Genomic DNA, 72089 nt, shown 5'->3' on the forward strand with positions numbered 1-72089 from the left:
AATATGCCCTACACCGAACAGTTGGGTCATATAGTGCCGGGTACTACCACTAGCCTCCCCATTGGCACCATCCCTATGATGAGCAATATAGAAAATTTATAAAGTTCACTTCAAACTCTCCCTGTTTAAGTGTAATTAATTACGAATTTTATCCCTTTCACAAGTCAAATATATTATGCTTGTTTTGCTTTTCCTTAAGATGAAGTATTTGCCTTTACTTAGATTTTACTTCTCTTGAATAATATCCATTTTCTTTTCTTTATCTCTCTCTCTTTTTGTTACTCTCAAGTAATTTACATGAAAGAGCAGAATAAAGAATTAATCTTATGTATCATATATATGTATATCATTCAAACAACATTTTCATTATGCTCATGGATTCATAACTTCTCACAAGTTATTTTACATCCAAAATTTTAAGCATATACTTGTGTATTTCATGGTTATGATATAGGCTAAGAAATCATTTAGTTTGGGCAAACCATGAAACAGTTTCTAAAAGTATAAGTCAGTCAATACACATATAGACATGATATCAAAAATTAATAATTAAAGAATTTAATCATGCCATCATAAGATTTAAGTTATTGACTTTGCTCAATTAATTTGTGAGAAAGGTATCTAAAATTACCTATTCATTATATATATTCTTCAAGCCAAACTAGATTTCTTATGTGTGAACTTTTGGCTGAAGAAGATCCTCTCTCTTGTTTGCATGTGAATGTTTATTGTATCTTATGTGGAGGTGTCCTTCAAGTTGAATTCATTCATTTTCTTGCTCAAGGATTCTGCATTATTAACAAACTCCTTTTCTTTCTTGAAGGAAAGTCTTTAGTTTCTTTAAGATACAAACCATTCATCTAACATATTTCTAACTAGATGACTCAATATAAGATAAGACAATAGTTGAATATTGAGTAACTTTACTCAAGAGATTGCCTAAATATAAGCAAGCATATATCACTTGAACTAAAGAGATAGTTTCATTAACCAAGATAGTTCAAGAGCAAGCATGTGAGGCAATAGAGAGATTTATCAATGTCAAATCAATTTCTTATTTCCAAAATCAATTTAGTTTAGATTCTATTTGCTTAGGATAATTATCAATAAGATATGTTAGCTAAGTTTTAATCAACTTATCTTAAACGGTTGTTTCTATCAAAATTCAGATTATGATTTATTTGTTATCAATGAAATATGATTCATTAAAGTTAGATTGAAGTCTTGCACAAGATCACATATGAGCATACATTCAGGTCTACTAGCTGTATGATAAAATAATTATTCTATCATGCTTCAATACAGCTTTAAACAATAGATCTACTTTGCTCATCCTTTTCAAATTCTACAAGATGGGGTCATAGATATACCTTCTTCATGCCAGTCTTCTATAAGGGTTTTCTTGTGGACTAACTTTGGACAATGAAGATCCCCCTTTCTTGTTTGTCTTAATTTGGAGTTTGAGAGAAGATGTTAATTCATTCATTATATATATTTCAAACTCACCTTACATGAGCTAAGTAAAATCTTCATATAACTCTTCATTAGTAGAACCAAAAATGATGTCATCAATGCATACTTTGAGCAAATAAGATATCACAAATTCTTCTTTTTGATGCATAGATTTATCACTATTACTTTCAATCAAAAAGGTTACTTAAGCTTTTATATATCATGCTTTTGATGCTTGTTCCAAATCACATATTGCTTTATCATATATGTAATGTGTAATCTTTAAATATGGTGGTTATTTTACATAGATCTCCTTTTTTTAATGAAATAACCACATAGGAGTGAATTCTACACATTCATTTGACAGATTATAAAGCTCATGAAGCAAACAGATGATAATGATGATCTTTACTTCTAATCATGCAAGAATTTCATCAAGATCTATTTCATCTTTTCTTGATTTAGTCTTTTAGTAGTTATCAATTTTCCTTTATTGAGTGCATTTCTGAAAAACTCAATTTGGTTCTAATTATTAACAAGTTTTCAGATTGTTATATGTAAAAGATTAACCATATACATATATAATTTGATCTTAGTATCTTGATAATAAATCATTAGTCTCATAAAGAATAAAATGACTTGATATTTCTGCAACTAAAATCTTTTCATTGAATATTCTATATGCATTGCTTGATGAATGATATCCAAGGATAGACATATCTCTAGGCATTATTTTCATAAGAACATATCAAGCATAACGTGTATGACTGAAAAATATGAAAGATATGCAATGGTTCATTTTTAATTTTTCAGAAGATCAAAAGGAGTTTTCATCAAAAATAGATCTAATAGAAATCATATGTATGACAAGCAGTGATGATAGCTTTTTAAAAAATTATTTAAGTAGATTACTATCATACACAATTGTCTTTTTCATTTCTTCAAGAATTCTAACAACCCTATTTTACTTAAGGTGTCCTTGGTGCTGAAATACTTAATTTCTGTATAAACTTTATCAGGATTTTAGTTTTCAACACTGTGCCATGATACTTTCACAGTTTGGAAACCTTTATCATTTGAAACACTTTTTACAAAATTTAGCAAATACAGAAAATTACTTCAGTTTTATTTTCCAAGAACAAATCCAATGTAAGCTTTTGAAAACTTAGAGATGGAAACAACATCTTTAGATTTAGAAATGATTTTTGTTTGTTTCCTTAGTTAGCATGCATAGCAAAACTTTGACCTTTAAGTAGATAATCTAAGTAAGCCAATGCCAAAGTCTTTTGAAATTAAATCCATACTCGCATGAGTTGATATTATATGCCAAAGATGGTTTCTTTAATCTTGGTATTTATAGTGCAATATTCAAAGGCATACCAAGTACACATTTTCATATCTATGATCAATAAACAATAATGCCATGGATAAAAGCTCTCAATCAAGCATATAGAAAATTCATAGAGTTATTTTTAATAAATTGATTAATCATCTAGCAACTTATCCAACAATAAGTAAAGTATAATATAGAAAGATGGAGAAATTTGAAGTCATTTCTTCTACTTTAATTATTTTTCTTGATTACATTTAAGTTCCATTCTTCAGCATGTGTCTAGAATACCCATTGTTCAGATAATATCTTTTATTAGAACCTTGGAGAGCTAGACACACCTACTGAAAAATAATCAGATTTTCAACTTAGGAACCCAAACTCTTTTGGGTCCTTGCAGGTTAGCTATTATTGCTCCTTTTGGAACCCATATTTTCTTAATAGCTATTTTGTCCATAGGCTTGTAGATTTTAGGATTACAAGATGTGTATTTCTGCATATTCTTGTTAAATTTAACAGTCATAGATTTAACATAAGTAGATGATGAATTTTTAATTTCCTGATTTTGTTCATTAGGTTCATTGAATTTATGAAAAACTATCTCAGGATGAGCAAAAGGGATTTTAATTAACTTTTGTTCATCATATTTATAAAAGTCTGTTTTAGGATAGGCAATGGAGGATTTAACAACTGTATTCTTGAAAGATTTTTGGATGTACCATGGTTGATATCCCAATCTAACTTTGTCAAATTCAGCTCTTTGATTATTTATCATTAGGTTCAATTTTTCAGAGCTGAAAGTAAATCTTTCAACAACAGGTTTTAATTTGTCAACTTCTTTAGTTAATCTTCTGTTATCTTCTGAAAGTAATTCATTGTTTTTCTTAAGTTTATCATGGCTTTCGGTGAGAAGTTGATTTCTTTGATTTAGTTCTTTATTTTCTTTAATTAAGATTTCAGTTTTATCAGTTAGTTTCAGTTGTTCATCTATTAGGATTTGATTTTCATTCTTTAAGTTCTTGTTCTTACAAATAAGTTTCTTATATTCTAAATACAAATCAGAAAAGGCATCGTGAAGTTCATCAAATGTAAAATGGATTTCAGTTTCAGCATGTACCTCATGTGCCATGAAGCATGGATTTGCAATATGATACTGCTCTTCTTCTACACATGATGTTTCAGATTTGTTAGTGCATTCATATTTGTCTTCAAGCATATTCCATATTTCTTTAGCAATTATGCAAGAAGATATGTAATTAAACTCATTCCTATCTAATGCACAATATAATAGGTTCATGGCTTTTGAATTTTGTTGAGCCATTTTCTCATTATGATTAATGTTTGTGTATGTTTCATTGACTATAATGCTCCATAAATTATAATCTAGTGATTGTATGAAAACACGCATGCGTGCTTTCCAATGTGTATAGTTTATGCCATTAAATAGTGGAGGTCTATCATTTAATTGTCCCTCTCCTAGAAAACTATCTATTTGAGTTGTCATGATCTTTGGCTCTTGATCGTGAGATCAATAATTAAACTTAGAGCACCCGCTCTGATACCACTTGTTGCCCAGTAGATACAACCCAAGAGGGGGGGTGAATTGGGTCTTTTAATACTTTTAACCTACTTCTAAAAGTTTTTGATTAATTATGCTAAGTTGTATAGATGCACAGTGAAAGTTAAACTTAGCAACAGTTTGATGTATAGAATGTGACTTGATTGAGTATGCTTGCTACTAAAGAATTCGCCGATAATAGTTAAGCATGCAATTATCTAAGTGAGTAAGTGTGTACGTTAGACAATAACAAGAAGCATTACAAACACAACAAACATATAGTGGTTCGGTGCACCCCAGCACCTACATCCACTCCCCAAGACCTCTTGGGAATTTCACTATAATCCTACAGATTACAGCCGGTTGTTTTACAAGCTCACAACCCAACTTGTTGTTTTACGAGCGCACAACGAACTCGGTCGGTTTTTCCAGGCTCACCGACTAGAACCACCCCGATTGTTTTTTCGGGATCACAATCAAACCCTTACACCATTGGTTTCAACCTAGGCTCACCAACAAACCTCTCACCGTTGGTTTTTCCTTTGGCTCACCAACAAACCTTAACCCCTTGATTCAATCCCTCGATTGAATCAAGTTACAAGATATTAAAAACAAAGTTTAAAACAAATCAAAGCTTCTTAAACAAGCAAATATAACAATATAAACAAAATAGTGTAAAGAGAAGCCCTCAACCAAGTTTTGAAGATGAAGGAGCTCGGCTTCTTCTTTACTTGACCCTCTTCTGATTTGGCACGAAGTAGAGGATCACCGAGGCAGCACACGGATGAAGAGGAAGCTTTGGGATTCACTTGGATGCTCTTCTTCTCTCTATTTTACTTTGAATGGCCCTTTTGTGCTTATGGGAGATTTCCCTTGTAATCTCTTTGAGATCTCTTTCTCAAATGTTCTTTCCCACTTCCATTAGTTCTCCCCTAGCTCTCTTCTTGTTTTTTATAGCTTTTGATGGCGTGGAAACAAGATTATAGCCGTTAGAGACAAAAATAGAGCCGTTGGACACAGTCTGCACTTCCTGACAATATTACCGTTGGGATCGGAGTCGACTCGCGCGATCAGGAGTCGACTCGTCTGTTGCAGGAGTCGACTCGTGCTTTACTGGAGACGACTCGGCCACTGTTCCAAATTTGAATTATTGTGCATCCTCGACTGGGAGTCGACTCGACTTAACCCGGAGTCGACTCGCCAACATCTGGAGCTGACTTGGCATTTTCGGAGTCGGCTCATCCCATGAATTCAGAGGACATACTTTCTGATTTTCTTCCTCGAGTCGACTCGGATTCTCTTGGAGTCGACTCGGCTCTCAGAGCTCGAAAACTGATCCTCTGCATTTTTGGCTTGTCTGGTCTTGGAGTCGACTCGAACTTCCCCGGAGTCGACTCGGCTCTCAGTTTCCGAAACTAAGTCTTCTGCCCTTTTGGTGTACCGCTGCCTTGGAGTCGACTCGAGCTTTCTAGGAGTCGACTCGGCTCTCAGACACAGCAGATTGGTCTTCTGTCTTCTTTGGGGTCGCGGTGTCTAGGAGTCGACTCGCGTATTGCGGGAGTCGACTCGAATCTCAGAGTCCGAAAAACGTTCTCTGACTTTTTTCTTGTGTTCCTCTGAGAGTCGACTCTCACTTTCTTTGGAGTCGACTTGCCAACCATCAGAGTCGACTCGCGTTCCACTGGAGTCGACTCGGCTCTCAGGGTCCAAAATAACTTCTCTATCTTCTGTCTGTGACTCCCTGGAGGCGACTCGTACTACCCTGGAGTCGACTCGGCAAGCATCGGAGTCGACTCGAATTCCTCAGGAATCGACTCGAAGACTATTCTTTTGAATTTTCCTTTGAATTTGCTCCTCCAAATTGAATCCTTTGAACTTGAAACTTGGGCCAATAATTTGTAACTTTCTTCCAACTTTTCTTGAGAGCTTTGGAGGCCTTCTTGTGTTCTTCCAACTTGCTATGTTCCTTGCAAAATAAATATCTTTCTCCTTGCAACACAAACATTAGTATTTATACTTCAAGGTTTTGTGATCATCAAAATCAATCTTTAAATCAATCTTTGGGTCATCAATAGAACTCCCTAACTAGACCAGGGTATGTGGGGAGATCCAAGGAACAAAAGAACTCTAAACCCTAGGCCCGCAACCTCTCTCCTATGGTGAAGCCCTCCCGGGAGAGATAGTCAAAGTTGACGTATCTTCCGATGGAGACCGCCTTCCCGGCGCACAGTCGCGAGGGAACCGCCCTTGGCGGGGAACGAACCGGAGGTTGTGGCCTCACGGAATCGTTCCGAGCCTTGGACCGTCGCTCGGCACCGGTCGCGGGTTGGGGCCTCTTCCGGCTTGGGACAACGGTTTTTCGAGGCATTCTAGACCTAGAGAAGAGGAATGAACCCTAAGGGACGGAAGAGGGTCGACGGAAAAGCCCTAAGGACGGTCGGAGACGACGTAGGAGACGGCTCTAGGGTTTATGAATAGTGGCGGCGGTGAATAGAAGTGTTGATTAAACGCTTGGATTAGGGTTAAAAAACCCGGATCCCGACCTCGAGTCGACTCCACTGAGTCGCGAGTCGACTCGACCTCGAGTCGACTCCAAAATATGCGCGAGTCGACTCCCCTAATGCTGTCATCGACCTCGAGTCGACTCCCCTTATGCTTCATCTTCCTCGAGTCGACTCCCGTCTATGTGCGAGTCGACTCCTCCTTATGAGCCGACTCTGAAACGTATCCGAGTCGACTCGAACTCTGGCACGCACTTAAAAATCATGCTATTTTCGTGCCAAACAAGGGATAAGCACTAAGTTTATGATCTGACTCGATAATCATCGATGAGAGACTCTAAATTCAACACCACCTAATCATCAAAATCAATGGACTAGTGGAGAACATCACTAGGATGGATCAATCACTCCTAATCCTCTCCTAAGCACACTAAATCTCTCTTCACTCAAAGGTTTTGTGAAGATATCAGCTAATTGATCATTAGTGCAAACAAATTGGAGTGTCACATCACCATTCAGAACATGATCTCTTATGAAGTGATGTCTTATCTCAATATGTTTAGTTCTTGAATGCTGAATTGGATTTTTGGTTAGATTAATTGCACTTGTATTATCACAATTAATGGGAATTTTGTCTTGTTTAATGCCATAGTCTTCAAGTTGTTGTTTAATCCACATGATTTGAGCACAACAACTCCCAGCAGCTACATATTCAGCTTCAGCAGTAGATAATGCAACCGAGTTTTATTTCTTGCTAAACCATGAAATTAAGTTTTCTCCTAGAAATTGACATGACCCGCTGGTACTTTTTCTATCAAGTTTACAACCAGCAAAGTCTGAATCTGTGTATCCTATTAAGTTCAGACTAGATTCTTTAGAATACCATAAACCTATACTTTTTGTTCCTATTAGGTATTTAAAGATTCTTTTTACTGCAATTAGATGAGATTCCTTAGGATTAGATTGATATCTAGCACACATGCATACACTAAACATGATAGCAGGTCTACTTGCAGTGAGATACAATAAAGATCCTATCATACCTCTATACATCTTTTGATCTACAGATTTACCTGATTCATCTTGGTCTAGTTTGCATGATGAGCTCATGGGTGTGCTGATTGACTTGTTTCCCTCCATATCAAACTTCTTAAGCATCTCCTTGATGTATTTAGCTTGATTGATGAAGATCCCTTCTTTTGATTGTTTGATTTGAAGTTCGAGAAAATAGTTCAGCTCTCCCATCATGCTCATTTCAAACTCACCCTGCATCAAGTCAGCAAACTCTTCGCAGAGGCGATTGTTAGTAGCACCGAAAATAATATCATCAACATAAATCTGCACTACTAACATATCTTTGTTTTTCTTCTTTAAAAACAGTGTTGTATCTACATTTCCCCTAGAGAACTCATGATCTAGTAGGAATCTGCTAAGTCTTTCATACCATGCTCTAGGTGCTTGTTTCAAACCATAAAGTGCTTTGTTCAATTTGTACACATGATTAGGGTATTGATGATTTTCAAAACCAGGAGGTTGTTCCACATACACCTCCTCATTAATATACCCATTTAAAAATGCACTTTTTACATCCATTTGAAATAATTTGAAATCCTTGGAGCATGCAAATGCTAATAATAATCTAATTGCCTCTAGTCTAGCTACAGGAGCAAAGGTTTCATCAAAATCTATACCTTCTTCTTGATTATACCCCTTTGCTACTAATCTAGCCTTATTCTTTATTACAATTCCATTTTCATCAAGTTTGTTTTTATATATCCATTTGGTGCCTATAATTGAATATTCAGAAGGTCGTTCAACTAGATTCCATACCTTGTTTCTAGTAAATTGGTTTAATTCTTCTTGCATTGCATTTATCCAATTTACATCTTTTTCAGCTTCTTCTATGTGTTTGGGTTCAAAATGTGAGACAAAAGCTAGATGATTGTTTAAGTTCCTAAGAGATGCTCTAGTCCTAACAGGTTGAGATGGATCATCTAAAATTAATTCCTTAGGATGCCCGTGAGCATACTTCCAAGCCTTAGTCAACTCATGATCCATAATAGCCTCTTGACTTGATGATGCATTTCCAAGTAATTTTTGTTCATTATCTTGTAATGTCATCTCATCAATCTTTTCTTCAAGACTTTCAGCATCATCATCAAGATTAACTTTCTTACTAGAAGAGGTATCACTAGAATCATCAAAAACAACATGTATAGATTCTTCTATAACTAGGGTTCTTTTATTGAAAACTCTATAGGCTTTACTAGTTGTAGAGTACCCCAAAAATATACCCTCATCAGATTTGGAGTCAAATTTTCCTAGATTATCTTTTCCATTATTATGAACAAAACACCTACATCCAAAGACATGAAAATAGTTCACTTTTGGTTTTCTGTTTTTCCAAAGTTCATAAGGTGTTTTCTTTATAATGGGTCTCAATAAAACTCTATTTAATATATGACATGAGGTATTGATGGCTTCTCCCCAAAAGTACTTAGGGAGGTTACTTTCACATAACATGGTTCTAGCCATTTTCTCTAGAGTTCTATTTTTTCTTTTCACAACTCCATTTTGTTGTGGTGTCCTAGGTGCAGAAAAATTATGAGTTATCCCCTTTTTACTACAAAACTCATTAAATAAATGATTTTCAAATTCGGTTCCATGGTCACTTCTAATAGCTATGACTGAAGTATCTCTAGCATTTGTTACTTCTTTATGAAATTTCTTGAAAACTAAAAATGCTTGATCCTTATGAGCTAAGAACATGACCCAAGTGTATCTAGAATAATCATCTACAATAACTAGCCCATATTTATTTCCACCTAGACTTGTGGTTCTAGTTGGTCCGAACAGGTCCATGTGTAGTAGTTCTAGAGGTATAGAGGTAGAGACACAATTTATAGATTTAAAGGAGTTCCTTGATTGTTTGCCAAATTAACATGCTTCACATATTTTATTCTTTTCAAACTTTAGTTTTGGCAAACCTATCACGGAATCTCTTTTAACTAGTTTTGATATTGTGTCCATGCTTGCATGACCTAACTTACGGTGCCATAACCAACTAGCATCATTATCCTTAGTTTCATTAACAACTAAACATGGGTTATGTTTGGCAAGATTCTCAAGGTCTACAACATACACATTCCCACGTCTTATTCCTTTAAAAACTAAACTGTTGTCATTTGAGTTGGTTATGATGCATAGTGATGGTTTGAACAAGACATCAAAACCTCTATCACACAATTGACTAATGCTAAGTAGATTATGCTTAAGACCATCAACATATCGAACATTATCAATAAAGGTTGAAGGGGTAATTTGTACTTTACCTATACCAATGATGTGACCTTGGTTATTGTCTCCAAAAGTCACAGCACCTCCCTTCTTAGCTTCAAGGGTGAAGAATTGGTCTTTGTCACCCGTCATGTGTCTTGAGCAGCCACTATCCAAGTACCAATAATTTTTGTCGACCTTGGCTGCAAGACACTCCTACACAAGCAAATCATATAATTTTAGGTACCCAAGTTTTCTTGGGTCCTTCATGGTTAGTAATGTTGGTTCCTTTTGGAACCCAAACCCTTTTAATTTTTCTTTTAGTTTTTCCTTTTCTATAATCACATACATTTGCTTTGTGTCCTAATGTTCCACAGCAAAAACATGTTATTTTCTTAATTTTACTCTCCCCTGCTTTAACAAAGAAATTACTAAGTAGTTTTTGCTTATTTTTAGGTTTATACCCTAAACCAGCTCTATTGAATACAGCCCGTTGACTATTAAGTATCATCTCTAATTTTTCTGAGCTATATGTAAATTTTTCTACAAACGGCTTGTACTTTTCAAGTTCTAGTGTCAATTTTTGTTTTTCTGTTTTTAGATCATCTAAGTCTTTTGTGTAGTTACTTCCAATAGTTAGTTTATCCTTTTTAAGTTCAGAAATTTTTTTGGCTAGTTTTTCATTATCCTTAGTTAAGGTATTAGATTTTTGAATCAACATTTGATTCCTTGTTTTAAGTTCTACATTTTCTTTAGTGATAGAGTCCTTATCCTTAACTAATTTATCGTATTTGTGGAGGGGAGATTGATTGGCTAGTTTTAGCTCTTTATACTTAAGATTTATAGCCTTATATTCAACCATTAATTCATTAAATGCATCATACAATTCATCAAAGGTAAAATCTAGATGCGTTTCGGATGATACCTCATTTTCATTTGCCATGAAGCAGAAATTGGCCTTTTCTTCTTGTTCCTCATCCGATGATGATGATAATGAGTCGGAGTCCAATAAGGTGGAGACAAGGGCTTTCTTTTTCTTGTACTTGCTCCCCTTCTTCAGCAAGGGACACTCAGCTCTGATATGCCCCGGCTTCTTGCACTCATAACATCCAATCCCCTCATTTTCCCTTTCCTTACCCTTATCCTTGTGATAGGAACTTGAGGGGCCTCTTCTTTGATGAAAGGACTTCTTTCGGTTGATGAATTTTCTGAACTTGCGCACGAGAAGTGCCTCATCATCATCTCCCTCATGATCTTCTTCTTCATTGCTGCTACTGCAAGACAAGTCTTTGTTAGAAGATGCAGATTTGAGAGCTATTACCTTTTTCTTATGGATGGACTCTTCTTCGCTGTGTTGTTTCATTGTGAGCTCGTGCGTCATTAGGGATCCAAGAAGTTCCTCAAGTAGAAGCTTGTTCAAGTCTTTAGCTTCTTGGATTGCCGTCACCTTGGCTTTCCATGACCTTGGTAGACAGCGAAGAATCTTCCTGACAAGTTCACTGTTAGTATAATTTTTGCCAAGGCTTTTTAGGCCATTGACAATGTCAGTAAACCTAGTGAACATGCAAGTGATTGTTTCATTAGAATCCATCTTAAATAACTCGTACTTATGAAGTAATATATTTATTTTGGATTCTTTGACTTGATTCGTGCCCTCATGGGTCACTTCAAGTCTATCCCAAATCTCTTTTGCAGAATTGCAAGTAGAGACTCTATTGAATTCATTTCTATCTAATGCACAGTAAAGCACATTCATTGCTTTGGCATTGAGTTGTGCCTTCCTAAAGTCATTGTCATCCCAATCTTTTTCAAGTTTGGGTACAGTGACACCCTCTACATAGATGGATGGGATGTATGGTCCATTTAATATAATGGTCCACATCTCATAGTCTTGGGCTTGGATAAATATTCTCATCCTAGCCTTCCAATATGAGTAGTCGGATCCATTAAAGAATGGGGGTCTTTGGGTAGACTGGCCCTCAATGTGGGAAGATCCAAATGGGGTTGTCATTTTGATCTTTTACTCTTTGGGTAAAAAGAGTTCAGGCTCTGATACCACTTGTTGCCCAGATAGACAACCCAAGAGGGGGGGTGAATTGGGTTTTACACTAATTTTTCAATTAAAACGTTTGTGGATAACTAATTAATTCTTTTTGCAGGTTAATTAATTAGATGCTGCGTGCAGTGAATGAAAAGAAAGTGCAAATAACAAGACAATCACAAACACAAAGATTTTATAGTGGTTCGGAGCTAACCCTTGCTCCTACGTCCACTCCCCAAGTCTCACTTGGGAATTCACTATAACCCCTCGAATTACAGCCGGTTGTTTTGCAAGCTCACAACCCAACTTGTTGTTTTACGAGGTCACAACGAACTCGGTCGGTTTTCCCAGGCTCACCGACTAGAACCACCCCGATTGTTTTTCCGGGATCACAATCGAACCCTTACACGTTGGTTTCAACCTAGGCTCACCAACAAACCTATATACCCTTGATTCAATCCCCTGATTGAATCAAGTAAGAACCAAATGGAAAGAACAAAGACAAACAGAAAAATAGAGCTTCTAAAAAGCAGATATACAGCGATATATATAAGAGAAAAGTTAAGAGCCCTCAAACACGTTTGAGATGAAGTAGAGAAGGGCTTCTTAAACTTTGGGTCTCCTCTTGAATGTCTGGATGACTTGGAGGCGGGAGGAGACTTCTTTAATGCTGGGAAGAGTTGGTTGACTAGAGTTAATGGCCCTCTTCCTTCTTTTCCGTTGAAATCAGTTTGCAGATGAAGGATTCTTGTTTTCTTTGAGTGGAATGTTACTTCTCTTCTTTGCTACAGTCCTCTGTGGCTATTTAAGCCATTCCCCACGGAAACTAGCTGTTAGACACACTTTACTAGCCGTTCTGCACATTCTGCACATCCTGACAATGTGTCCGTTGGGGTCGGAGTCGACTCGCGCGATCTGGAGTCGACTCGGCTGTAGCAGGAGTCGACTCATGCTTTTCTGGAGTCGGCTCGGCAACTGTTCCAGATTTGAATTAAAGTGGTCTTCTCGACTGGGAGTCGACTCGACTTAACCCGGAGTCAACTCGCCAAAATCTGGAGCTGACCTTGCACTTTTGGAGTCGGCTCATCCCAAGGAATCCATAGATGTATTCTTCAACTTGGCTCACTCGAGTCGACTCGTGAGTTCTGGGAGTCGACTCGGCGCTCAGAGGCCGAACTCCCGATCTTCTGTCTTTTGGCTCGTGCAGTCTTGGAGTCGACTCGAACTGTACCGGAGTCGACTCGGCTCTCAGTATCCGAAAAACAGTCTTCTGTCTTTTTGGAGTAGCGCTGCCTTGGAGTCGACTCGAGCTGTCTTGGAGTCGACTCGCGTCTCAGAGACAACAATACTGTCTTCTGTCTTTTTGGGGTCGCGCTGTCTCGGAGTCGACTCGGGCATTGCGGGAGTCGACTCGGATCTCAGTGTCCGAAAACTGCTCTCTGACTTTTGCCTAGTATAACACTGAGAGTCGACTCTAGCTTTCTTTGGAGTCGACCTGCCAACCATCGGAGCCGACTCGCGTTCCTCAGGAGTCGACTCGGCTCTCAGGGTCCGAAAACTGCTCTCTGACTTTTTGTCTGTAACTCCCTGGAGTCGACTCATACTGCTCTGGAGTCGACTCGGCTAGCATTGGAGTCGACTCGCGCTCTTCAGGAGTCGACTCGCTGACAGGTTTTGAGTTGTATCTTTCTGCTCGTCTGTCTGTTCTCAGTCGGAGTCGACTCGTAATGTTCCGGAGTCGACTCGAGCCTGTGCCAGTGCTTCTGATACGCTTGGAGTCGACTCGTAATATCCCGGAGTCGACTCGAGTCTCAGACTTTGGTTCATCTTGACTTCTTAACTTATCCAAATTGTCTTGAACCAAATCTAGAGACACTTAACCATAAATTTACAAGAATATCACTGAAACACTAGATTGAATTCATTAGTAAACATAAGATATACTCAAATGCTTTGAGCTCATCAAAATCAAATAGGGTTATAATTAATCACTCCACAATAGCCACCTTAATCCGAGCGAACCCCATGGCTCGTCGCCCCTCTGTGACACCGTCCCCGGCCATTGGCCTCCCAGCCTTGGCTGTGATATCCAAGATGGTCGAGGACGACCAATACTCCGGAGGGAGCCCCGGTAGCCGGAGCCAGACCACCACGGTCTTTACCGGAGTCTCCCTGGGTAGGAAGTCCGGCGCCCACGGCTCCATAGCCAAAAGCTGCCCCGCCACCACCCGGGGGCCCTCCAGCAGGGCTCGGTCCCGGACCTCCGGCGACCGGAACCGGAGCGCGAAATGCTCTTCGGCGAGGGTGACAGCCACCACCTCCCCTGTTGCCTTCAATCGGGCGGCCACATCCTTGGCCACCCATTCAACCGGCACCCGTCGGCCAAGACTCCGACCGACCAGTGCTAGACCCTCCCACTCCCGACGAGCAGCCACGATGGGCTCCTCCGGGAGCTCGGTGACCGCCGAGAAGTGATGGCTCAGCCGAGCCACCTCCGCCTCCGTCAACCGGTGGGTAACCCATGGCCCAGGTCGCCCCCGGCCACCGGATCGGTCCCCTTTCTTACCCTTAGACGTACCTGGGTTTTGGGCTGCTACCTCCACCCACGACCTCGACGACGGCGCCGCAGACTGCTTCGTCGAAGCTGGCATTTTGTTTGCTTCCGCCGCCGTTGTCCCTGATGCCTGCTTCCCGGCCGAGCCCGACGACCCTACCATCTCCACTGGGTTACCCTGCAAGGAAAGGAAGAAATAATCCACGATCACTAGGTGTTAGGCAAACCTGGAATCACGGGATGCTCGCCGGTCACCAGGTTTCAATAGAGATCTCCTTCCGCCGCCGAGCACCACCGGCGAAGAAGACCGTTAGCACGTTTACCACCGTCTAACCTTTCTCTCTCCTCAGAGTTTCTCACTCTAAAGAGCCGTTAGCACTCATAAATTCCCAAAGGCGTTGCTGCAAATTTAATTACTCGGTACTTTTTTCTCAGCAATTGTTGAGTAGGTTGCGAAAATTAAAATTATTCCAGTTAACTAACACTAATCGTTTATCAACATTGGACTAATTTCTAAGTTGATTAACTTATATTTCAAATCAAATGATGTTGACTTCACCCGATTATTAAATGGAGCATTTGGGATCAACATATATTTGTTTTTTCTTTCATGATAATGGGAGGCACAGGCTACCCGGTAATGTATCGCAAGGTAAGGAGTGGATTTACATTGTCTCTGTTGTGGGCCACTTGAGGATGCGGTCCCAACTTCATACACATATCAGCTTTGGATTTACACGCAGAGGCCTGCATACGTTACTTACAATGCTGATGTGTAGGTAGTTCTATAACAACCTACGATCTCATCCAAAATAGCTACCCAAAAGATATTATTTGAATTTTTTGATTTTGTATAAGTATCCAAAATGTACCCAGCGAATAATCAATATGGGACTAAACACACGCTTGCACAAGTCCTCACATACTCTCCCTGTTCAAGCTCTAACGTCCTCGTCATGCTAAGGGTTCAAATCTAATCACAAACACCACAATCGGTCTGTGGTCAGCCCCAATAAATCCGTGCGGCAGTGTCCCCCAATTCATATAGGTTACGGGCCAGATTCACTCTAATACCATTTATAACAACACATGACCTCACCCAAAATGGCTAGTTGATCCTGTATAAAGTTCTCAAGATCTATCCAGATCCTGTATAAAGTTCTCAAGATCTATCCAACAAGTAATCGATACGAGACTAAATATACATGGCCCTCACAAGTTCTTTTAGTACCATAGAGAACTGTGGCCTAGTTATAATGAGTTTATAGTGCATAGCTCTGTATTTCCCTTACCTTTACATTTTATTTTTTTTTAAAAAAAAATTCCCGACAGAGGATCCGGTACGCTATGATCTTAACGAACAATCATAGCTCGCATTATATCTCAACTCCATCTCCTGTATCTTGCGGCAATGTCAACGATCCAACACTAAACAATCCGACTCCAACGATAAAAAACCGGTTCCAACTCTTAGGCAGTTGTTTACCGAGAAAAACTCTGAGACTGTTGCACCCCGGCACCAATAATCTTCTCATGAACTGCATTCTTTATGCTAATTTTCCGACATTCTCTCCCTAAAATTCTCTCTCTTTCGCCTAGCACTATAAAGACCACGACAGTGATGCGATTGGCCTCTGAAGAAGAAAAAGATGAGATGGTTAACGGCGTTTGGCCTCCTTGTCTTCCTTGCGGCGGCGGCGGCGTTCTCGTCTCCGGCGGCCGCCGTCGAATGCAACAACGTCATCTACAACAAGGGAGCGTCCTGGTCCAGAAACAAGGAAGATGGGACCCACTACGACCAGGCCCGCATGAACGACACGTGGCGCAATGAGTTCCTCTCCCGCTACCACCTCGCCCCCTCCGATGACGCGGCCTGGATGGGCCTGCTCCCCCGGAGAGCTGGACCGGCGGAGAACCAGCTCCACTGGGCCATGGTCTACCGGTCCATGAAGCGGCCCGGTCCGGCCCGCGGCTGGAAGGGAGGAGGCAGCTTCTTGAAGGACATGTCGCTCCACGACGTCCGGATCGACCCGGACTCGGTCCACGGCCAAGCCCAGAAGACCAACCTGGAGTACCTGCTCCTCCTCGACCCGGACCGGCTCGTCTGGAGCTTCCGGAAAACCGCCGGTCTGAAAACCATCGGTGAACCGTACGGAGGGTGGGAGAAGCCCGAGAGCGAGCTCCGCGGCCACTTTGTCGGTGAGCGCAATCGCGTCCATCTAAATCCTCATGATTCGTGTGTGAGTCGTGATATCATTGATGCAATCTAGCACTAATTTTGATGAATTTTCAGGGCATTTTGTGAGTGCTACTGCGTTGATGTGGGCGAGCACTCATAACGAGACCATTCGTGAGAGGATGAACAAAGTGGTTGATGCGCTTGATGAATGCCAAAAGGCAATAGGAACTGGGTATCTTTCAGCTTTTCCCACCGAGGAATTCGACCGTTATGAAGCTGTTGTATATGTATGGGCTCCCTACTACACCATACACAAGGTGAGCTTTCAAAAATAGCCTCAAAAATCTGTACGTATATATGAAGAGAATCCGATAGGTATTGAATAATGACTATATTTTAACAGATCATGACAGGACTTTTGGACCAATATACTCTTACTGGAAACACTAGGGCTCGTTTGTTTCGCGGGAAAAGAAGGAGGGAAAGTGTGGTCAACGGGAAAGTAATGAAATGCCTCTTGTTTGGTTGGAGTTTTCAAAGGAGAGAGAAGGGAAAGTTGTATTCCCATGGGAATGTGATTCCCACATTTCATGGGAAAGTCTTTCCCATGAGAAACATGGGAAAGTTACTTTCCCATGAGGCGGGAATCGCTCCATTTTTACTTTTTCCCAAAAAGTCCCTTCAACATTAAAGAAGCATTAAAGAGGCATTAAAAACCTAATTTTTATTAAGGGCATAATAGGAATTATATATAACTTTCCTAGGAAAGTGGATGGCCAACCAAACATAAGCATCTTGGAAATTTGTCACTTTTCCATGGTCAACCAAACATGCCAAAAGTACTTTTCTAGGCATCCTCTTCCTAGGAATTTGTTTCCCGGGAATCATATTCCTAGGAAGGAAAATGCTTTCCGCGAACCAAACGAGCCCTAAAGCATTGAACATGGTGATTTGGATGGCCAAGTACTTCAGCAATCGTGTGACAAACTTCATTAAGAAGTATACTATTGCCAGACACTGGGAGGCAATGAATGAAGAAACAGGTGGCATGAATGATGTTCTTTATAGACTGTATAGCATCACAGTAAGTTCAATGGTTATTATTCTGATGCTAAATATGAAGAAAATATGCTTCAGTCTCAAGTCATTTCATATGCAAAATTATGCATCGTCTTTTATGTTAAGCCTGATATGTATTGTTGACCCATTTTTAATTAGACTATGTTTTCAGATGAATTGATTAGTCAACATGGTATTAGAGCTCTGGTTTGCTAAATGTCGTGAGTTTGAATACTCTCCATGTTATTTATTTATTTAATTTAACCTGGTTATTATTTAGACTCGTTTTGATCATTGTAGACCCTCCACATGTATAATCTGAGAATTTTATGTGCATAAACTTTTCAGGCCAATTTGTTAATTAATAATTTATTCTCCTAAATTGAGCTCACTATCAAAAGAAATGGAGAACTTGCTAACATTAATGCATGTGGAAATAGGGAATCCATTTTTTTCCTTCTAAATCTAGTCATGCTTTTCATAAATAGGATCAAAATTATAATATGCAAGTGGATAATTATGAATAGAAATTCCGAAAATAATTGTTGCGTATAAAATACGCATGGTGAAATTGTCAACTTTTACATGCATATATTTTAAGTCGTTTTTATGAATGCCTAGTTAAGCAAATAATCGAACTTTAATTATACATTCACATGTAGCAACGATATATCATGAATGCAAGGATATCAATTTATTTAAATTTTCAAAGGAAAAGATTAGATGAAAAGTGTCTGTTTCATTATTTTACATGGTCTCAACATATCACATTAGATTTTATTAATGCATAATTTATTGTTTTATTAGCATATGCGAATATATACATGCGGAACTTTTAACACCTCAGCTAATGATTTTAATGAATTACTTGTAGAGTGATGAGAAACATTTGGTACTGGCCCATCTTTTTGGCAAACCATGTTTTCTTGGACCACTTGCATTACAGGTAATATTATTCATATCCCAATCCAACACTATTTTCTGAATCCATCATCTTATTAGTTGATAAGAACTTGATTATACTTCTAATTGTTAATTTGAATCAAAATTTTACAATTTTCTCTCACAGGTTGATAGTCTTTCTGGTTTACATGCCAACACTCACATCCCCATCCTCATTGGAGCCCAGACGCGTTATGAAGTAACTGGAGACTTGCTCTACAGGGTATGTTCTATTGCATGCCAAAAGTTTTCTCTTACTATCTCTTCATAAGGTATTAAAGTTTATTATTTTGAATTTAAGGCGAGTTTATCCGAATGAAGTTAGGGTTGCACCATTTGCCAGAGCAGATAAGGGAATGGATACTTGGAAGTTTCATCTTTTTCAAGCATATGTTTTTACCAATTACAATCATTTAAAATCATCTATCTTACTATCTTAAGCTCTTTATCTTTTCCCCCCCTTCAAATGCCAGGACATTGGGACAGTATTTATGGATTTTGTCAATTCTTCACATCTATATGCAACAGGTGGAACTTCATATGATGAGCACTGGTAAGCACTTTTAATCTTTTAATTATGTTATTTGTGAAAGTAATAACCTGATTCTGAATTATTATGCTTTGTGCTTTGATGATGCTTGATTGTACATACAGGACCGATCCGACACGGTTAGTAGGCACTTTAAAGATGAACACTGAAGAATCTTGCACTACCTACAACATGTTAAAGGTTTGTCATACTTCTCTACATGATGTCATACTATGACTTCTAGCAATTAAACTAATTTCTATTACCAATATTTGTTTAATTTACCCTTGTTTATAGATTAGCTGTGAATTTAATTTCAGGAGAATTGTATGGAGTAAGACTTGTAATAAGACTTATAATAGCTATATATATATATATATATGTTGGGGATAACGCAGGTTTCACGCAATCTATTTCGATGGACAAAGGAAATGGCATATGCAGATTACTATGAACGAGCACTTACAAATGGCGTGTTGGGGATTCAAAGAGGAAGAGAGCCAGGAGTCATGATTTATTTTCTTCCTCTGAATCCAGGAGGTTCGAAAGCAATCAGTGGTCAAGGTGGCTGGGGGAGCAAGTCTGATAGCTTTTGGTGTTGCTATGGGACAGGTTGTGCCTGTCACCTACATTTACAACTTGTTGGTTGTGTTCTTTTTCTTTTGATCTATTCCCATTTTTTTCCCCATAATAATATCGGTAATCAGATCGAAGCATTTTCATACATCAAGTTATAAAATTTGAAGGCATATGTAGAGTTCGGTGCAGCTGCAAAAATCTCATAAACAACTCTACTCCAATTTAAGCACTGCATATATTCACATACAGCAACAATAGTTAGCTTTTTGGAATCAAACTTAATAAGCAACTTATTTATCACAAATTTGAGGATCAACTTTAACCATTCATTTTATGTATTTATAAGCAGACATAGGATTGTGATTGAAGATAATGAGGATAATTAGCACATAAACATTTATATGATTTAACAGGTAGAAATCAAGATTTGAAGTGAAATGCATTTCTTGGATCCCTAATCCTTCTTTTTTTCCCCCTAAGAGCATCCTGTGATGGTGCTATAAATAAAAATAAGTTAGCCGTGAGCAATATATTTCTATTGATACTTCATTTGACAGCCAATGATTCAGCTTTTTCTCCCCAGCTACTGAATCATTCTCAAAGTTGGGTGATTCTATATACTTTGAGGAAGAGGGCAGTATCCCTAAGCTTTATGTCATTCAGTTCATATCTAGTACTCTTAATTGGAAGTCTGGAGGAATTAAACTGCAACAAAGAGTAGAAGAAGTTGCTTCTGGGGACCAATACTTGCGAGTGCTATACACAATATCTGCTAATCAGGTGATTATTATTTCCATCTAGCTCATTTGAGACATTGATATTCTATAGTGTAGTTGCAGTCTCACTAAAATGTGTGATCTCTGAAAATTGCTCATAGAACAAATTTTATAATTCTTTGAAACTTTGAGCTGTATTTCATACATGATCCAGTATTAATTGATTTCCAATAAGGAATTATAAGAATAATTTTGAAACTTCTAACGTCTATGTTTCAGTCAGTGTCCAAAAATTTCACTCTGGGCATTCGCATTCCAATTTGGACATCTTCTTATGGAGCAAAGGCCACATTAAATGGACAAAATTTAAAGGTGCCTGCTCCAGGTGAGATTTTTGCTGATTTTATAATTTGTGTTATGCATCTATTGCAGAACAAAGTTTCAGTTTTTTGAATAGTTGAATGCTAAAAAAGTTTCTAGAATGAGCACAAATGAATCATATAATAGACACTACATTACAGTGTGTGTTGAATTGCTACTAAAGTGATCAACCATGGTTTTATAAATTCTTCGTTAATGATCTCAGGTAGTGTCTTGTCGATCACTAAGAAGTGGAGCCATGAAGACAGATTGACCTTTCAATTGCCAATTGATTTAAGGACAGAGGCTATACAAGGTTATATCCCCAAAGTTTGTCAACATCAATTAGTCAATTATATAATTTCTCAAGTTGATTTTGTTCGATGCATCTCATATTCGATTTTTCAAAAGATTGCTTCTAGTTTTCTTCATCATTCATGCTCTATCATATTTCCCTAACATTTTTTTTCATATAACTCCAGATTAAGTTTGATGCTTCTGCCAAATAACACCAATTTTTATCATCGTAGATGATCGTCCCGAGTATGAATCAACAAAAGCAATTCTCTTTGGACATTACCTTCTTGCTGGTCTGTCCTGTGGTGCATGGGATTTGAAGAATGGGAGTGCCAAGTCACTTTCTGATTGGATATTGCCAGTTCCAGCTGCTTATAATTCTCAGCTTATATCCTTTACTCAAGAAATTGCAAGCAGGACTATGTTCCTTTCGAATTTAAATGGCTCTAGAGAAGACCAAGAGCGCACACTCACAATGGAGGAATCACCAAAACTTGGAAGTAATGCTGCTGCCCAAGCTACTTTTAGACTTAGATACAACAACACCAAAAAATACCAGTTTCCATCTCGAAAGGATCTCATCGGGGAGTCGATCATGCTCGAACCATTTGATCTTCCAGGGAGAATGGTAGAGCACCAAGGTCCAAACAATGGCCTTATAGTTGCTGCAACCTCAAAAACAGTAACTAGCAACCGTGACATGTCGAAATTTCGGGTGGTTGCTGGACTTGATGGCAATTCAAGCACTATTTCATTAGAATCAGAAAGCATACCTGGCTGCTTTGTGCATAACAAGATAGATCAATCTGCAGGAGAATGTGTTCGTCTTCTTTGTCGAGGAAAGATCGAAAGCAGTGATACTGCATTCCAACAAGCAGCAAGTTTTACACCAAGGGAAGGGCTAACTGAGTATCATCCAATCAGTTTCATCGCAAAGGGGACTGAAAGAAATTTCCTGCTGCAACCATTGATGAGTTTGAGAGATGAAACTTATTCGGTCTACTTCAATATCGGAGTGTAAATCTTTTAGGAGTTAGACTTGAGGAATGATATGATTCTCTTCTTCTTCACCTTTTCTGCTCACATTTTTGCTCAGCTCTTTCTCAGTTTGGAAGGTTATGGTTTTCTCTGAAATTACACATTTTTTATTAGAATGATATTTTGGGGCTAATTTGTTGCTCTTTCTGAATTTTCTAATTTGACATCCAAATGTGATGTGCTTCTGTCCTGGCTCCCTTTCATATTGGGGAAAAAAAGTACAAGTGGCTATGTTAATTAGAAGGACTTGTGATAAGCATAACTATCCAATCTCGTCTCAGTAGTGCAATTGCAACTCGACCTAAAATAACTGAACACCATAGTGCAGTTGGTAGTTGGCGTAGAAGTTTAAATTCAATCTACTAGATGGATGTTCATGAGTTTATTGCCTAAAAGACAAACTACCAAATTGTATTCAGAATCATTAGGTGCATCAAATAACTTCCCATATCAAGGGATATGCTGCAAATTCAGGTTTCTATGGCGCCAAATAGTTATGGTGACAATCTGGCAATCGCAGACCATTCATTTTCCAGGTTGACAAACGATAAACAAGAATGGTTTTCCAAATTTCTAATGCTTTTTATCGAAAATGTTGTAACCCCATCCATGCATGCACACCTACAAGCGCACATGCATGCATAAAAGACATAGTCTACAAAGATTCTTTATTGGCATAACGAGGAAGCTTTAAAAAAAGGGCATCTCGGTGCACAAAGCTTATGACATTGTAGTTTCTGGAAAAGGCTACATATATAGAGTCTTACCCTTGCATATAGAAAGGTTGTTTTCTAGTTTTGAATTTGTGAACTTGATATTATAATGGAGCAACCTTACAAGGTTCACTCTCTATTGGATGGTAAGGAAGCTTCATCTAACAAAATTTATTCAAAAACATTCAAAAATAAATTCTGATTTAGGTCCCTTTGAATCAATAATGACTACTCTCTCGTTTAGATATTTTCAAGGCCTCCTGTTATGCATAGGTACAAGCAATTATCAGATAGGCAATCATATCCAACTTCTTTTCAGATAGTGTTTGATCTATATCTAGAAACGAAATTAGTTCCCTATTCAAATAAAACTCTTTCACCGCTTAAAGAAAAATTGAAGGGTAGCTCTCCAATAACATGATCATTTTAAGTTACACAACTAAAAAGATAACCGTCACTCATGCATCATCTAGCCCTTCAAGTTTTAGAACAAGAGCACAATACCATCTTATATCCAAAGATGCCTTGATCGCCATAATTTGATGATCAATCCGATCTTTCTCAAACTTTAAGTATTGCATGTCGATCATAATCACTCTGACCATTCAAATCCAAACCATTTTTTTGGCGGTATATCTCATGACGCCCAACATTGAACTAATAACATAAGAAAATCTTATGTATTATAAGTTCAAACTAAAACACTTACATTGCTCATATCAATCCACTCTCTCACGTCTAAAACATGTTGTATGGTTTCAAAAAAAGACCTAATCATATATGCAATATTTTTAATGAATTATAGCCTCACTCCGTGTTTGGAGCAACTTTAGTTGTGCTACTTATGATGATCAGAACAAGTAGTCAACAAATGCTAGTGAAGGAACCCAACATGTCCTTGTTTTTATAGCCATATAATTAAGGAACCTGGGGAGGTTTTATAGGTATTACCTTGGAGAGTTGGAGGCCGCCACCATCAAGCGCGTTCAGCCTTCTTCCTATGTCACGTGCATAATACGTGACAGAAAGGAAGGCAGGCACGTGAGGGCGATTTCGTTATTTACTCAAAATGCGGGTGTATTTATGCGAACATACCTTACTTAATATATCATCCTCGCCCGCGCGATCTAGGGTTTTTTGTTGAGCCGCATCTCTCTCAGCTTAGCGTTTTAGAGGAAGGAGAGAGAGAGAGAGAGAGAGAGAGAGAGAGAGAGAGAGAGAGCGTAGACCGGCGGCGGGGGCGGCGACGATGGTGGAGAAGGCGAGCAAGGGGCGGAAGGAGGAAGTGGTCACGAGGGAGTACACCATCAATCTCCACAAACGCCTGCATGGATGGTATTTTCCATTGTCCTCTCCCCCTTCTTCCCCAACCCTCTTTTTCACCCTTCTTGATTTGTGGAGGCGTTTGAGTAGTGGATTTGTTCGTTATTTGAATCGTGGATTTGTTTATCCCAAATGGAAATCTTTACGTTGCTCCTGATCTGTTTTCGTTGTTTTTTCATGAATCTGTTGATTTTTTGATCGTTATTCGCCTTCTGTATTGAAATTTCCATCCATCATATATTCGTGATCTACTCCCTGATGGTGCTATTTGTTTCATTTGGTGACAACGATATTACTAGATCGTTCTCGTAGGTAATGCATCTTTTTGTTTAGTTAAATCTACTGGCTATGCATACATTATGGGTCTTTTGTTGGATTGAATTTGTTTTTGATCGCTTGTGATGTCATTTTAGAAAGAGATCTGGCTAGATTTCTGAGAGGGAGAACGTTATTAAAAGTGTGTGGAGTCGGTGTGGTTGTGCTCGAGATTAGATGGATAGAGGACGTTTAAAAAAATTTTCCTTTAAGGGAATGGTGATTTTCCTTAAGTTTCATCTTAAAGTCAGTATATGATGTATCTATAAGACGAGAATGACTGGACGCTAGACATGGTTGACCATTGCAGGTTTTGGTGAGGAAGAACAGAGTTTTTTTAAAAAATTAAATGTGCCTCATCTTAATTTTAGGACCATCATGTTTGAATAAATGGGCAAAAACGAACATTGCAGTATGCCGGGTTGTCCATGCACAAATGCTTACACCTGCACATGTGCTCACCTTGGAGGTGTATATTGGTTCATTCAAACATCGATACTGCTATAAGCTGCTACAAGGGTGTTAATGATGTATCATTTTCTCTCTCTCGAGAGAGAGAGGGAGGGTAATTTGGATCTGGTCGGGTGAATCTCCACTTAGATTCATATCGATGATTTGAATTGTTGAATGCGATCTACTATTTCTAAAGTACCTACCAAAAATAGTGTGATTTGGAGATCCCTATTCCATACATCAACCGATAAAAAAATATGTATTGTTTTGTTATATTTAAGTTGTCCAATTTTTGACCACTTGATGCATAGGCTAGGGGTCTCCAAATCATATGATTTTTTGGTGCATAAGCATATTAGAGGTAATGGATCACATCCAATAACTCGGATGACTGGATCTAAGTGCAGATCCACTTTGACAGGATCCTAGTCTACCTCTCTCTATATATATGTATGTGTACATACATACATATATATATATATATATAATGCATAGCTTTATGTATATATATGTATGTGTGTATGTGTATGTATATATAGGTTATAAGTATCTTTTTCTCATTTCCCACCAATGGTTGTTAAATCATGAAACAAAAATAAGAATAAACTGTTGTTGATTTTAGTCATAAGGAAACGTAGAAGTGCTGGTCACATTTTATGCTATGTATGATTTTGTGAGAAGAGTTAACTGGATTTTGTGGATCAAGAGATGAGCAACATGTTGGTTACCTTCATGCCAATTCTATAATGTTGTGTGAAATAGTTGGCATTTCCATGTTCATGACATTAGCTAAAAATTTGGAAGTGTGCTATGTTGAATGTTTTATCATACTCTTGAAATTTCAATCTGTTGGACTCTTCTAATGATTAAGAATGATGCATGAGCCGTCTAATGAGCCATGTAATCTAAATTAAGTTTTGTCATATGTGTACTTTGTTATTGAATGAAGAAGAACACTTTCTAACGTCTCATAGTCTTACATTATTATATTTCTTGAGTATGTTAACAAACTAGAGAAAGGAGATTTACTAGTACTCAAGAAATGTGCATTAGGTATAGCCAAGTACTAGAATTCAAATGTACAAAAAGTATATATTTACAAGAATAGCACAAGCTAGAAAGATAGATGCTATTTTGAAATCGATATATGCTATTTGTTAAAAGTCTTGGAATGGCAATTTTTTGTTTCTTAAAAATATGCCTGAACTCAAGATTTCTGTTTTTGTTATTTCACAAGTTGTTGGCAAGACAGTTTTGGTTATGTTGCCCAAGGAGACAACACAAGAGGGGGGGTGAATTCGTTTTTGATTAAATATTGACCAATTAAAAATTAGGTGAGTGATTAACTAAATCTATTGCAAGTGGATTAGTTAGATCACTAGATGCAATGAGTGAAGAGAGATAAAGAAACAAAGATCAATACAAACACAGAGAGGTTTATAGTGGTTCGAAGCCAACACCTGCTCCTACATTCACTCCCCAAGTCGCACTTGGAAGTTCACTATAATCCCTAGGATTACAGCTGGTTGTTTTGCAAGCTCACAACCAAACTTGTTGTTTTCACAAGATTACAAGGAACTCGGTCGGTTTTGACAGGCTCATCGACTAGAACCACACGATTGTTTTTTCGGAATTGCAATCAAACCTAGTTGGTTTTTTCTCGGATCACCAACCACAACCTTACACCGTTGGTTTTATCTTTGGCTCACCAACAAACCTTACAACCCTTGATTCAATCTCCTGATTAAAATCAAGTATAAAAGGGAGAGTCTAAAGTTTACATCAGAAAAGCTTCTAAAAAAGCAGATTTAAGACAATATAAACAAAGAGGAGTTGGAAGCCCTCAAACAGATTTGAGTTGTTGAAGTGGGGCTTTTCGATTTCTGAGTCTCCTCTTGAATAAGCCGGAGGATAAGGAATAGCCGGTAGAACTTTGAATGCGAAGGAAGCCTTTTGATTTGAGTTGAATGCACTTCTTCCTTCTCTTGCTTGGATTCACTCTATGGATGCTTTTTTGGTGGTTGAAAAACTTTTATGCTCAAGTGGGATGACTCTCTTGTTGTCTACTACTTTTCACTCTGGCTATTTAAGTGATCCCCTTTGAAAAATAGTCGTTAGAGAGGAGATTAGAGCCGTCTGACCCGTCTGCACAGTCTGACAATGTATCTGTTGGGATCGGAGTTGACTCGCGCGATCTGGAGTCGACTCGACTGTTACTGGAGTCGACTCGCGCTATACTGGGGACGACTTGGCCACTGTTCCAAATTTGAATTAAAGTGCATGCCTTGTCCTGGAGTCGACTCGGACCAAACTGGAGTCGACTCGCCAGCTGCTGGAGACGACTCGGGCACTTAGGAGTCGACTCGTTCTCAGGGTTTCAGAAATCAAACTTTCTGTATTTCTCTCACGAGTCGACTCCGCCAAACTAGGAGTCGACTCGGATGACTTGGGAGACGACTCTGGAATACCTGGAGTCGATTCGTTCACAGGGTTTTCGAAACTGATTTTCTGTCTTTCAGACTGCTTTCCTCTGGGAGTTGACTCGAACAAACTGGGAGTCGACTCGGCTGATATGGGAGACGACTCGTAGTCTTCGCGAGTCGGCTCGCTGACGGGTCTCAAAAACTGACGTTCTGTCTTTTTGTCAGCTTCTCCTTGGAGTCGACTCGCAACCTTTTGGAGTCAACTCGCTAATGAGGTCGAAAATCCATCGTTGTCTTTCTGTCTGTTCTCAGTCGGAGTCGACTCGCAGAGTCCCGGAGTCGACTCGAGCTTGTGCCAGAAACTTCAAGTGTCCCAGAGTCGACTCGTAATGCAGACTTTAGTTCAGACATATTTCAATACTTAACCAAAAGACTCTGAACCAAAGCTCAAGGTACTTAGACAGAAATTAATAAAGATTTACCTAAAACACTAGATTGAATTCATTAGAACAACATAAAACATACTCAAGTGCTTTGAGCTCATCAAAATCAATTAGGAGAATACTCAATCACTCCATAGGTTAACTTGAATCAATTTTAAGTTTGACTTGGATCCTCTCCAGTTGCGCGCCAGTGGTATGAACTGGAGAAGTCTAATATCGCATGGTTGTCTGTGCACTGCACAATGTCTGTGCTTGGTTGGGCTTTCATGTGGTACATGGGCCAGCACACCTTATAATATCACTCAAGTTAGGTTTGCATGAAACTTTTTTGAAATTGGTCCTGGATTCAGAGTGTTTCTTAGCAGAAAACATTAGTGTCAGTTTTAGAGGTTTGGACAAAACTTCATGTCCTACATCCTTGTGTACCTCTAATGCCATTTTGCTTCGAATTTTCATGGAAGTCTTTCTCAGAAGGTTGCTCAGTGTCATTTTCGTCTGGTAACAGCTTTGATTTGTGTAAAAATGATTATGTTTTGAGCCAAGTAAGTATTCCTTTTGGTGCTTCATTGTAGTTTATCAGTCATCTTAAGGCATGACAAAACCTAAAGTACACATGGGATACTTCACATCTCTTTTGCCTCAAGGTGTTCAACAAATGAGGGAATTAAGGCTTATTGAATAGATAATCCAATTTTTGGATCTATTGCAATAAATATTGGACATGCTTTGTACTTTTGAGGCTTTGTGTTATCCTCTTATAGCTTGATTCTTTATTTGAATAGTTAGTCTGAATTTCATAGCATGACCATGCTTTCACATGACATCATAGCTGTCTATTGTTGCACTTGCATTTGTGATCATTCAACAAGCATTACGGACATGTGTTTGCCGTTTTGTAATTTGTGAGCAGCACTTTCAAGAAGATGGCTCCCAAGGCCATTAAGGAGATCAGAAAGTTCGCACAGAAGTCAATGGGCACGACTGATGTCAGGGTTGATGTGAAGCTCAACAAACATATCTGGAGCAGGGGGATCCGAGGTGTGCCAAGACGGGTTCGTGTGAGGATTGCCCGCAAAAGGAACGAGGAGGAGGACGCAAAAGAAGAGCTCTACTCGTTGGTTACTGTTGCTGAGGTTCCTCCAGAGGGTTTGAAAGGGTTAGGAACTAAGATTGTTGAGGAAGCAGATTGAATTCTTGGCAGTCGGATGCCCTCTTTTGAGGTTATTATGGCAATGGGGATTATTTTAAGATTTTGTAGGGAGTTTTGGGTGCAATTGGAGTGTTGAACTATGAGTTTTTCCTTTGCTGAATTTAAGTTATATTTAAGAATTTCTTTCTTGGTCACATTTCATTGAACCGTGTTCTTATTAATACTAATCATCTGGCAATTGCTTGTTTGAGCAGTCTACGTTATGCAGCTGTTTGCTTCAAAATTGCATGTTTGTACTTTTCTGCCTTTCACATGGCTGTACAGAATGTGGACAATTTAGTTTTAATTACTTCAGTTAGTTTACCGTATGAAGATTAAGAAGTGGGCCAAAGCCGTGTTCATCATTCTTTGTTTGGTAGAAAGTGTTCAAAATTCAGAGGATTTCGAGTTTTGTTTTAGGGCCTCTTTGTATGCCAGGCAACTTTCACCTGAAAATTGTAACTCGAGAATAATTGGGATCCGGTGTCAATTCACGCATGGGGATGAAAACACGAGGTGATTCGACTCGACGTGCGGCGTTCGTGCAGAGAAATGGGGTCCTAGCCCTCATCTGAAGTCAAGTAGGATTGAAATGATTTAGCGCTGGCCGGGATTTTTCTGCTGAAAGCTTGAAACCAGTTTTGGGTCTAGCCTAGCCCAATTGCTAATTAGATTTTTCGCTGGGATACAGGTGATCGTACTCTCGTTCCTACGAGGGGACTTGGATACTAGCTGCTGTAAACCTAATGAGGGCAACAGTGCTTTGAAAATTGGTAGCAACTACCTCTAGCAATTATAGAAGGATAAAGAGAAGAGACTGTGAAGATAAAAAAGTATAATCTATCATCTAGACTATTTATGAAAGGCTGCAGAATTCGGTGCATCCAATAATTCGTCTGCCTTGATTTCGGCACTTCTAGTCCCGAAGTATAATGGGCTATACAAAGATAACAAACATGTTCATCAGTCTGAACTTCATCCGTATGCATGTTCGTCGCAAAGAACAAACTGGAATGTGATACAACGTAAATGCTAGGGGCAATCTTCTGAACAAAAATCAACAATGTATTATCCTTTCTTTTGGTTTGCCACCTGAACAGATGGAGAGAACAATATTGACCTTTTTTTTGGTAATAAGATCTTCCTTTCTCAATACTGTGTTGCCCTTGATATGTTGCCTTTTGTGCATAAATTCTCCTCTGTTGTTGGTAACGCCCTCTTTTTGCAAAGTGGAGATTCATAAAAAGTCCTACAATCACATTCACACAGACCACACTTCTCTGAGGAGTTTGTACCTTGCATTGGCTTGTTTACTTTCTTTCTGGGTTCCATCTCTGAGAATTGGGGACACCGGAGGAGTTTTGTCAATGATGGATGCGAGCGGGGAATCTAAATGATATAGTTCCTCATCACTGGTGTATCCCTTCCTCTGGACCATTGATGCCTTCCGGTCCAACTCGGCTTTCCCACTTGCATCACCCACCTTCTCTGCTACATCAGCTGGTGAAGGGGGTGAATAGACAACAGGAGCAGCAGCGCGTGGGAAGCTGCTGGCCAGGTCCTTGTCAGATAGCCGACGTTCCAGAAGGCTCTGCAAGAGACATTGATGGCGATCGTGAAGCATTTAAACTAAAGACTTCCTTCCACTTAGGTTGAAAATTTAGCAGTGCCTTGAGGATGACATGGAGAGTAGAATATATATATAAAAGGCTGAGCTCCAACAAGGTGACAAATTTGTTGCCATCATAATGATGAGTGTGCTGTTTTCATTAATCCGTTTGTCTAGATTTTGTTTAGAGGAGATAAAGAAGCTATGTGATAAGACAGGATTTGTTAATGAACGCCTTTGCTGCGAAATCACCTCTTCACATGCAAGTTTTTTGTCTAAAAAGGCACAGGCAGAAAGTAGGATAAAGTAACTACAACCAAGCAAGAAGGGATTGAATCATGCTAATAACTAAAATGTACCTGCTGGAGCAGATACATATGACAGACTTTGGAAAGAGTTACCGATGGATTCAAGAGTTGAATTTGGACATGCAAGAATGAATACCACATCAAGCATATTGTGGTTTGAGCAAGCCCACAAAGAATGGATAAATTTCTCCGATTCCTTCAAGCAGTCTGCAGACAAGCAAATATGGTGTATGGCCACCAAAAAGAATCAAAAGCACTCGGTAATTTTAGGCAAACTAAAGTAATGGCCAGTACAAAATGGGGAATAAAAAATTTGCAGTGGAAAGCAGATGAAATAGGTCAAATGCTTCTGCATATATTATGCTTCATCATATTTACAGCTATGGTCCTTGCAAATGACATGAGACGGTTCAGAAGGATGCAGATAAATATACACTCATAGCAAGATCAGATTCAAGGAATCAACTGATATGGTTTTTCTTTTCTTTTTTCACAAGTATTGCAGAAGAAGTTATCACAATGCGAGGTTTCAGATATATAAGAACCATATAGACTGGACAAGAAACTGGAGAATTCACAATTTTTTTGTTCTCAGCAAGTAGGTTTCCTGAGAGAACTGAGTTCTAATATGCATTTCCATGGGTGGTCCACTTCTTAGTGAGCGTACTTAACAAAAACAAAAGTAGAATTGATGTAAAGTAATGAGATAGAAAGTAAAATCAATCAGATCATAATCGCATCACATTGATAAGATAAAGTCATTAGCTGGAAGAGGAAATTTGGTGCTCAGAAACCATACCTCAGAATTCAGCTCCTCCAGGACAATACCTGGGACAGGATCTGGACAGAATTCATCGGGTGTGAAGTTGCAGAGTATCCGTGTAATTAAGGGTAGATCAATTGAAGGACAGACCTTTAATAAACAACAAAAATCAAAAAATGCTATTGGAAAGGTGAAACATCAAAATTCATTTACATTAAAAAGCTAACCTCTTTTCTGACGACCCTTTCAAGAAGCATGTCCTTGGGGAGCATTAAAAGGTCACTCAACTCATTAAGTAGACAAAAAGATTTTGATCCAGGAGTCCCTTCCCTTCTGTCATCATCCTCACCTGCAACCTGACCATCCTTGATGGAATCATCAGCATCTATACCAAAAAGATCTGTCAACCATCTGGACCAATTTCCAATCTGCAGAGGAGCATTTCATCTAGTCATACATCTTTAAACTGTCCATTCATGACAACAGGAAAAGGATATACATCAAATTTACTCTGAGCCCTGAGATTCATATGAAGACATTTGTAGACATATATCTGCAAGCTGCAGTTTACCTACTTAAATTTATGTGCGACGTTCAGAAAAGGATCAAAAAATTGAAGTGGTGTCTAAATAAGCTGATTCAACATGGAAAATAAAACATAAACATGTCAAAGTATAATATGGGAGTGTTTAAAGAAACGTGGTTAGACTCCATATATGATATTTCATGGGAATAATGTTGGCAGATATTTTGACTAAAATGAGCACTAACTGAACAGAAAGAAGCATGGTTGCTATAGTGGTTTGTTTTGGAAACTAGTCAATTGAGGGGGTCCAAAATTATTTTTGTCTGGGATGCAAGAATTCAGAGGAAATATCATCAAGCCATGGTAATTATTTGAGTCAAGGAATGTCATGAAATATGTTACACGGACACCTTGCTTCATGATCATGGAAGATTGAACTCAGACGGATCAAGAGTGCATGAAGAACCAGAAACTGGAAAACCATTGTAGGCAGTAGCAAAGTGCACCCCAGTCAAAGTTAAGGCCATAAGAAATTATTGTCCGCATAAAGATGATTGAAAAGTGCAAAAGTTAAAGAGCACAAGAAACTCTGGGTAGAGTAATAAGCAGTTACCATGCACTGATTAATTCCTACGAGGATTTTCTTTTTACCAAGTTAGAGATGATTAGGTGGAAATTAGGGTTAGGATCCCCTATATATGCCGAAAAGCAAGCAGCTCATCCAACTGGCTCGCTTAGCATAATTTCTACAGATATATTTGAGGCCGTATTTCTAGCAGTACCACTGGATACAAATTCATAGGGAGATGGCTCTAAGGCCCGTTACAAGAATGTGAAATTAACTTCTGACTTACATCAAGATAAAAAAAAAAAAAGTTCTCACCAATGCTGGGATATTGAACAAGGAAAATGCATCACGAAAACATTTCCCCCCTTAACTTCAAATCTAATATTCCATTTCTAAGCAATAGCATCAAACAAACATGATCCTACTTGATAAAGCAAGGAGCAGAGCAATGATTCCTCATGAATGCATAGAAGGTATATGATTAAGATGCATACAGAATTTTTGAGTTGTGCACCAGATCCAAAACTCAAATCCCCAGCTGGAATTGGGAGAACTTTTGGATCAATAATTGGATCTGATACAGGATCTGTTGGTATTTCGTTGGCTGATTCACGCAGAATGGCATTAAACATGGCAACATCTAATCTGGATACACATTGTTCCATCACCTAATCAGAATGAAAGAAGCTACAATTAACCTTCCAAATGAAACATGACTGATGAAATGAAGAGGATAAGGTTCCTGCATCTGGTCAATTCCTACCATTCTCGCCAATACGGGTAAACAGCCACACTCATGTCCCCCAGCACGAACTGGGCAGAGTCTGGTAAAGGCATCATGAAAAGCACTTTTCCACAGGTTAACTGAAAAACTGCCTTGCTGTTGATCACCCAGAGCAGGACCCAACAATCTTCCATATCCTTTAGTTGTGTACATCTCTTCAACTGGAGATTGCATGTGCGGAGTCAATGTCTGGAGACATGATAAAAGATTTTTGGTAAGGCAAGGTTGACAACAAGTCTCGGACCTCGATCCAAATGGACTGGAAATTTCAAATGATGTTAAAAAAGAAAATCTCTTATGAGCAACAATTAAATACATTAGGTTGTCCATTTATAACACAATTAAATAGACGATTGCAAAATTACTGCAATGTCATCAAAAATTAGGTAAGCTTCACTTCAATGCAAAACATGCAAATAACAGAATACAGAGCACAAGCCACATTAAGATAGCACATTAATGTATAAGCATGCATGTGATGTGTGCTCAATTTTGATTAATAAAAGAAGCAGCAAGATGACCACCAATCTCTGTATCTTGTACTACAACTGGGCATCGATCTTTCCCTTTGGATTCCAGTTCTCCAAAGACTAGATGTTCATGCAACTGGAGTTTTTTGAAGGCAAGGTGAAAAGCAGAAGCAACCACGAATGTCTTCAACAGACCCCAACATTACCACATTACGTTGAATATCCTCCATAGAATTTTGCTACATGCTTGAAAACTAGACATGAAGATCATTCTTACATTTCCTAACGAGGAAATAACTGGTTAGGTAGATTCTTCTTCTTTTGAGTTAAATCAAGGTAAATAAACTACCATATGAGGCCAACCAAAACAAACTTGAAGGTTTGAATCATGGTATGCTGAACCGGCCCGTATCGGCCGATTCAGCATGTAACAAACCGGTCCGGTATCGTGGTGGAAAATGGTTTCGGCATCTATGGGGCCGGAACCGAGTGGTACGAACAGCGTACCGATGCAAACTGCTAGAGGCCGGAACCGAGCGGTACGAAGAGCGTATCGGTGTAAATTGGAGCGGTTCGCACCGGTACAAGTTCGGTACTACCTTGTACCGGTGCGAACAAGACCGGTTCGCACCGGTACGCCTTCAGTTTGCCACAACACCGGTACCAGGCTTGTAGCAGTGCGAACCGGACCGATTCGCACCGGTACGCCTTTAGTTTGCCACAGCGCCGCGGCCCTTTAAAAGAATGTAATTGAATGTATCTTGATTTAAAGATATTTTATGTTGTTCAGTTTATAATTTGTATCATTTGGAATTGGAGTAATAACATGCATCATCTAGCTTAAACCCTAAACATAGAAACATCAAAAAATATGAAAAAACATCAAGAAAACAACAAAAAAACATCAAATTAAACTCAAATTCATAGAAAAAATATTCAAAAGAGAAAGAACTTCCAAAACAAAAAAACGTGTGGTAGCCAAACTAGTGGTATTGGTTCAGTACCGGTTCGGTACAACCCAAATTGGTACCGAACCGGTCCGGTAGACCACCAGTACGCCTACCGGTATCGGTTCGGCAGACATTGGTTTGAATATTATGTAGTACAACACAACCAATAGTTGAAGCAACTTAGGAGGCTTGCTTGAAGCAAATTGTTTATATTGTTTGATCTTCTTGCCCGATAGCCTCCACAAACACCCAATACAATCCTCCATAAACCACACTTCAATCATCCAAGAATCCTTCCACACCCTCGATATTCTACTCATACATGGTATTCAATGAACTCGAACCTTAGTGATATCTCCTACCTCATTCATTTAATATGATTTCCATCTACTACTCTTCAAACAAGCAAAATATTGCATTAACTAACATCAAGAAGTCTATTTTCAACAAAAACTCATAGACTTTTCCCCTAAAACCCCAGTTTATGACATATAGCCTTAAAATTCCAACCCACTTGATGATTAAGTTTCTAAAGAAACTACTTTACATCAAAATCCAAGTTTCCATATATCTGTAACATCCTAAAATTTGATGCCCGATAAATAATCCACCCAACTGCAGTAAGTTCCATACTGACACCTTATAATCAGAACACTGGGCTGTCAGTCCATTACCTAAAATCAAGTATGCTCGAGTCTATTAAAATTCCAAGATATTAGTTACCTGTCACAGGTAAAAACATGACTACATACATAAATCTAGAAAGGGTAATGTCCACAGTGATCTCAAGACTCCTCCTGATGAAAACCCAGTACCCTTACTCTTTGCCATACCTAGGACACATTTCACAATTTTGGAAGGTTTACCATAGACATGTTTATAAGCGCCATTCATCCGGCAGAGAAACCATTCTGTTGGATATGTTTTCCAATAAGAGTGGCAAATGAGTTCCTCTGCTGCTACATCTCATAACAATAGGATGTAATCACCATATCTCTTTGTTATTTACTTGCAGACAGGTAATTTCAACCTTCAAAATGGAAAATAAGACTGTTGGATTCTTTCTCTGGATGGAATTGTATGAGAAAATTGCTCCGGCTAACAAAGACCTTGACAATGAAAGTTTCCTCATATAGGTCTAACCAATCATTTGGTATTAATTGACTACCCCTTTTTCTCTTGTCTCTGTGTACAATTGAACATAGTTTGAGAACCACTTGCCTCGTATAATTTGAATGTAAGTCCTGCTTGTAATAAGAGTTAGAAATTTCAGGTAATTACTTTTTAGTTTTTCCTCCAATATTTTTTTCTATCCCACCTCTATTCATGATTTGTAATCACAAACCCTCTATCAGCAGGATAAAAAAGTGAATTCTCTCTGAGGAATTAGAATTAGGTAAAATAAAAAAAAGAGCATCTGGCCATAATCTTCTCTGTATTTGATTTCCAGTTTCTAAACTTGTTAAACCCTACGAGATCACCCAACATCAAATAGCATATTTCGCAACTTAGTGCACAAATCATGCACCCAGCAGCTAATGCTACAAATGCTCCACGGAATATGATAATGCAACAAAAAGAATTAGATGTAATATGCAATTTTACCTGCCACCATACTGATTCGACAATTCGGGAGAAGATCCAAGATTCGATCTTTTCCAGTGCAGCTGTAAATGTACTAGTCTCTTGCCAGTCATCAATTTGCTGCATTAAGCCAAAACTTTTTCCTTGTTTGTTTCCAGCAATGATCTTCCATTTTAGTGGGGTCGATTTCCCTTCATCTTTCTTTGCAACACCGTTTGAGTCAAAAGCCCTCATGGTTGGATTTACGTAGGACGCAATGCCAAACGTTTGAGATATTATCTCTCTCAGTACAACTGTGTTTGATAGCCAGAAAGTCAACCTTAATAAAAGCAAATGACTGTTAGCCTAGGAATACGAAAAATATATTAATATTCTTAGATTTAAAAGTAATAGCTTATTTACCTTGGAACATCATTACCGCATGATTTGGCAATCAATACAAGGCCCGACACTGTGTTTTTTGCAACAGTGGCCCTCTTGTCCTGAGACAAATGCTTGCAAGCATGAATATATAGTCTTGAAAGACGACGGGCAGGTGTGTGGACCTTATGAGCTGAACTTCCATGCTCTGGTACCATGGAATAGAGAGAAATCTCAAGAGCAGCTACTTCTCTGAGCTCCTCCTCGAGTTTCTCAATCCTCTGTTCCATCTCCTCAATTTTTTGATATGTACTAGCTCTGTCATCATCTAGATTATTCTCTTCCATATCAACTGTTTCTTCATCTGTTCCAACACTCTGATCGCCATTTGGAGCCTCATCCAAGACATCTATCTCTTTAACCTCTTCAATGGTCTTATCATCAGTTTCTTCAGATAAATCTGACGAAGGCCTTGAAGGAACCTTCACATTCTCTGGTTTCTTATTATTGATGTTTTTAGTTGTTGAAGCAGCTCCATTTGGTTTTTGAGATTTCCTTGGATTATTATTTAATGTTTTAAATTGCAGTTTGTTGGATTCTGGACGATTGGTACTGCCTCTTGATGTACAGGGACGATTTTCTGCTGATTCCTTTTTCATGAGCTTTTTGGGAACCCTTGAAACTCTTTTTACTTTGTTATCTTCATTACTCTGAGCCTCCCCTTGAGATGAAAGAGAATCTCTTGCAGGATCATAATCTGGTTCTCCTTCCTTGTCCTGTTTGACTTCTTTTTCCACGTCACTCAAATGATCATCTCTTTCATGTCCATTTTCTTTGGTACCCATTTGAGAAGATCTTGAATCAATTAGAACCTCTTCAGACCTGTGCACACCAATGGCATGATCTCTAACCATATCTTTATATAGTTAAGAGATACAGAACCTGCATTCAAAATACTTACCGTGGTGCTTGGAATATGAACTTGTGTCCAAGGCTTTGAGCATAAATTTTCAATGCAAAGCCTGAAATTGTTATCTTACTATCAACTGAGTGTCAGGAGACTTCTTAAGCTTCACACCGTCCAACTTGCAAGAAATCAAAGGAACATTAAGTTGCCTAATAAAGGCATTTCATGCTTGTGTACTATGAGTTGCTTCTCGTGCACCTTCAAGACGATACCTCTGCAGATAAGGGCAGTTAGCTATGGAATTCAAATTTCATAAGAGACAAAAGCAAAAGATGATATGGAAAAGCTGTTATAATACTAATAATCTGTAACCATGAAATCGCATCATATGATTCATTAAATAGAAAGAATGAAACAATACAAGCACCAAAAGGTCATAAAAGATGAACTTGCAAAATATAATAGTTTACAACATCTAAAGAAGGGAATATAAACCTTTAATCCCTAAGTAACTATGTGAAGGATTTCAAACTTCAACACGCCTAGATGTTTATAGTTATCCAATCAGTACAATTAACATCAAATCTGCAATATAAACAAGCTGCTTAGATACCTTGCAGTGACATGTAAAATTAAAAATGAGTTCCCAAAAACCAAAGATGAAAACCTATAAACATGTAAAACTAAGCAGATCTCCCTCCCTCCCTCTCTCTCTCTCTCTGTCTGGTTGGGGGTGGGGGATCCGTGATCAAAAATAGATTTGGTTCTTTGTTGGAATACTAAACATGATTAGAAATAACATATAAGATTTGATATAATACACATAAGGGAAAGTAGATGAACAAAAATGAATGCTCAGAGATGACGTCCTTGAAAGAACTGCAGGAATTTATGTTTCACCAACACTTTCCCACGAATGTGAAACTATAAGGCACTTCACAATTACAGAATGGTCCATAAACTCTAATTCTGAACCCTAAAAATGACAACCAGGTTGGTTCCCCTAAAATTACTGGATAAATTGCAGTTGAGATAAAAATAACATATATATCAACGTCAAATCATCAATAGAACCAACAATTGAGTTATCAATAATTGATCGCAAAAATCAGTTGAAATGATTTCTCAGATAGTTAGCTGAGCATAAAGTGCAATGCAAATGCGACTCTTTGATTTCCTCAAAAAGCTAGTGAATGGGAGGACATAACACAACGAGAACAGAAAATAATGATTCTTTTTATTTAAAGCAACTGCATTATGCCATTTTGGCATTTTATATATATCAGGAAAAACTTCAGAACAAAGCTTAAAGTGATGAACTAAATTTGTTGATAAATATGGACATCGTATACAGACCAAATCTGCTGTACTAGAACAAACTTCTGGACTAGATAGTGCATCGGGCAATGTTTCAACTCATTATTACAAGTTCAATACTGGACACGGAAAAAAAACCTATGGAGAATTAGGACCAACATCAATTATTTCTATCTGTACTGCAAATGAAGGAATCCATATAGCTCCCCCCTTCCCTCTCTCTTTTATGATACATATTAGGTTTGAGCAAACAATCCTCTAGTCAACCTATTTAACTTTTCTCAACCATGTACGAGAAAACCACAGCTACCCACTAGACTAGTCAGAATTTTATCGAATTCTGTATCTAATTTTATTGATTTTTTTTAAGCAAAGTAGCACTCTATGGACTAAAAAGTTGATCGAGAGATTCTAGCCAGATGAGATTAACATCTTAATTCATGTCACTTCTTTAAAGCTAGTATTCGAAGTATCATCCTAGGGTAGCAAATTTAACCTGGCTTCTTGCAATATCTAAACAGCAAAGAATAAGGTCAGGTTATCAAAACTTGAATAATGAAATGAGTAAACCCTGAGACATAATGTGCAAGCTCTAAAGATTTCTTTATATCTACAATATATGGAATATCACGAAAATAAGCTGGACTTTGTTAATGTATAGAATTTTGGTGAGTAAGAATCTAACATATATTTGGAGGGAAATTCCATGAAGTAGATGGAAATAGTATCAACAGAGTCTTATGCAACAATTTTAATGACCTTTGGTTGGTTGCAAAATAAATTTCCCAACAACAGGAAACAAATTTCATCCTCATTTATAGGATAAGCTATATGATTCCAACATTCACCTTCAACAAATAAGAGAAAACTGAATTTCTTAAAGGTACACAAACACCCATTTTAGCAATATCTAACCTTATAACCACAAAGATTCAAGCAGGCAGAAGCCTTGGGAAAATACAAAAAACTTAGGAGTTTTAGTAACTATGCAGATTGAAGATTTTATCCAGTCCGATGTTCGAACAAGATTGAAATAAAGAACAGTATCTAGTTACATTCACTCAGTCACTCCACTGAGACATTTTGAAAAGAACTATTTGGAATTAAGGCTTAGTTAACTTGAGTTAACCAATAAGTAGAAGTCAAAAGCAGCCAAAGTTAACTATGCAGATTAAAAGGGAACATGCATTCTATAGCAGTTCGGGAACACTTGCAACGATTAAAGTTAAATTTTTAGCCAGTTCAGATCTCCTACAGGTCAGTAATTCGTGGGTCCAAAAAGGTAATCTCAGCGAATAGGTAATGCAATATTTTGTTTCATCCTCATAGCATCAACAAAATCAAGAAACATAGTTTTACTTATCCGAGTCCCACTTTAGTAACTCAAAATAGCCAGCAGTAATGACTCTGGACTTGCTATAGATAACAAAAAGGAACTCCCCAACCCCCCTTGGACTTTGGCTTCCAATCTGAAGCCAAATCTATGAGGTGAACAAAAGAAAAGGAGTAAAAAAGCGTCATGATCGGTTCTATCAAGTTGCATTGGAACCAAAGAAATCAAAATCCAAACTGCCAAAAGAAACAGAAATTGGGATGAGATCCAGAAGATTAAAGAATCGGAGCCGCATGAACGAACAAAAATTCAGGCCCTCGAACTCAAGAAACTATGGGATTTTTCAAAGGCAACCCAAGAATCCGGATGCAAGTCCACAGACCTCCTAAATCTACGCGAATACCAATAGTAGAAACAAGAACCGAACCAAGATTCACAAAATCTAGCAAGAAATAGCTCAAATCCAATTCGAACGCAAAATCTTTCAAGCCTCCTCAATAGGACAACTGATATCCGCAAAAAAAAAGAGAATATCGAAATGAAAACGATTCAAAAAATGCTCCACGGAAGCGCCATGACAAGCTTTCCGGATCTTCCAATAGGACGATCTTCAAGAGCTTAAACAGGTGAAAAAACAAACAAAAGTAGGATTTCTCCGAGAATCAAGAAAAGGAGGAGTAACAGCCAAAATATAGACGACAGAAAGCTTGGGAAAAGAGAGCAAAAGATACGCACCGGACGGAGCTTTTTCCTCTCCTCACTTTCTCCCCTTCTTAGCTTCTTCCACCGCCGAAGCTTCAAACGAAAACCTCCGCCCCGCCAGTTCAATCACCCAATGCCGCAGGGGGAACCGCCCACGGACTTCGCACACTTCTTTATACCAGATTCGATCGCAGGGTTGAGATCCGAACTCCCCAGCTCTCTCTCTCTCTCTTTCTTTCTCTCTCTCTCTTGTTTTGCGTCCTTCGAAGCTTACAGCGTTGCGCACGCAGACATTATGAGAGGAAGAATGCGGGAGTCGTTTTAGGGAGAAGCAGGTCCGGACACCAGCGGTAACCTTTCAGAGCCAGGAGGTTAAAAATAAAAATAAAGAGCGCATATTATAAAATAGTTCTTGAATTACCTATCAATCTCTCAACTGGCGCAAAGCAATCACGTTCGCAAAGAAGTAGACAAGTAGCTGTCGGTCATGGTGGTTCCAGTCTCACGTATCATCGGATGATCGGAGGATGTTTTGTTTCTTACCGGGGGTGATCTGGCTATTAGTAGAGCGAACGGTTGCGATAGCCGGTTGTAGGTAACCGGGCAGGATGTCGGTGGGTGGAAAGCGACCGGTAGTTGCCGGTAACTCGGAACACTGGATGGGCTTCCAACAAAGTTCCCTCCGATGTTTGATAAAATCACGGGAATGCCACGGCCACGTTGTTTTCGGGGTCGCGCTGGTCGTGGGCTGGAACATGGGTCCACGACAGCTCTGCGGTCGTTACGGCCAGGGTCCAAAACGAGGCCCACGTGTAACTTATTCTTGGATGGTCCATATAGATCCATCGATCCCAGCCGTTGGCCGATAGGAGGGGCATCATATCGTACGGTGGAGAAGTTTCCAACGCCTCTAGACTATGAAGGGGAAAAGGTGCCGGCCACTTGATACTTTTGATGGAGACGTCCGTACGTGGTGAAACACTAAATCAGTGTTCCATTATAATATCTTCGTTTTTAAAATGAATTTTGGAAGAATGTTTTGGGCGAGGGGTCGGGCTGCCACGTGGCAATCTGTCTAGTGACGTGGGTGGACCAAAGTGGTAGGTCCAAATTTGGCCCCCAGGCCATGCATCATGTGGAAGAGAACAGCTTAGGCATGATTAATCGTGCATAGTGCGGACCGTGTCAAAATGCCGATTCCTAATTGCCATGTTAGATTAGTATATAAAGAAGTAAATGGATGGACGATATGCAGCTGTACTTGTTTATCACAACAATTCCACATGTATTTCCCACAAGATTTGTCCATCTAACGACGTGTACTTGTTTTAGTGCAAAAGTCTATTACTGCTCGTGCGTGCGTGTATATTTAATCTTATATCCACCATACACTAGACAGATGTTGGATACTTGTATAACACAAAAAAATCCAAATAACACCGTCTAACTAGCTTTTTTAGAAAAGATCTTGGATTGTATCAAATGGTAACATGGTGAACTTGACCAATGCCCTATATACACTAGAGGCCCGTTTGGTTCGCAGGAAGCATTTTTCTTCTTAAAAATATGATTCATAGAAAGAAAATTCCTAGGAAGAGAATACCTGTAAATGTACTTTTGGCATGTTGGGTTAAACATGGAAAAGTGACAGATTTTTAGAATACTTATGTTTGGTCGACCATCCACTTTCTTAGGAAAGTTATGTGTAATTCCTATTATACCCTTAATAAAAATTAGGTTTTTAAAGTCTCTTTAATGCTGAAGGGTCTTTTTGGAAAAAAATAAAGATAGCGTGATTTCCACCTCATGGGAAAGTAACTTTCCTATGTTTCTCATGGGAAAGATTTTTCCATGAAATATGGGAATACAACTTTTCCATATCTCTCCTTTAAAAACTCCAACTAAACAAAAGGCATCTCATTACTTTTCCGTTGACCACACTTTTCCCCCTTCTTTTCCCACGGATCAAACGAGCCCTAGGAGACATTACAGCATAAGCTTATTAGGACTGACCATTGGCCAATTGTGATGCTTGAAATTATATTTGAATAGAGTTGAACCTTTAGTCTAGCGAGGATGCTAGGGTTTAAATGGAGAGAGTATATTAGAATCTGTACGGGTGTGTGTTTAGTCCCACATCAGCTATGCACTGAGTAAATCTTAAGTATCATATAGGATAAAGAAATTTAAATAATACCTTCCGATTAGTTTTTTTGGAAGAGATTTTGGGCTGTGATAATTTATATATATCATACTGAAGTAAATGCATCATGTTTACCAAAAAAAAGAAAAGAAAGAAAGCAAATGTGCCCTAGTACCTAAGTTTTCCTGCATTCATGTTTTGGTGCTACATTTATGCCAATTGACAACCAACACACTGCAACTTAATAGGGGCATGCGTCAGTTTCAAGAGTATGCATCAGGGTCCATATCTTTTTTCAGCATTTTAATGGCGCGTTTGTTTGGGTTGGTTGCTCCAATTGGATTATTGGCTGGTACATATGGTGTTACCTTCCAAAACACCAAATCACAGCAACTGAAAGATAATAATATAACGATAATATAAGGATAAGAGAACCGAAAATTAAATTCAAGGTCCGATCTAACGAACAGGCAATATTAGTGGATGCTGATAATTGAGGTGGTGACACTTAGTTGTGTGCTTTCGGTACTATTTGACTTTATAGCAAAACGCAAAGCACCATAATGCGAAAGTTTTGGTACAGAGACTTTTTGGTACCCTATTGTACTGGCCATTTTATTTAGCAATGAAACTCTCACACCATGATGAAGCATCAAAGCTAATTGCAATCTAAAATTTAATTTGTTAAAGGTATCTGCAAGTATTTCAGCATGAAGATTGATGCAACAGGTTAATTTTATAATTTAAGGTTTCTGTGCTTGCTCAAATGTTCCATCTGAGGATAAAATAAAATGATATCCTATACTATAGAGTGAAGGGGAACAAGTATTGTACTCCGCCCAATCACTTTCTCTACCTTGTGATCACAAAATGCAAGTGTGGTATGCCAGTCTCATGGAATGCACCAAACCTTGTGTACATTCCACCATTGTTACTCTTAAAGGTGCCCCTGATCGACAGGAAAGAGTAGAGATATAAAAATGGATATGAATACAACATGAACATAAGTTGATATGCATTGCAATCATGGCAAATCAAAGAGAGGGCGATCATTAACAGGTAGACGCATCTTTAGCACTGTCCCCACAAAATACTCATTTTGTTAACTCCTGACTTTTAAGGATATATGCAGGAGATTCTCCATTTATAACTTCAACTTTCACCAATCTTTCCACTTGAGTGGTTTAAACTCTTCTTTAGTCTTACTTATTTCGCAAGTTGGTGTTGCCTTTTTTGTTTTGCTTTTTTTTAAAAAATAAAACGGATGTATTATACAGATCGGGTACGGATACAACAAAAAAAAGTCAAAAAATAGTAAATTCTGGAGCACAACGGGCAACTCCCTCTCTCCAATCCAAAGATTGTCATCAGAGTGGTTAGCCACATATGAGGTCATCCAATCCACTGCCTCGTTGGTCTCTCGATACACATGCTTCACATGAAAGACTATCCAATCATATATTATAGCTCGGATATCTCTAAGCAGTAGGTGGTAGTCGCCTATACCTCGCTCACTTTGTTGAATCTAGTCGATAATTGTCGCCGAATCTCCAGGGGCGGCTCAATGCATTTGGAAGTCTGAGGCGAACTAACTAGGAAACTTTTTTTTTGAAAAATAATGAAAATTTTTTATTAAGTGCAATACTTTAAAAAAATTTATTTAAAAATAACTCGTCTAGCTTTTTGAAATGCAAAATTACTAATCAAATTTGTATACTCAAGATTCATTAAAATACTTTTTCCAATCGATAATATAGCTATCCAAATTCTTCGAATACACTAACCATGCTCTATCATATTTTTCATCGTTAGTTAACTTACGCATGTAATGTATCATAAATAAGTGTCTATTGTTTTTATCCCTAAAAAAATAGAGATCGTAATTTCTAATTAAACTTTTTTTCATTAATAGATCTCTCAACTTTGTATCAATTTATTTCTTTGAGACTTTTCCCATTAATTGCTTATTAAAAAAATTTAAAAAATTAATTACATTAAGTAGTTTCACCCCGTTGGAACTCTACTACTATGACCTCAAAATCGCCTTCGGAATCGTAAGCATCCCAACCAAAACCATCCACCTTCTTCTTCTTCTCCTCCTACACCCCAGGCGCAAACCAAAGCAAAATGGTACGTAGCTCGGGTAGCACGGCATCGTGGAAACGGTCCCCGCTGAATGAAACGCCACAGAAAGCGATAATTTGCTTCAGCAAAAAAAAAAAAAAAAAGCGATAATTTCTCTGAAAAGATGAAACAGCGCGCTTTTATGATCTGACAGCGTGTCGTACGAACCAAGGAGACGATATCGATGGATGATGGTGAGTTATGGATGGATGGGCTCCATACATAGAGGGCCATCCATTTTCCAATTCTTATTAATTCTTTAGGCTAGCGGCTGAATCGCCTAAAAATTGAGCCGGCCTCATGAATCTCCCTCAAATATAAGCGTTGCCCTTCCTTTTTTAGAACAATTCATCTACTTCATCTCTAAGTGGAACCTGCATACACCGTATCGCCGTGCACTGATCAGATCATTGTCTCTGTAGCAATGGTCTGATTGGTGTGATACACAGTTATATTATTAGTGCATAAATCACTTGCTTGAGTCCGACTTCGGATCCACTGTAGCGATTGGTGGGCAGAGGGGTACGTACTTAAAAGAATACCACAGCGCGCTATGGTTGGCGTCGGGGGCCGGTAGCGGGTCAAATCCTCATCCCTTCGTATCTGGAAAAAACAAGAGAAGGCCACTTTGCGGTCGCTGTACACCACAGCTGTGACACCTTCGCCAGGCAAATGATATAAAGACCAATGGATTATGTGTAACGTACAGTCAAAATCAACTTCAAACATTGTTCGAATTTTATCAAAAATATCACTTGCCGCCGGAAATGCTCATACGAGGAGGGTGCATGGCGGTGAATCTGACCCTTCGTCTAATTGTAGATTTTTAAGAATCACTTATATAAGTTGATTATTTTTTTTTTTTTTTTTGTAAATTGGTCGCCCATGTTAATCTGATATGAGTGCAACCGAGTCGAGATACAATACGTGACATAAAAATGGAGTACAATATCAATCCATGTCCATGAGGCCTCTCCGAAATGATGGGCAGTAAAGGAGGCAACTCAATCAGCCGCCCTATTCGTTTTTTGGTACAGATGAGCTATCTGAAAGGAATCACAGTCTCGCACTATTCACTGTATATCGCTAAAGAAAGGATGGCCGTCAACATATCACTCTGTATCTCAAATCCAACCGCTTACCATGGTAGAGTCTCATTCTAGAACGAGCATTTAAGTGATATATATACATGTATATGAGTTGTGTTGTGATGCTTTTTTTATTATTTTTTTATAAGAAGATGGAAAAGATCCTAACCGTCCATCAGATAAAGATATGGGCAAGACGGTGATACGTGACTAGCACAGCAATGGCATGGGCGAGGAAGGTGGGCGCGGCCGCCACAGCCACCATGGTGACCATGATGGGGTGGTGGTGATGGTGGTGCGAGAGAAAAGCGGCGGTAGGGTTCGGCGGTTCCGTCGGCCCGGACGGTGTGTGGGATGGCATAACTTTAGATAGCTCTCCCTCCCGGGAAGACCCTCCTCACTCACCCCTCCTTCTTGCTCTCTCCTTCTCCGCCACCTCCACTTCCTCCTCCGCTCCCTCTCCGGCGCCAACGACATTAGAAGGCACCCTTCTCATGGGTCGTACTACTCGATGCTGATGCACCCTCACTGCTCACACCATAAGGCATCAAGGCTAGGGGGAGAAGTGGCTTCCAAAACGCCCACGACGTTCAAAAAAATTTGCCGCCCCCGCCACCATTTTCAATTCCACAATATATATAAATATATTTTTTTGGTACATCTGCAGCTCACCTTGGTGAGTGCGATGCAATGGTACTGAAACAGAGACGTAGTTCTTTCAGATAAAATCTTCGAAGTGATGAGTCATATAAGATGCCACCCAATTCACAATATTATTGGTCACTATGTAAATATGAGTAGTCCGATAGAAGACACATTTACCTAAAAGACGACAGATGTTGTGGAGCAACTGCATCCCACCAGCAGTACGTCCGAAATTCTTGATCCACTCGATCACCATGGCGAAGTTTCCCTCGAGGATAATACGGTTCGCACCCATACCCACCTTGCATAGAAGATTCCCTCCCAAGCGGCCTTGATCTCGGCACTGGTGATGGACTGATCGAAGATTTGCCGACCTCCGGCCGCTACTAATCTGACCTCCTGATTTCGGATGACAAACCCGGTACTAACCACACATATACAAGCATAGATAAATCAAAGCTGCCCCGATTAAATCGCCAAAAATTTGTAAAAAATGAAAAATTTATTTAGCACAAAACTGTTCAGTCCCTTGGAGTCTCGGTTGGATGGCTTTTAGCTGATGTAATCACCAATAAATTTTGAGTAGGAGATTTTTCGAGCTCCTCGTACTTGAATCTGCATGCCAGTGTCTGGTTAGAGAATAAAATTAGTAGTTAAGAACAAATAGTCATTATTTTTGCCGAGCTTTCTTATTAGATTGAACTATTTAAAAGAAAGTTGTCGAGCTATTCTTCAAATAAAGTCATCAATCGTCTTTTCGTTCAGACTGAAGGCCAAACTCATTCAAATGCTATTCCGGAATTTGAAACCATCCAATATAAAAATAACTTTGTAAAATTAATATTTCCAAAAGTATTACTTTTTATGCTTTCTTCGTCGAAGAGCATGATATATGAATTTTATTCCTATTTTTTTTCCCAAAATTATGAATGATGTAGGTTGTTATTTGATCCTTAAGATTATTTTAACATTTACATATCTCATGCTTTAATTGTCCACATTTATGTAACACCTACGTCCTAAAAATGTCCAGAAATCCTCAATAACTATTTTTGTTTTGCTAAGACGGATAATTCATATAATACGTATATGGATACATCCAATAAAATTGAAAAATAGAGTATCACAAAATTTTCAATAGAATTTGGTTGGTCACATAGGTAACCATCAATTTTAGTGGCTTCTTAGTATGAACAACCCCGTCATCCCTCAGTAACCAACTAACCATCTCATAGGAGTGAAAAAATTGCACCAGTGCAAAAAGTTAGTAGGTGAGTAGGGGGTTGCTGTCCGAGACACGGCCTCACGAAAAGATTTTGCCAGTTCATTTGTTATCCAAGTTGCAAATAGTAGAGGGTTGCCTCTACTTTTGACCTTTTTCCTTTTCCTTTGATGTGGGGTATCGCCGTGTCGGTGTGGAGCAACCCAAGCCTTCCCTATGTCGACAAAAACGGCCACCCTTTTTTGAGGATGGACCATAGTTACTTGAAACAGGAGGGGTTGTTAGTAGTAGAGCTTTTGAAAGTAGAACTGTTAGAAGTAGAGCTGTTTGAAGCAAAGCATTTATAAAAAAACTGTTTGCTGTTTGGTAATTATATTTCTAAAGTGCTGTGACACTTTAACATATGTTTGGTAAACAAATTGAGAAAGTACTTTTGTGCGACAAAATAACCCTAAAGAACATTATCAGTATTATATAATAAAGCATAATAAAATATAATATATATTAATATATAAATATATGATATAATATAATATTAATATTTATTGATTTTTTTAAATATATATTTAGCCTGAACAACCCCGTCATCCCCCAGTAACCACCCTAGAGCAGTGAAAAAATTGCACCCATACAAAAAGTTAGTAGGTGAGTAGGGGGTTGCTGTCCGAGACACGGCCTCACGAAAAGATTTTGCCGGTTCATTTGTGATCCAAGTTGCAAATAGTAGAGGGTTGCCTCTACTTTTGACCATTTTCCTTTTTCTCTGACGTGGGGTATCGCCGTGTCGGTGTGGAGCAACCCAAGCCTTCCCTATGTCGACAAAAACGGCCACCCTTTTTTGAGGGTGGACCATGGTTACTTGGAACGGGAGGGGCTCGAACGTTATTTCCTCTTAATACGAGTGCGAAATCGTACTCCTGTCGACTTCGCGTCCCCATCCTACGCGACGGTGGCGACCTCAAAACCTCGGGTGGTTCTATATACACCCCCCCTATTGCTCAGGACACCCCCCAAAAATTAAAAAAAAATTAAATACTCTCTACACCCCCCATTTGCTAAGGACACCCCTAAAAAATTAAAAATTCCTAAATTACCCCCCACCCTTCCCACCCCCTCACCTAAATTGCTCTCTACACCCCCCAAACCCCCCCCACCCCGCTCTTCCCCTCCAAAACACCCGCCGGCTTCTCCCTTCCGCCCAAAAAACCTCGCCTCAAGCACCTCCTCGGCCATCTCCCGAGCAACAAGCACCTCGCCGGCGGAGGAGGAGGGGGGAGGCGGAGGAGGAGGACGGGGAGGCGGGGGGAGGCGGAGGGGGAGGTGGGGGATGGGGAGGAGGAGGAAGGAGGACGGGGAGGTGGGGGAAGAGGAGTGAGAGGAGGTGGCGGAGGAGGAGGACGGGGAGGTGGAGGGGAAGGACGGGGAGGTGGAGGGGAGGACGGGGAGGTGGAGGATGGGGAGGAGGAGGAAGGAGGACGGGGAGGTGGGGGATGGGGAGGAGGAGGAAGCGGGCGCAGGGGGGAGGGGGGGAGGAAGACGAGGCGGAGGGGTGATGGGGGAGGCGGAGGAGGAGGAGGAGGAGGCGGAGGAGGAGGACGGGGAGGTGGGGGATGGGGAGGAGGAGGAGGAGGGGGAGGGGTGATGGGGGAGGCGGGGAATCAGGAGGGGTAGGAGGGGGGAGGCGGAGGAGGAGGACGGGGAGGTGGGGGATGGGGAGGAGGAGGAAGCGGGCGCAGGGGGGAGGGGGGGAGGAAGAGGAGGAGGAGGGGTGATGGGGAAGGCGGAGGAGGAGGAGGAGGAGGCGGCAGTGAGGAGGAGGGGGAGGGGAGGAGGCGGCAGTGAGGAGGAAGGGGGGTGTACTGAGAAAATTTCAAGGGCAATATGGTAATTACACTAAAGGTTAGTTTGAGTATTTTTTTTTTGGTTTTTGGGGGTGTCCTTAGCAATAGGGGGGGTGTATATAGAACCACCCCAAAACCTCCCCTTTTTGACGACACCCTCGGATCTTGGATCCACAAATTTGCCCCAGCTTTTTGCATGAAATTACTTGAATACTACGAGTGGGTAGCTCAAGACAGACCCTTATCATTCAGCGAGGCCAGTAGGAAGAGCTGGATACTTTATAGTGGGAGAGAGATGGGCCCTGATCATTTATTAAATTAGTACATGATCCAGGTTATAATTTATTATTGGTACATGATTCGAGTTTGTTCTAAAAAGGGCAAACAGGAGGTTTAAATAAAAACAGATAGAGCTAAGCTTTTAAAAAACTAAATTAGCTCCATAAGCATCAGCAGCAATAATTTAGGCAAAGAAGGGCGGCAGCCGATGTCCCTCATGCACAGTAAAAGCCCACAAAAGCAGATCGAGGAGCGTCATAGGAGGGTGTGACACTATTTTTGGGTACGAACAACATCTATCTGAAAGAAGATTCGGTTATGATGATCAATTAGATTTGAGACCAATACAACTGTGATGACCAGCACCCGCTGTTTTGGGACATACAGAGGCTCGCGAGAGAATTTGGTTCTTTTCGGGCCATTTATGTTAATCAGAAAACGAACAATACGGCAGATTGGGTTGTCTCCTATGCTGCACATCATTCTGTAGAGATTCGCTAAAAGAGTCATAAGCCTGTTTTTTTTCTTTTCTAATTCTTTTGATTGCACTCATACTCGGCTAGTATGAGTCGTCATTGTATCAAAAAAAGAAAAAACAAAAAAAACAGCAGACTGAGGTTATTATTATCGGATTCCAATTAAATCAAACAATTGTACACTTCGAGTATTATCCGCCCTTTCCACTTGCTGCTGTCTGTAGATCTGTTTAGTCTATTATGAACCTGGATCTTGACCTATTGGTCTTCTAGTCCACTTCACCAATGCATTCACTCATGCCATCGATGATCCATTCAAATGCATCTCACAATGCAGTAGAGACTGATCAAATAAATGACAGGATCCACTTTGATTAATATCCTACGTTGTTCAATAATCAAGCCAACTAATATTAGCTGAGCTGCTGGCATCCCTCTCCTTGTGTAAGAGAGGATTCCAACTAATAAACTATTATTGTTTGATGAGATTCACCAGAATGGATGATGTGTGGTGAATGGAACAGGGCTGCAGGGCAAGGAGGATCTGAACCATGTCTCACTCTCCCTGGCTATGCAACAAAATATACTCCCTCTGATCACATTTGTGACCTACATGATAAGTCAGGTTCATATGTGGATTTGGTTGCTTAATATCGACAAAAAAATAAAAATAAAAACAAAAGCCTAGTAAATATTGCTTCTCAAACCATTAGTTGAATTATTATACTCCTGCAAGTGATTTACCAAAGCATTGTACCGGGAGAAATGACTCACATTAGAGAGTTGCATAATTGATGTGAAGCTCGCACTTTTCAATCTAGCAACTTGTACATGTCAACCCAAAAAGGGTGAAAAAAAAAACAAAGAATTATATACATGAGGCAATATGATTTAGGCTCACTTGATGGCAGCGCTCTTGGCACTTAGCACCAAAAAAGGGTTCTGCATACAATCCCAAAGAGGCGAGGAATTATATCTTACACCATGTGCATCACTTGGCGATGCACCATACCCATTACCTCATCTCATTCCCATGGGCGCTAATCCAATACTAGCGCTTGATGAATTGGGCCTACAGGAATGAGACGAGATGATTAGTATGGTGCACTGCCACATTATACGTGTGGTGTAGGATATAATTTTTCATAGGGAACATTCCTCTTATGTGTGCTTTTAATGACATGTTTTTCTAGCACTAGCATTGCTCTTAGAAAAATCTGATGTAGTATTCACTCCTCAATTATCTCTTGATAACTATAGGTACTTTTATTGCAAGTTTGATATCTATGAGGTGCTTTCCATAATTTGGATTTTGTTTGATTACTTCTATTTCTATTTTGGGGTGTTGTAAAATGTTAGGCCATCAAGGAGTTCTATCTCTACCGAGCTTAAAAACCACCCATGTAATATAATATTAGTCTTAGGCCTCATTTGGAGGGCCAAAAAGTACTTTCTGGCCTGTACTTTCTGGCCTCCAAAAGCACTTTTAAATGAAATAGGAGTGTTTAGTAAAAATTTTGGAAAGTTGTTTTAGCTTTTCCAGAAAGCTAAAAATAACTTGTTAGGAGAAGCTTCATTTTGGAGCTTTTTGTAAAAGTACTTTTAAGCCCGATCAGAAAACTATTTTTTTTTATCACAGTACCTATGATAAAATATAACAATTATACAAAATGTCCCTTTAATAACTCTTTAACCAATTTTATTACCTAGCTAGAAAATTTGTAATATTATGAAAAATTAATTTACGCTAATAATTAGCATATTTTATATCTTTATATTGTATTATACTATAAATATAATATTATATTACATTATATCATAATACATTAATATGTTATATTAAATAATTTAATATTATATTAAATTATTATACTATAGTATACAATATTATATTACTCTATTATAATAATATTATACTACATTACAATAATATTATACTATATTATATATTTATGTATTAATATATATTATATTTTATTATGCTCTGTTGTATAATACTATGCAATATTCTTTATTGTTATTTTGTCATGCCAAAAGTACTTTCTCAGTTTGTTTACCAAATACATGTTAAAGTGGCACAGCACTTTAAAAATGTAGTTACCAAATAGCAAATAGTTTTTTTATAAAGGTTCTACTTTCAAAAGATTTATTGCCAACAATTCCTTCAAATGGGCCATAGTCAAGTTGAGCTAGTCATATCCATATAATAGTCTTTGGAGCGGCTTTATATCAAGCTCAAAAGGCTCATTTATAATGAAGGCTAGTGGGTAACGAATAAGGGCGGACGGCGGTAAATCCCCTTGATAAATAAAGTGCTTTCCCTTGTCTGTAAAAAGAGAGACGAGGCATCCATTAAGCCCAGCTATAGGATTAAATGAAAGCTGCAATTTGTCAAAAAGAAAAGTTACGATTGATAAGCCCCACCAGAAGGATCAAATATGATGGGGGCATCAATGAAAGCAGACAAAGGAAAATCTACCATTTCGGACCTAGGAGAGTAATGATGTTGATGCTACTGAGAGTACCAAAGAAGCTTCACAAGTTTTTTTTTTTTTTTGTTCTAAATAGCTGCAACATTTAGCAACAAACGCCCCTCTTTATTTGGTACACCAAATTTTTATCTTCTATTTCCGCATCTAATTTACCAACCAATTAGGATTTACCAGCATATAATTGGAGAGCACGACATGTGTTGATCGAAGTCAGTGCTGCCTAGCAGTTTGCTCTGTAAGCTGGCAAGATAGAACACAGGAAAGAGAACGAAACATGAGACAAGCAATCCACGTGATGTGGTAACCGCTGTACTGGATTTTATTACAATCAGACAATTCAGTATCTTTCATCGCCATTTCAAGGGAATAATGCCGCTATTGTAGTTTATTTAGCGCAGGAGAAGGTGTATGAGCGGGCGACCCTTCGAGCTGGATGGACACTCCCTATTTTGTGATGTCCGGCGGATAGCAAGAGACTGTAGATTCTTCAAAGCCATACATGTATATTGGAAAGCCAACTCAGCTGTTGACTGAGTGGCATCATACACGGCATGGCATGCTAGAGTTTTTGTCTGGAAGAACCAGACGGATGTTTTTTAACCGCTTGATCAGTTTCTTTTTTCTGATTTTCTTGTCTGTACTCATTTATGTTTAATGTGAGGTGCCGATGTACCCAAAAAAAAAAAAAAATGTACAAGATGTTTTTTTTTTCTTCCCATGAGATCAGACCGATGCATTCCAAAGCTACTTTTGGGTATTTATGAATATAGATCAAACCGAGCTTGTAATCCAATGATTTTACTGATTGTGTCGACCCAACCCAAAAATTTCATAGAATTTTCAGCCTAATCATCCACACAAAAGCTATTAAGGATTAGATCGGAGATCTGCATTCGAGTTCTGTTTTTATCTTGTCGAGGCTTGGACCGAATATATGAGTTCGTGCCCTGCTCTAATCCCAATCTTTGCTTAGCTTCTTCTATCCTAGTTCTAACTAAAAAAAAGATCCAGCGTAAACCTAGTTTCCCAGCTGAGTAGACCTACAAATAACTCAGCCCAATCTTTCTAACCCGAACCCATTCTAATGGAGGAAGAATTTGATCAAAAGACATGTAAAAGATGGCATCAACCACATGGGAAACGCTCCCATTGCAAATACTTGTCACATGTGAGGAAAATAAATTGAAGAACAACGTTGCTTAAATGAACCGAAACGCAACGAAAAAGAAACAACTAGGGAAAAATAAAAATAAAAAAGGAAAAGGATAACCCAAACATGGTTACTCTGCAGGTCATTTGCTAATTCCAGATTGCGCTTTTCGACTCTCTGAGCATCCAGTGGCTGTCCGCATAAATTTTAAAGCTTAGAACTGTTCATCACTCTAGAATAGAAATCATGTGAAGCAATTCTCTGACCATCCAGTGGTGGTCTGCATAAATTTTGAAGCTTATAACTGTTCATCACTCTAGAAAAGAAATCATGTGAAGCAATTCTCTGACCATCCAGTGGTGGTCGGCATAAATTTTGAAGCTTAGAACTGTTCATCACTCTAGAATAGAAATCCTGTGAAGAAATTCTCTGACCATCCAGTGGTGGTCGGCATAAAATTCGAAGATTCGATTTGTTGATCACTCTATAAGAATGAGAGAGGTAATGTGAAGAAATGTACCATCGCTCAAACCAAAACAACTCACAAATATTTGATGATCCATGACATGAAGCCACAATCTTTTTCGACAGCAAGATTCAGTGGGGCAACTCTCACACCATCAGCATGGGTTGAATCAACCAAAGACTGCATATTGAAATATGAAGTTGTTGAAAAGCTAACCTGATCCAAAGCAAGAAAAATGTGTACCAGATGGCTATCTAAGACTGAACAGCCTATGTAACAATTCCATGGAACCATCACGTCAGAGTGACCCATTACTGTTGGGGCTACGACGAAAAAGAAAAAGTCCAATAAAACATGGTTCTCATGGGCATCAGCAGTCAGTGTTCCAGCAAAAGATGAGCGGGTTTGTTTTCAGATATCATCAACATAGAGAACTTTGAGCATATAAGAGACATCTACCTATCTGGTCGCATTCAAAAGACAGTAACAGATGGTAGAAAGCATGCGAGCATCATCGGCATTTGCTTGGATTCAATACAATTGTGTTCCAAATTAAAAATAATAATAATAAAAAACATTCTCTTCATTCATCTGTTTTGAGCGGAGGGAGACTGACCTGAATTATTGCTACTCAGGATCACATACCTACCCAGGCTCAAAAACCTGGGGATGGATGATTAGGAGCCGAACCCAGAGCCCCTGATTGCTACATAGAGGGTTGTGACCACTGGGAAAGCCCCATCAGTTAATCAAACTGAAATTGAAAGGCTATAGATCTGAACAGGTTAGGACATTTCAATTGTTTCTCTCGAGAGAAACGCTACTCGCATTATTCTATTCAACCTAGTCCAGTTTAAAAGAGAGAATAATACGAGAAAACATAAAAATTGGAAATAGACTTCTCCAAAGTGAGCCCGATGATAATCTGATATAACTAATAGTTGCATCCATTGATATGGTTACAGGTGGAAATTGCAACTTGAAAAAAATGACAACTACCTGCCAATCGCAAAACAAGTTACTTTAGTAAGTCTGACATGGTGCTACAGCATCCAGACAGCACCTGAATACCGTCACTTTTCAGACTATTTCAGACAGCAAGAAGTTTGTAGATGAAGTACCGAACACCTCTTAATTTGCAATAAATTCTGCATTAAAACCCTCTCTACTGTTGTTTTAATAGTGTCAGAAAAGTCTACCATAGTTATTGAACCACGAGATCCAAAGGGCTTAGCAACAACCCACCCCAGTCCGGGGAAAAAACAAAACTTGGTAGGTGCATCGACAACATAACATGACTTCGTTTTGTAGACCAGCACCACTCACAGGGAGTCTGAAACCGATCAGCAGCTAGATTTATTCTAGCTAGATCTGTTTATTACAGCAAAGCACCTTAAGTAAATCAAATCAACACAAGAAGAAGATTAATGACAACAGCTTATGACTCTTCCATCAGGCTGCAAGATTCTGGACAATCAGGCATGTCCAAAACCAGCAGCATGGTTTCCAATAACCAGCCTCTATATCATGCAGATGGAAGTTGCTGGACAGCCTAGCATCATCCTAAGCAAGAGGATGAATGCCAGATCCACTTCAAGAGTGACCTGAGGCAAGCACTAGAATGGAACTATCATGTCAGAGATCATCACCACCACGAAAGGAATCAATTTCCTTAATCTTGAATCATGTAAGAATCAGCAGTCAGTGCTCAGAGAAGAGATGCAGAATTGATCCTCCCGTAAATCATCGAAACAACAGACAAAACAATATAAGAGATGCCTATTTTGCTATGGGAAAAATCTCCTTATAATTATAATGTTTCCAGAATGCATCTTCTCTGTTTATATTGCGGGCTCTGGGGAAGCGACTCCATCACCCGAGTTTCACTCCAATATTATTCTTAAACTGCTCTTGCCCCTATTCAAAGACAAGTCTTCATGGCTCTTAACAAATAATAACAACTCTCCAAACCACAAACCAGCTCCTACATGCATTCACATCCAACTCTAGAGCTTGTTATAAAGGCAGAGATTTTTACGTCCCCGAGTACCCTCTTAAATTCCTCTAATCCAATGATACCCTATCTTAGCTTTTGCATGATTGCAACAGAAAAAATAGTAATAAGATTTTAGAAATCCAGAAACTTTAAATTTCTTGATATAAAACTAGATACTTTATCTAAAACATTGATGATTGCTATTATAGCGATGATGCTTAATGTGTGGAAAGAATAAACTTGATCCTCACATGTTGTCATTTGAGAACACCTATTTTCATATACTTGACCTCAATAAAAATCTCAGAGGATATCACCCAACGAACCTCTCCTCTACCAAATGGAGCATCACAAGAATCCCATTCCAAAGGTAATTGAATGAAAATTAATCTGACAAGCGTAAAGTTCAAAGCCTCTCCAGAACTTAAGCTTTTAAGCCATTTGCAAAACAATAACCAGCAAACTGTCTCATATTGTGTCAGCTTTATGAAGCCTCCTTCTTGTCTTCTATGCACGTCAAGCCTGGATTTCCTAGAGTTCTGATTTTTTTTTTTTTGGGGGTTTTGGGTTTTGGTGTTGGGGGGGGGGGGGGTGCGCTTGGGGGGGAAGTGAAACAGAATGGGAAACTTCCACAAGCTAAATTCTTAAAAACAGAGTTTCATACATATCAACATAAATTAGGGGTCTAATGTCAAGCAGAATCTCAATATGCGAGAAGAAACTTTTATTAGAACCAAGGTTTGCAGAACCGGCCCGAACCGCCGGTTCAGCACGTACCGTGCTGGTACCGGCCCCAACCGATACTGTTTGGATGTAAAAAATAGTTCAACACCATTTCCGCTGTGTACCGGTGCGAACCAGGCCGGTTCGCACCCGCCCAAGTGCGGCTTTGGGGGGGGAAGTGAAACAGAATGGGAAACTTCCACAAGCTAAATTCTTAAAAACAGAGTTTCATACATATCAACATAAATTAGGGGTCTAATGTCAAGCAGAATCTCAATATGCGAGAAGAAACCTTTATTAGAACCAAGGTTTGCAGAACCGGCCCGAACCGCCGGTTCAGCACGTACCGTGCTGGTACCAGCCCCAACCGATACAGTTTGGATGTAAAAAATAGTTCAGCACCATTTTCCGCTGTGTACCGGTGCGAACCAGACCGGTTCGCACCGGCCCAAGCGTGGCTTCCCCGCGTGAGGAATAGCGCCCACGTGGGTTGGCAGCTCGCGTGTGGCATTTAATGCGTCCGCGCGCGGAAGTGTTGTTTTTTTTCGCATCCGTGCACAGATGCGCGAGCAGGGAATCACGTGCCCAGCTCATGACCGCGTGCGATTCCCTGCGCAGGGAACCATGGTCCGTTCTCCAGCAGGGAATCGCGCCTGCGTGGTTTTCCCCGCGGGGGTAGCACGCCCACGCGAACTGGCAGCCCGCGTGGGCCATTTAATGCCACAAAGTGGCATTTAATGGGTCCGCGTGCAGACGCGCGCGGACGCGTTGTTTTTTCTTTCGCGTCCGCGCATAGTTTTTTTTTTTTGCTTCCGCATATCGTGTCCGCGTGCGTGTTTGCTCTATTGGCCGGTTTGGTACCGGTGCCTACCGGTACGACAGTACAGTCGGTCCGGCGGACTTTGATTAGAACACAATGCAGCAAGTCTGTCAGCCGGCTAATTGCCTCCCTGAAGATACGAGTCACACGGAAAAACGAGAGACACTGCATGAATTTCATAATATCTTATTTATCCAGCTGATTACTGTTAAAGAATCTCCTTCTAACCAAATTCTCGAATAATTGAACTTTGATATCTAGAGTTCTGATGTTTAATTACAGAGTGTGAAACAAGATAACGAATGCTTTCTTACTGCAGATTTTCAAGAACTATCCCTGAGGGGTTTGTGCCTTATGATGTTATCATGAAGAGGAAGTCCAAGGATGCAAGATAACCAGAGTAACCTTGTACTGAAAATAAAAGAACCTCAGCACATGGAAGTTATGAAGCATGCTGTCAATTGTTCAAGCACAGAATTCATCTGCAGTACATCCAGTTCCAAAAATCAAGAGGATCATGAAAATACCATCCAAATGCAAGAGGATTGCATAACATGCATCAAAATGGTCTCAGTTCCATTGCCAAACCATCATGCCAAACCATCATGCTGTTGATGGGATATTCCATACGTCATGGGTTTTTCTTGTGCTTTCTCACTGACGGTTGTTGCTCAAGACCAAATAACAGAGAAAATACACTCCAGATAATCCTTTCCAACAAAGTGTTCAGATTTTAGAAGTACATTTTCAACTACAGGTTAGCACTTCTACATGCACAATATAATACATTCTCCCATGGTTTTACAGGAACCCTCTATTGAATGTTATCATCATAACCAACAAATCAAACTTTCTTTTTATCATGATTGCAATAACACTGAGAAATCATATCCAATCCTGTTGGAAAAACAGTTTTTTTCACTGCTTGTACGTATTGATTGTTAGATCCTGAAGATATTGGTTGAAGCAGAAATGCCTAACATATATAAATGGGATGCATATATCTTCCAAAATGACCTTTTCACCCACTGTGCTAGCTAATATAACCTTTGTATCCTCCTATTTCCATTAATAATATATATATACATATCAATAGATAAGTAAGTTAAGACAATAATAAGTTGCAACAAGAGATATATGTGCATGTGTATAATTGCAAAAGGCTGACACCTTGAGTTAGAAACCACAATAACAAGTTCATGCAAAAGCCCAAGATCAAATTCTATAGTATAGACTAAATGTTCAAATTCATACAAATGACGCATTAGATAGTATTTAGAACTACATATAACAAAATAGACTGCTACCCCCACCCACAAAATGCAAACCTAGACTTTGCCACAAGAAAGATTGAGTAAACTATGCATTAGATTTGACAATATTGAAAAAGAAAGACAAAACGTGTAGCAAAACAACCAAGTTAAAGAACGTTTAAGCAAAAGGAAGCCAATTGCTCAACGATAAGTGGAAATTATTCATGAAAACATGTACAAGATGATCAATCACAAGATGCAAGTAACAAACTCAATTATCGATCAACATCAATATGATCTACATATCTGCAACTAGTGATTTCTAGGGGAGAGCTAGTATGATACCAAAAGGAGCCATAACAGTATGAATGGTACCTATAGAAGTGATAACCAACAGTAGCAATTCAGTAGGCATTAAAAAAAGCAGGGTCCAGACTTTGGAGAAAGCAGCAAGGAGAAGCATATAGACCTACAAATGGATTGGGTACAAGAACATCCATATTAGTACCTATATTTGTTCTAAATGGGTATGGTTATTGTTACGGGGGAACTTAGCCACCATGCCCCACGTGACCGGCACGCGCGCCCAGGAAGACTACGGCTGCCCCTTGATCCAGCAATCCGACCTCGAGTCGGATATCTTCAGCTCCGCAGCCCGACCCCGAGTCGGCTGCCCCTTGATCCAGCAATCCGATCTCGGGTCGGATATCTTCGGCTCCGCAGCCCGACCCCGAGTCGGCTGCCCCTTGATCCAGCAATCCGACCTCGGGTCGGATATCTTCAGCTCCGCAGCCCGACCCCGAGTCGGCTGCCCCTTGATCCAGCAATCCGACCTCGGGTCGGATATCTTCGGCTCCGCAGCCCGACCCCGAGTCGGCTGCCCCTTGATCCAGCAATCCGACCCCGAGTCGGCAATCTCTCGACAACAACAGACTGTTCCTCTGAGGCACGTCGCGGCCCCCTGCTCCACTACTCCCTGCAACGGCCGTATCCGGCGCTGCCCCACGATCCCCTGTAACAGCCGTACAAAGCGGAGCTCCACTATGCCCTGCCATGGCTGTACCCAGCGCTGCCCCACGACGCCCTGTAACGGCCATGTCAGTGGCAGTCCCATCGTGCCACACGATGACGAATCCCCGGAAAAACCCCCCAGCCTGATATATATGAGGCTGGGGGGGAAGGGGGAGGGTAAGATATATCTTCCAGAGTATCATCTCACCTGCTACCTTCTCCTTCGATCTCCTCTGACTTGATCGTCGGAGGGCCCCCACTACCCCGGTGGTGGTGCGAGGCTTGCTTGCAGGTTTCACGGCGGAGGGCGGAGCGCAACCAAAGCAACTCAAAGGGAACCCCGTTCACACCGCTGTGCCAATCGTTCTCGGTTTGGACCACCAGCAACAGTTGGCGCTAGAGGAAGGGCCGGATCTCAGAGCGATCGTAATGGCACGGCGAGGTGGTCGTGGAGCTTCCAATGCTTCCGGTCGCGGGGCCTCTCGCGCCACTGGCCGGGAGGCCGCTGCATCTCCAACACGCTCTCAGCAACACCCCACCGCCCCACCGCCCATTCAGATGGTCGAAGCCGCCCAGTTCGACCAGCTAACCCAGCAGGTTCGCACCCTCGCGGAGGCGGTGCAGAATCTGCAGGGCGCGATGTCCCGGGCGCCACAGCGGGCTCAGGAGCCACTGCTCCCTGAGCGCTCGCCTGTCCTCCTCAACCCGCGCTCCTTCCTCTCCCATGGGGAGGAGCGCCGGCGCGAGGAGGATTCTCGAGCACGGTCTATTCTGCCGGGACCTTCCCATCGGAGTTGCGCGGGGTACGAGAGGCGGGCCCGGGCGCGTTCCCAGACCCCCCAGTCCTCGAGGAACCCGCGCTCCAGTCGGTCCCCCACTCGCCGCTCTTTGTCTCCCACCCACCGGTCGCGCTCCCTGGACCGGCGGGTGGACGATCTCCACAGACAACTCCAGGTCCTGAAGGGCCATTCCAAAGATCCCTTCGCCGACTTAGAGATCTCCTCCCAGCCGGCACTTGCCTCGAGGATCCTGCGAACCCCGAATCCCCCGGGGTTCAAAATGCCGGCGATCGAGCCCTATGACGGGGCGGCAGACCCGCGGGATCACGTCGAGAGTTTCAGGACCCTTATGCTCCTCCACGGAGCATCAGATCCCCTTCTCTGCAAGGCCTTCCCGGCAACCCTCCGTGGCCCGGCGAGGGCGTGGTTCGCCGGGCTGGAGGCTGACTTAATCCGGTCTTTCGACCAGTTCACTCGCCTCTTCATCACTCATTTCGCCGTCAGTAGCCGGCGGCGACTGGTCTCCGACTCCCTCTTTGACGTCCGGCAAAACGAGGGAGAAAGCCTGCGGGATTATCTTACCCGCTTCAACAGGGCTACGCTGGAGGTCCGGAACCTGAGTCAGGAGGTAGCTCTTTCAGCCCTGAAGCGTGGCTTCCGGAAGGGCAGGCTCACCTTCTCCCTGGACAAACGCCTGCCGCGGAGCTTCCCAGAGCTGTTGTCCCGGGCGAACCAGTATGCGGACGCCGAGGAGGCGGCCGCCCACCGGAGCAAGGAGGCTGCCGAGATCCCTCCAAAGCTTGGGAAGAAAAGGCGGAAAGAGGCACGCCAGAGGAGGAGCCCGACGCCCCAGCGTCGGCGCAGAAGCCCGTCGCCGGCGAAGAACCACGGCGCCCCACGCCCTCGTTCTCCGCCCCGACGTTTCAACCGGTACACCCCTCTCCTGACTCCCCGGGCCCAGATCCTTATGGAGATCAAGGAGCGGGAGGACCTCCCGGCCCCGAGACAGATACGAAGGATCCCTGGAAAGAGGCCCTCCCGGGCGTACTGTGAGTACCACCGAGACCACGGCCACAACACAGAGGACTGCTTCCAGCTTCGGGACGAGATCGAGGCTCTTATCCGTCGGGGGCGTCTCGGTCGATATGTGAGCGACCGACGTCCCCCCGCAGACCCGCGTCCGGCCGACCCGGCTCCTCCGGAGCCTCGGGAGCAGAATCGACCCGTTGCGGGCGTGATCCACACTATCACTGGGGGCTGCTCTCGGCCCGTGAGGAACGCAGGGGGCTCGACGGAAGCGTCAGGGACGGCCGTCGTAAAGAGGCAGAGGGTCGGCAATGTAATCACCTTTTCTGATGAGGATGTAAAGGGGGTTCCTAAGCGTCGTTCTCCTTAATTGCATTCTTCATGCAGGACACTCCGGGCGCTGTGTATTCCACGGCCCACGTATCTCCGCTCGCGCCCAGGCCGCATCCGCCTCGAAGAGCGCGCGTATCGCGGCCGCTTAACTGACACTCCTTGCAAGCAGCAACTGGCGATCCGATTTCCCAGGTAACGCCTCAATTAGCATTTAATACCCTTCTGGTGTTCCCCAGGCGACGCTTAGAGAATAGGAGAAACACGATCGTAGCTGGCCACGGAGAAATCCCGTCGAGCGGCAAGCGACAGGCGCGCGACCAACGAGCGGAATTTCCCGAGGCTCGGCCCTCGGATGCCAGGCTAACCCGATGATCATCCCGGGAGCAGACTAGCCTGAAGCCCCGACCGGTCGCCTCGGCTTGCGCCAGCCTTGGCCGACCAACGAGCGGAATTTTCCGAGGCTCGGCCCTCGGATGCCAGGCTAACCCGATGATCATCCCGGGAGCAGACTAGCCTGAAGCCCCGACCGGTCGCCTCGGCTTGCGCCAGCCTTGGCCGACCAACGAGCGGAATTTCCCGAGGCTCGGCCCTCGGATGCCAGGCTAACCCGATGATCATCCCGGGAGCAGACTAGCCTGAAGCCCCGACCGGTCGCCTCGGCTTGCGCCAGCCTTGGCCGACCAACGAGCAGAATTTCCCGAGGCTCGGCCCTCGGATGCCAGGCTAACCCGATGATCATCCCGGGAGCAGACTAGCCTGAAGCCCCGACCGGTCGCCTCGGCTTGCGCCAGCCTTGGTCGACCAATGAGCGGAATTTCCTGAGGCCTAACCCTCGGATGCCTGGCCTAGCGCCGGAAGAATTTCCTGAGGCCTAACCCTCGGATGCCTGGCCTAGCGCCGGAAGAATTTTCTGAGGCCTAACCCTCGGATGCCTGGCCTAGCGCCGGAAGAATTTCCTGAGGCCTAACCCTCGGATGCCTGGCCTAGCGCCGGAAGGATTTCCTGAGGCCTAACCCTCGGATGCCTGGCCTAGTGCCGGAGGAACTTCAAGAGTCAGGAGTCGGCGAGACGCTACCAAGAGTTAAAAAGAGGAAGGACGAAAGTGAAATGAGGAAACACTTTGTTTGCATTAACTTTCGTTGCATTAGGGCCGAGACCCATACAACATGGCAAAACGCCAACATACGAAGAAAAGAACAAAGAAAAAGTACAGAGGGTCAGCTTGGAGGAACCCCTGGATCGGGAACGGCGAGCACGTCCGCGAAGGGTAGGGAGACGGTTGGAGAACCGGCAGGCAATGGCATCGGAGGGGAGTCGAGGAGGGAGACCCCACTCAGGTCAATTCCGGGGTATTTAGTGGACACCCTTGCCAGGCCTTCATCGAAGCCTAAGGCAAAGGAGTCGGACCCCGCATCCGACATGTCACGGATGAACTCGGCGGACTGACGATAGGCCTGTACCGCCTGACGCCCGATTTCCGCGCTCTTCTCGGCCAGCGCCGCCTCCGCTCGCTCCGTAATCTGAGCCTTTGCCTCCATGACCTTCGCCACAATCCGGTCATCCGCCTCGGAGGAGACCCTCAGCAGATCGGCCCGAGCCTCCATGTGCTTCGCCTCGGCAGCAACGCGAGCAGCCTCAGCCTCCTCCAGGCGCGAATGAAGCTCCTGGTTGCTCGCGCGGGACTCCTCCAAGGCCGATTCCAATTCGGCCAGCTTGGCTTCAAGAGATCGGGCTCGGTTGCGGGCGTTGTCGGCTGACTGCTGGGCCTTCTCCCACCTCTCCCGGAAGTCGGCAGCCTTCCGGGACTGCTCTTCGGCCCGCTCCTCCGCCTTCCTGATCTCGCCTTCGAGACCCGAGGCAACCTTGAGTTGCTCCTGAGTCTCCAACAGTTGCCTCTCGAGGGCGGCGAAGCCGAGTACCCGCTCTTCGGCCACCTGGAGCCTCGTCTCGAGGTCCCTGGTCGTCCTCCCCGCCGCAGCCTGGCCTCCCTCCTCTACAGCTTTCAGTCGGCTCTCGGCCCTCGCCAGAAGTCTCGCCTGTTCCTCGTGGCTCTCCTCCAGACGGATCATGTACTGGGCGAGCTAAGAGATAGGAAAAATGAGGGCGTCAGGCGGGGATCAATAGAGCCTATAAATGACGAAAGCGGCCAGAAGAACACTCACCGACATGAGACAGACGCAGCTGGCAGCTCCGACGTCAGGGATCCCCATCTGCCGGACCCGCCTACGGTCACTCTCCAGCAGCACCGTCTCGATGAGGTTTCGGGCGCCGGCGAAAGTGAAGGCTGACCCCGACTTCGCCCCGGAGCCGGACGGTGGTTCTGCGGCCTTACCCTTACCCATTGCTTGGGGGAGAGTCGTGCTGACCGTGCTCGGGGCGGGGGCCGCTCCAGAAATCGACAGGGTCCCGCTCGGCCGGGGCCTCGGCGCGCTCCTTCTCGTATCATCCGAAGCCGACCGAGTCGAAGGCCGGGCTGGGGACCGATCGCGTCCGACCCGGCCGTCTCGGGCGCGCCCGGGTGACGCCTCCGGAAAAGCGGTAGTCTCATCACCGGAGGGCTGATACGGCGTCAACTGTCGGTCCAAGCCCGCGGCGTCCCCCTGACCGGTGGGTCCGGACCCGTCTGTCGGCGTCGGAGTCGCCTGCTGGCGGGACTTCTTCGCCGGTGGGACCCCGCTCGGAGGAGTCCGTTTCTTCCTCCGGACCGCTTCCAGTAGGGACGCCCTACTGACAGCCGTCGCCTTGTCCGACCGCATGACGTCGTCGATTTCTGCAAAAAGGACGAGATGGTCGGAAACTGAGAAGCTGATGGAAAGAAGAAACGAAAGAGGAGAAAAGAGCTAAAAAAGAAGTGGTGGCGGGCTCACGGTCGGCGGGGACCGAGCTCAGACCGACGTTCACCAAGGCATCCTCGGAAATAAGGCGGGCCACCGGGGGAAGCCAGCCCTCGGCAACCAGCCCCCTCAAGACGGCAACGCCGTCGGACTCCTCCCTCGACAACCTCGATAAGCCGATCGGGGACTTCATCGGCGTCTCCCAGGTTATCCCGATTCCCCAAGAGGGATCTACGTCAATGAAAAAGAAACGCTCCTTCCAGCCGTGAATGGAGGAAGGAGCATCCTTGACGAGGCCGCACCCTCGCCGCGCCGCGAAGCACCACCACCCTCTGTCCCGGGGGTGGCCGCTCAGGCCGTAGCATTCCCAAAAGACATTCAGGGTGGCGGGAACCTCATGCATGCGGCAGAGAACCTGGAAGGCCGTCAGGGTGCGCCATGAGTTCGGCACCAGTTGCGTCGGCGCCACTCTTAAATCCCGAAGCACCTGCACGACTAAGTCCGAGGGGGGAAAGCGGAACCCAGCCCGAAGGATGTCCTCATTGATGGCGACCTTCCCTGGAGGAGGATGGGACATCCTCTCCTCAGGCCCCGGGAGCGTAATGTTGCAGGCTTCGGGAAGGTGGTACCGGGCCACGAACCTATCTAGGTCTTCAGGGACCAGCTCCGACTGAATGCGGTCCGCCCTTACTTCGTCCATCCCTAATGGCCAGTGAACCTACGGTCAGGACGGGGTCAAGAGGGAGGAAGGCACCGGAACGACTGGAGTACACTAACACGAAAGGAGAAAGTACGGAGAGCCCTAAATTGAAGAGTGGGGCAACTCACCGGAAAGGAAGGAAGAACGGCTCCGAGAGCGTCAAAGGAGGAGCGAACGAACAGTTCGGCGGCAACGGCAGCGGCACAAGGGAGAAACTTGAAGATGCCTGTGAAGAGAAAGGCGGACGGGGGAGGGCCCCCGGTTAAATAGGCAGAAAGGCGGGTGACGCCTCGGTGACGCCAGAGGACGCCTGGCTGCCGAAAGTTTGTTCGCGCCCCAAAGGCGAATCGACGCCATTAAGGAAGGATGTCCGCCGAAATCCGCAGACCGCCAGATCAGCGACAACTGCCATACGCCATAAAGAAGGCGGAAAGCTCGGAGCGCGCGCGCCTTTCCGAGGAATGGCGGCAATCTCGAAGCATCACTCCCTTCACCCGTTCCCCTCCTGGTTCCAGGCTCGGAAGTGGGGGGCTACTGTTACGGGGGAACTTAGCCACCATGCCCCACGTGACCGGCACGCGCGCCCAGGAAGACTACGGCTGCCCCTTGATCCAGCAATCCGACCTCGAGTCGGATATCTTCAGCTCCGCAGACCGACCCCGAGTCGGCTGCCCCTTGATCCAGCAATCCGACCTCGGGTCGGATATCTTCGGCTCCGCAGCCCGACCCCGAGTCGGCTGCCCCTTGATCCAGCAATCCGACCTCGGGTCGGATATCTTCAGCTCCGCAGCCCGACCCCGAGTCGGCTGCCCCTTGATCCAGCAATCCGACCTCGGGTCGGATATCTTCGGCTCCGCAGCCCGACCCCGAGTCGGCTGCCCCTTGATCCAGCAATCCGACCCCGAGTCGGCAATCTCTCGACAACAACAGACTGTTCCTCTGAGGCACGCCGCGGCCCCCTGCTCCACTACTCCCTGCAACGGCCGTATCCGGCGCTGCCCCACGATCCCCTGTAACAGCCGTACAAAGCGGAGCTCCACTATGCCCTGCCATGGCTGTACCCAGCGCTGCCCCACGACGCCCTGTAACGGCCATGTCAGTGGCAGCCCCATCGTGCCACACGATGACGAATCCCCGGAAAACCCCCCAGCCTGATATATATGAGGCTGGGGGGGAAGGGGGAGGGTAAGATATATCTTCCAGAGTATCATCTCACCTGCTACCTTCTCCTTCTCCTTCTCCTTCGATCTCCTCTGACTTGATCGTCGGAGGGCCCCCACTATCCCGGTGGTGGTGCGAGGCTTGCTTGCAGGTTTCACGGCGGAGGGCGGAGCGCAACCAAAGCAACTCAAAGGGAACCCCGTTCACACCGCTGTGCCAATCGTTCTCGGTTTGGACCACCAGCAACAGTTATGAATCAGATATTAAGCATATATATATATATATTTGTTCTAAATGGTTATAAATGCAAATTGGATATTAGCTATATCCATATTTTTCTATCCTAATATAGATATAAGTTGGATATTATCAGGATATAAATTGATTTTTAGTAGAATTCAATGAAGAAAGTTAACCATAAAAAATGAGGATAGAATTCACTAGATCACATGCAACAAATAGGTAACTAAGGATGCAATTAAACCCACACGGAGACCAACCTAGCCAAGGACCTAAGCCACTAGTCCGAATGGATTTGTATTAAAATATTAAAAGCCAAAAATTATTTTAGATAAAAAATATAATATAAAATATTAATATTTTTTTCCATCAAATATCATTATTATTATTTAATTATAACATAACTAAAAATAGTCATGAATTATCTATTCTTAGAGTGCTTGTAAGAAAATTATATATAAATCTAGGAATATATAGAAGTTATTAATATTTTAAATATTTTTAGTAGTAAAGCTTTGAAAAATATCATAAAGAATAAATAAAATATATTCATTTTTTATTTTTTTATCAAAGAGAAAAGGACTTATTTTTACCAAAAAAAATCACACAATGAAATATGACAATATATATCAAATGATTATTTAATGACCGGAATACATATGTATAAGTAGAATAAACTACTAAAACAGAAACACAAGTTGTATACTGGTGGTTGAGAGCTTTTCATTCAAATGAAAGGTCACTAGTTGAAATCGTGGGTGATACAGTTTTACCGATTCTTTGAATCCGAATCAGAAAAATCTTTAAAATCCAATCAGATCAGGATCCATCTAGATATTCAAATTCGGATCCAAATCCAATTAGATACCAGAATTTCTATCTGAATCTGATCCACATCAAATATGGAAATAGATGCAGTCCAATTTTATTTGGCTTGTTTTCAACCCTAGCAGCATAGATGACTGAATCAACATCTGGAAATGCTGAATTGGAAAAATATGATTAAGGTCAATCAATGTTGGCCACACAAGCTGTTGCTAAGGTGAATTGGAAAAATTAACCAAAGTGAACTAAGGAACTGGCTAGTAGTTGAGACCATCTGGTTGTATTACCATTAAAATATTGGAAAAAAGATGAAACATTACATGCAAATGATGCTAGGAATTTGTAGGAATAGCAATGGACCATTGAAAATGCCAAGTACTGGAAGGAAGGTAGTTGAACCTCTTGACAAGTAACTCAACTTGTATAAGGATTAATGGATTAATTATATGATAAATCAAAGATCTGAAGTACTCTAACAATATATCAAAGTAAAAGAAACGACGAAAAGAGATCTCCCAAGTCCCAACCAAAAACAAGAACAAAGCATTGATATGTGTCTTTATCGGACTTGAAAACTTATAAGATATTGGTAAGGATCTAAACTGAATGCTCCAAACGAGCAGAGAGAGAGAGAGAGATCACCAAAGGCAACCCACTGTAGTTCAATACTACCACAATGTTCAAAGAAAGTTTAATGCATTTGGGTGAAATACTTTATCATCCCTAAGTTTGGCATTTGAATCCACATACAACATCATGTAACAATACATCCATAATCATCCCTCTTGTTATATAGGTATTGGATATAATCGCAGCTAATGTGCATGCTCCTAGAATATCGGCTTAAAACAAGATCAAGGCATGCATCTTGCATAGGCATCTCTACAAAATGCATTTGCCTCATTTATATAGCCTCACCCATGAGTATCAAGGTTTTTTTAAGGGAATGAGGTGTGCAGACTCCATATTCATCTCTCTAAAATTAAACAATGCACCAGGATGCCAAAAATGAGAAATAAGATCTTGGACACTTCAAATATCCAAAAATAAAAAGGATAAAGATTGTTGTTCGGATAGCTACCAAGAGGATTCAGAGCATGCAAGGAACAATTAAAAGCCTCAAGAATCCAAACAAATAGACAGAAAATGTGTAAACCAGGAACACAAAACATTTGAATAAACCTTCTTTAAGCAAATGACCCTTAAAGAGTTGTAAAGGAACTGTGAAGAAATGGTCCTCCCACTACCACCCACCATTCCGATTCGAGTGTATGTGGCTGGTGTATCCCCGATCCTGGGAGATTGTGAGGCTGACTTGGGCACTACCGGTGCGGGGTGACGCCATGCAGCGGGTCTCCCGCAGGCTGGAGCTTACCAGGCGTAAACCACGACGATGGAATCGTGAGGCAGTGGAGAACATTTTTACGAGATTGGAGGAGGTAGAGGCCTCGATTTTGGAGTTACAGGGGAGGGAGGACAATTTGAGCGACCTACCCTAGGATGATATGTGCTTTCTACGGCAAAGGCTGGCTGAACATCATTCCTTATTGAGACAGCAGGAGATGTTTTGGAGGCAGAAGTTCCGGTTCCAGTAGTTACAGGTGGGGGACAGGAACACCCGTTTTTTCCATAAGTCCACCATCATCAGGAGGCAGAGGAGCATGATCCGATCCTTGTGGGATGGGGCTAGGTCACGAGTGGAGGAGGAGAGCTCGATCAGGCATCTCCTGGTTGACTTTTTTCGATCGAGATGGACTGAGGAGGGGGGGCTCGGATGGCGGGGAGGTCTTCATTCGTCCAGACACTGTGGTGGGGACGTCGGAAAATGCAGCCCTGATCGAGGAGGTGACGGAGGCGGAGATCAGAGGGGCGGTCTGGGCTCTGGGGGAGGACAAAGCCCTCGGGCTGGATGGCTTTCCCCCATTTTTCTTTAGGAGATATTGGGGCATTGTTGGAAGAGCTGTGGTGGAGGCAGTCCAGCTATTCTTCAGGTCAGCGATTATGTCAGATGACTGGAAGTCGACCTTTGTCATCCTGATTCTGAAGCGGAGCGATGCGGCGGAGCCCAGTCATTACAGACCCATCAGTTTTTGCACCACCCTTTACAAGGTGGTAGCGAAGATATTGGTGAGTAGGATGCAACCCCTCCTTCCCCGTCTCATTTGTTCGGAGCAGGGGGCCTTTGTCAGTGGTCGGAGCATTACCAACAACGTACTGATAGCCCAGAAGATGATGTGGGACCTACAACGAGCGCCACGGCGAAAGTGTTACATGGCAATAAAGCTCGATATAGAGAGGGCCTACGACAGAGTCCGCTGGTGCTTCTTACGTAGGGCTTTGGCGAGCCTTGGCTTCCACGAGACCTGGATCTCCTAGATCATGGGGTGTGCAAAGTCCGTTATTTTCCATCCTGGTCAACGGTACGCCATCACCTTTCTTCCGGTCGTCCGTCGGGCTGCGTCAGGGTTGTCCCCTCTCCCCATATTTATTTGTTATTTGTGCTGATGTTTTGTCCCATGCATTGCGACATGCTTGTGGGGTGCAGGCGTTGGACGCCTATGTTCCAGCTTCGGGCGCCCAGCCGATCTCTCACCTCCTTTTTGCAAATGACTGTCTTTTGCTGGCTAGGGCTAGGCCCAAGGATGCCGCACTTCTTCGAAGCGTCTTGGAGGATTACTGCTTAGCATCGGGCCAGAGGGTGAACTTTCAGAAATCGACCATTGTTTTTAGCCCGAAGACTAAGGTACGGGTGCGACAGGAGATCAGGAGGCTACTGGGTATGAGAGAGCAGGATGCGCCATGGAGCTATCTAGGAGTCCCTATCACTGGAAGGAGGTTGCGGGTTGCGAACTGTCAGGACGTAGTGCACAGGGTGCAGCAAAGACTGGAGGGTTGGAGGGCAGCTTCACTTTTTTATAATGGGCAGGAGGATGCCTGGGTGGATGAGCTCTCGCTGAGGCGCGCCGAGCCTAGTCAGCGTTGAGGCAGGCGAGGGACTTCGAGTGTGTGAC

The 72089-nt window shown here is 41.8% G+C and overlaps 3 protein-coding genes across 4 annotated transcripts; 2 read left to right on the top strand and 1 right to left on the bottom strand.

The window, feature by feature from the left end:
* Window positions 1–16361: 16361 nt before the first annotated feature.
* Window positions 16362–22394, top strand: LOC103717747. Its single transcript, XM_017845337.3, has 13 exons — window positions 16362–16911; window positions 17006–17208; window positions 17295–17346; window positions 17827–17975; window positions 18825–18896; window positions 19020–19115; window positions 19366–19445; window positions 19547–19622; window positions 19820–20033; window positions 20584–20780; window positions 20996–21101; window positions 21303–21392; window positions 21607–22394. Exons 1-13 carry the CDS (start codon window positions 16362–16364, stop codon window positions 22392–22394), a joined length of 2673 nt encoding a protein of 890 aa, XP_017700826.3.
* A 1862-nt stretch (window positions 22395–24256) lies between these two features.
* On the top strand, window positions 24257–29489 carry LOC103717742 (60S ribosomal protein L31-like). Its single transcript, XM_039117374.1, has 2 exons — window positions 24257–24459; window positions 28992–29489. Exons 1-2 carry the CDS (start codon window positions 24374–24376, stop codon window positions 29269–29271), a joined length of 366 nt encoding a protein of 121 aa, XP_038973302.1. The 5' UTR covers window positions 24257–24373; the 3' UTR covers window positions 29272–29489.
* A 642-nt stretch (window positions 29490–30131) lies between these two features.
* Window positions 30132–41790, bottom strand: LOC103717740. 2 transcript variants are annotated; one of them, XM_008806234.4, is made up of 9 exons: window positions 41485–41788; window positions 38154–38373; window positions 37235–38074; window positions 36854–37151; window positions 33808–34017; window positions 33539–33712; window positions 32178–32378; window positions 31987–32100; window positions 30132–30861 (listed from the first exon to the last, which is right to left on the bottom strand). In XM_008806234.4, exons 3-9 carry the CDS (start codon window positions 38035–38037, stop codon window positions 30532–30534), a joined length of 2130 nt encoding a protein of 709 aa, XP_008804456.1. In that variant the 5' UTR covers window positions 38038–38074; window positions 38154–38373; window positions 41485–41788; the 3' UTR covers window positions 30132–30531. The 2 variants fall into 2 exon arrangements, with proteins under 2 accessions (XP_008804456.1, XP_038973301.1); XM_039117373.1 differs by lacking the exon at window positions 33539–33712 and having other exon boundaries at window positions 41485–41790.
* Between the last annotated feature and the right edge of the window lie 30299 nt (window positions 41791–72089).

This window comes from Phoenix dactylifera, unplaced genomic scaffold (genome assembly GCF_009389715.1).
Source record: "Phoenix dactylifera cultivar Barhee BC4 unplaced genomic scaffold, palm_55x_up_171113_PBpolish2nd_filt_p 000207F, whole genome shotgun sequence".
Taxonomy (NCBI): domain Eukaryota; kingdom Viridiplantae; phylum Streptophyta; class Magnoliopsida; order Arecales; family Arecaceae; genus Phoenix; species Phoenix dactylifera.

Excerpts from the sequence above, each read along its gene's own strand:
- LOC103717740 (XM_008806234.4), bottom strand. The coding sequence starts at position 38,037 with ATGGGTACCAAAGAAAATGGACATGAAAGAGATGATCATTTGAGTGAC. Across the intron at positions 37,152-37,234 it reads TGCGGTAATGATGTTCCAAG|GTTGACTTTCTGGCTATCAA; the intron begins GTAAATAAGCTA and ends GCTTTTATTAAG. Across the intron at positions 32,101-32,177 it reads AAAGGGTCGTCAGAAAAGAG|GTCTGTCCTTCAATTGATCT; the intron begins GTTAGCTTTTTA and ends TGTTTATTAAAG.
- LOC103717747 (XM_017845337.3), top strand. The coding sequence starts at position 16,362 with ATGAGATGGTTAACGGCGTTTGGCCTCCTTGTCTTCCTTGCGGCGGCG. Across the intron at positions 19,446-19,546 it reads ACTTCATATGATGAGCACTG|GACCGATCCGACACGGTTAG; the intron begins GTAAGCACTTTT and ends TTGTACATACAG. Across the intron at positions 21,102-21,302 it reads TTTAAAGGTGCCTGCTCCAG|GTAGTGTCTTGTCGATCACT; the intron begins GTGAGATTTTTG and ends TAATGATCTCAG.
- LOC103717742 (XM_039117374.1), top strand. The coding sequence starts at position 24,374 with ATGGTGGAGAAGGCGAGCAAGGGGCGGAAGGAGGAAGTGGTCACGAGG. Across the intron at positions 24,460-28,991 it reads CACAAACGCCTGCATGGATG|CACTTTCAAGAAGATGGCTC; the intron begins GTATTTTCCATT and ends ATTTGTGAGCAG.